At 54.8% G+C, this 67,512-nt stretch overlaps 5 protein-coding genes and 1 long non-coding RNA gene across 10 annotated transcripts; 4 read left to right on the top strand and 2 right to left on the bottom strand.

Annotated features, from left to right (window-relative positions):
• Positions 1-208: 208 nt before the first annotated feature.
• INAFM2 (InaF motif containing 2) lies at positions 209-1,916 on the top strand. Its single transcript, XM_012928050.2, has one exon. It carries the CDS (start codon positions 754-756, stop codon positions 1,219-1,221), a length of 468 nt encoding a protein of 155 aa, XP_012783504.2. The 5' UTR covers positions 209-753; the 3' UTR covers positions 1,222-1,916.
• Positions 1,917-8,110: 6,194 nt separating this feature from the next.
• Positions 8,111-15,376, bottom strand: CCDC9B (coiled-coil domain containing 9B). 2 transcript variants are annotated; one of them, XM_058666075.1, is made up of 11 exons: positions 15,188-15,376; positions 14,371-14,484; positions 14,041-14,148; positions 13,386-13,541; positions 13,158-13,286; positions 12,360-12,538; positions 12,046-12,107; positions 11,588-11,641; positions 11,396-11,486; positions 10,798-10,840; positions 8,111-10,705 (listed from the first exon to the last, which is right to left on the bottom strand). In XM_058666075.1, the coding sequence occupies exons 1-11, from the start codon at positions 15,197-15,199 to the stop codon at positions 10,166-10,168; spliced, it is 1,488 nt and encodes a 495-aa protein (XP_058522058.1). In that variant the 5' UTR covers positions 15,200-15,376; the 3' UTR covers positions 8,111-10,165. The 2 variants fall into 2 exon arrangements, with proteins under 2 accessions (XP_058522058.1, XP_058522059.1); XM_058666076.1 differs by having other exon boundaries at positions 13,194-13,286.
• Positions 15,377-25,458: 10,082 nt separating this feature from the next.
• LOC131480549 (uncharacterized) lies at positions 25,459-27,544 on the top strand. Its single transcript, XR_009245618.1, has 2 exons — positions 25,459-26,367; positions 27,448-27,544. It is a non-coding gene; the product is annotated as an uncharacterized LOC131480549 (long non-coding RNA).
• A 3,032-nt stretch (positions 27,545-30,576) lies between these two features.
• Positions 30,577-43,847, top strand: DISP2 (dispatched RND transporter family member 2). Of its 2 annotated transcripts, none has more exons than XM_058666066.1 (8): positions 30,577-31,485; positions 37,140-37,466; positions 37,722-37,751; positions 37,915-38,038; positions 38,293-38,408; positions 38,590-38,717; positions 39,011-39,108; positions 40,344-43,847. In XM_058666066.1, the coding sequence occupies exons 1-8, from the start codon at positions 31,370-31,372 to the stop codon at positions 43,596-43,598; spliced, it is 4,194 nt and encodes a 1,397-aa protein (XP_058522049.1). In that variant the 5' UTR covers positions 30,577-31,369; the 3' UTR covers positions 43,599-43,847. The 2 variants fall into 2 exon arrangements, with proteins under 2 accessions (XP_058522049.1, XP_058522048.1); XM_058666065.1 differs by having other exon boundaries at positions 38,575-38,717.
• A 7,266-nt stretch (positions 43,848-51,113) lies between these two features.
• KNSTRN (kinetochore localized astrin (SPAG5) binding protein) lies at positions 51,114-62,264 on the top strand. Of its 3 annotated transcripts, XM_058666081.1 has the most exons (10): positions 51,114-51,422; positions 51,541-51,630; positions 54,681-54,810; positions 55,667-55,714; positions 56,533-56,638; positions 56,820-56,913; positions 59,178-59,233; positions 59,875-59,949; positions 61,536-61,673; positions 61,753-62,264. In XM_058666081.1, the coding sequence occupies exons 1-9, from the start codon at positions 51,191-51,193 to the stop codon at positions 61,665-61,667; spliced, it is 963 nt and encodes a 320-aa protein (XP_058522064.1). In that variant the 5' UTR covers positions 51,114-51,190; the 3' UTR covers positions 61,668-61,673; positions 61,753-62,264. The 3 variants fall into 3 exon arrangements, with proteins under 3 accessions (XP_058522064.1, XP_004578235.2, XP_058522063.1); XM_004578178.3 differs by having other exon boundaries at positions 51,114-51,399; positions 51,539-51,630; positions 61,536-62,264; XM_058666080.1 differs by having other exon boundaries at positions 61,536-62,264.
• A 2,057-nt stretch (positions 62,265-64,321) lies between these two features.
• LOC131480548 (small ribosomal subunit protein eS27-like) lies at positions 64,322-64,662 on the bottom strand. The gene has a single exon (XM_058666083.1). The coding sequence runs from the start codon at positions 64,566-64,568 to the stop codon at positions 64,410-64,412; it is 159 nt and encodes a 52-aa protein (XP_058522066.1). The 5' UTR covers positions 64,569-64,662; the 3' UTR covers positions 64,322-64,409.
• Positions 64,663-67,512: the final 2,850 nt, after the last annotated feature.

Below are 67,512 nucleotides of genomic sequence, written 5' to 3'. Positions count from 1 at the left end.
GTCACTGGCGAGCCCCGGGGCGGAGCCGGGAGGCGCCCGCGTTGGCAGCTCCGCGCTCCGCCCGCGCGCTCCCCGCCCCTCCGCCCCCTTCCCGCTCCGCACTCCGCCCCGCTCTACGCAGTTCCCCCTTTTAAAGAAGCGCCCGGGGCGCCGGTCCGCGCCGCGCCAGCCGGCTCGGGGCCGCGGCGGCGTCGCCCTTTTAAGAGCCCGCCTCCTGTCACGGTGCCTCGAACGGGGCGTCCCCCGCGGGCTGGCGTCGCCCGGGCCGCAGCCCGCCTCCCCGCGCGGCACTTCCGGGCCTCGGCGTCGCCCTTTTAAGAGGCAGCCCCAGCGGCGCCGCTCCCCGCCCCGGTGGCCGGCGCGCGAGGCGGGGGAGCCGGCGGGAGCAGCTCGCGGTCCGCGCGGCCACTGGAGACCCGGCGGCCGGCGGCCGAGCAGGCGGCGCTGGCGGCGGCGGATGGGGACGCGGAGCCGGGCGGCCGTGGCAGCCTGGGCCGTGGCGGCGGCGGGGAAGCAGCTGACGGGGCGGCGGCGGCGGCGGCGCTGGCGGCGGTGACTGGCCCAGGCCCCGGCGGCGGCCGCAGCGACGCGGTGGCGGGCGGCGGGCGGGCGGCGTGAGGAGCGGCAGCGGCGGAGCGCCCGAGCCGCCGGGAGCCGAGGGCGCCGGGCCGCCCCTGTCCAGTCCGCGCAGGGCCGCCAGGCCCCCCTCCAGCCGGGGCCGTGGAGCACCGGGGCAAAGGCCGGGGCCCCCCCATGAAGGAGCGCGACTCGGCCCCGGCCGAGCGGGGCAAGCCGGCCACCTACACCGGGGACAAGAAGGCGAAGATGGCGGCCAAGACCAACAAGAAGTGGGTCCGGCTCGCCACCGTGTTCGCCTACGTGCTCTCCGTGTCACTGGCCGCCATCGTCCTCGCCGTCTACTACAGCCTCATCTGGCAGCCGGTGGGCGCCGGGACCTCGGGCGGAGCCTCCGGCCCGCCCCCCGGCGGCTCCAACGCCACCGGCCCGTCGGGGACTTCGGGGGCGGCAGCGGCGGCGGGGCCCAACACCACCACCCGATCGTCCCGCCGCGAGGCGCCGCGCGACGCGCCCCCGCTGCAGGCGGCGCAGCCCGCGCCTCCGGAGCCCCCTGCACGCGGTCCCTCGGCCCGGCCACTCGAGCAGCCGCGGGGGCAGGACGAGGAGGAAGAGGAGGCAGCGGCGGTGCCTGGGCGTCGTTGAACCCCCTTCTGCGCTGGGGAGGTTGGGGGGAGTCGGCGGGGAACGACCCTTTCTGCAAGTCAGGAGGCTGGACTTTGTGGACGGACGGGGGCCCCGGGGGGAATGGCTCCCACCTCCCTGGAAGCCCACCCGCTCACCCTGTGGCCTGCAGTCCGATGGGGGACCGCGATTCGCCAGGGACTCGGGCTGTGTGGTCTTTCTGAGGACAGTTCCGCACCAGGACCCTGAGCCAACAGGGGGTTTGGGGTGAGGGGTGCTGGAGATCCGCAGCCAGCCACGGAACCCTTCCTCAGCACCTCCTGCTCTGGTGTGCTCCTGCAGGGCTGCCTCGGCTTCCCGGCTCCGGGGAAGGAGACAGCTCGCTTTTTTTTTTTTTTTTTTTTTGGTCTGTTTTTATTTTTTAATAAGTGGAAGCTCTCGCCCCAAGAGGAGGGCATCAAAAAGTAGTGGAGCTCAGGTACGGCAACCTAGTCACAGAAGCCAGAGATGCACTGGATCTATAGATCCCTGTACATAGAGTTGCGGACCTGTGCAGCGCAAGCTGTAACCGCAGCAAGTCCCTGAACCCTCCCCCACCCTGGGTGACTACTGACTGATGGCAGCAAACAAGGGCTGTCGGTGCCCACCTCCCCAAAGCACACCTAGCCAGAAGGGCCAGGACCCGGCTTTGTTTCCTCACCTCCTCCCCCTTCTTTCAGAGAGAGAGAGGTTTCCAACTTGGCAGAAGCGGGGAGTCATGGCACGCTGTCGACCGGCCCGTAGACAGCCTTAGAAGTAAAAGCAGCTTAGGGGCCCTGGCGAGTGCACTGATGCCACCACCGTCTTCCCATCCCAGCCTCCACAACCAAAGTGGCTTCCTGTTGCAGCCTCAAGTGTCTGGCCAAGGGCCAGGGAGGAAGGAAGGGACCAGCCGGACAGCCAGCTTCCATCAGCTTCCATAGCCGCCCTCCGATCACAGAAGGGCAGGTGTTTTTTCTAAGGAGAGTGGCTGGCAAGCATGGTATTTCCCCTCCCCCGCCCTGCTCCTCAAGATCTTCTCTTTCTAGATTTTGTCCTCCCCCAACCCCCCCCCCTGCACCCCGCCCCACTCAAGCTCTTGATTCACCTTGGTTTTTCCCATTTCCTGAACCTGTGGTGACAAAAAATGGCCCTTCCATGGCGAGGCGAGCAAGATCTGGGAGAGAGAACTCTGGTTGGTTTCTCTGGTGGTTCCAGGACGATGAGAAGGGCCAGAGGCTGGCCATCAGGCCGGCATTGGTGTTTTGCTAACCCTGCCGTGGGAAGGGGAAATGGGCTTGTCAATGCTGCCTACAGCTGCACCAGGAAATGGCATACAGACAGCTTTGGGGCAGCGACTGCGCTCCTTAGTTTAGATTCCGCTTCCTCTTGCCATCAGGTAGTGACAAGATATGAGGCCCTTTTGTGTTTCCTTTTTGGAAAATGAAGCACTTTTTCCTTGTTTTTTAAGACGACAACCAGACCCACCTTGAGTCCTGAAACAGCTTGTCTTTGCAGCCTTCTGGCGCACTGCAGCTCTGAGCCAGGCTGCAGGGTAACAGACTCACTTGGAGCCGTGTCCTGTGGTGGGCACAGCAGCAGAGCTGAGCTGCCCCAGCCCCCCAGCTTGCTGTAGCAGCACCCCCAAGCTCTCTGGCCAAGAGGACATTTCTTAGCAGCTGACCCAGACTTCAGCCTTTAGGAAACTGAAAGACCTTTTGCATACATTTTTGGGGATTGAGGGGAGACTAGAGAGAGAATTGTAAAATGCCACTTTATAACTTCAATAATAGCTGTAATTTATATATTTACTGTGTGAATTTTTAGTCCTATATTTTAATAATTTGTAAATTGATCTCTTATTCCAAGAATTGTTTGAACTCACAGGAAGACACCTGGGTGTCCGGTCCCCTGTCCCCTTCCTGACCCCTGCTTTCTGGACTGTTGAAACCCACCTGGGATGGACCAGAGAGGCCAGCCTGTCGGCGATCGCTCGCAGAGCCAGCTGCTGACCTCCGCTCTCCCTGAAGCCTTCGCTGGGATCGGGACTTTGGCTCCAGCCATAGCCGTGCACATAACCAGAGACAATTATTTATAACTCAGCCATTCAAGACACACCTGTACTCAAAAAGTCCTGTATATTTTTTAAAAGTTTTATTTTTCAGGTGAACAAAAATACATTCTAAGAACGCTGCCTAAGCTGTGTACGCTTGATGGTCGCTTCTGCCGTGTGCGCCCATGCAGTGGGAAAGAAAGTGGCTGGTGGGGTTAAGTGGTCTGCCATGTGATGGATGGGTGATGTGCTGAGGAATCAGTTTCCCAGGAAAAAGCAATCGGCCAGCTGTCGGCCTTGCCCTGTGGCTGGAGTGGATTGATGAGCGTGGGGCAGCAGAGCCCACCCTCCCTGGAAAGCAATCGTGAGGCTAGGAGAGCAATGATCTCTAGCTCAGCAGCCTGAAGAAGGCTGAGGGGTTGGGCGTCGCGTGCTGGCTGAGGGAGCGTAAGGCCCTGGGAGCTTGAACCTTAAGATTGATGGCAAGCAGTGAGCTGGCCGAGGGCCACCCCGTCACGCCACTGCCTCACCTCTAGACCACAGGCCCCTAGGTAACTGGCAAGGACTAACCTGTGCGGCCTCGGTGCTTGGCCAGAACTTGGTGTGCGGTAGAGGAGAGGGAAGGTGAGGGAGCCATAAGGCAGTGAGAGGCGTGGGTCGCTTTGAAGGTGAGGCCTTCTCCCCTCTCGGAACAAACAAAAATGACATGTGGATGAAAAAGCACCAAATATTAGGGGTTTGTTGTGCTGCCAAATGCACAGCAAGCCGTGGAGCTCACTCATTATTAAACAATGCTGCCCAGTGCAAGTCTGGAGTGAGAAGCTGGTGTTGCTGGGGCCCCCTGAGGCCTGCACTTGCCCGGAGCTGTTGGGGAGCTGTTGGGAGGTGGTGGCTGCGCTTTTCCCTCACCTTGTAGTCAGCAGGGAGGCAAGGAAAAATCCCGCCCTCCCTTTTTTTCCCTCCTGAGCCTACACAATGGCTTTCTGTGTGAGGGCTTGGGAAGGCTGAGGAGAAGGGCGCGCTGGGCAGCAGTTGGGTACAGGTGTTGGGCACAAGCTGCAGGAGCTGCTGACTGGGGAGCAGTCAGCCAGGGGAGGGCTGGGTGAAGGGGGCGGGGTGGGCTGTTAGTGTGATTCACTTGGGGACTCTTCCGAGGTACCCACACGTGCTGGAAGCAACTGTGCCTGAATTTGAAGAAAGGGACTTCCTCCTTTGGAAGTGAGAATTTGGAGCGTTGGGGGAACCAGGGAGCCCTTTAATCTGAGGTCACAGTACTTCTTCTTGCCCCTGCAGAGGAGTGAGCAGGTGCTTCTCTTCCCTCAGGACTCTCCGCAGGGTGGGCAGGCGAGAGTGAGCAGCTTCCCTAGGGCACTCCGAGTGTTTCTGAGCTGTTTTGCAATGCTAAAACAGAGAGTACCTTGTTTCTACCTGTTCCTCTAAGGAGAGCCTAACGGCTGGCCTGCCCCCTGCCTTGGCTTGCTTCAAGGCTAACAGGTCTTTCAGAGGAGAAATGATGATCAGCTCCTCCCCTCTCTGGTCTGCAAGAATGCAGGATGTTTCTGGGGTCAGGATTCTGCAACTAGAGGAGAGGGATGGCCTGCCCAGTTGGGCTCCTTACTCATGGCCAGCGACACACAGCCAGGGTTCTGCCAGTGTGGGGATCACCTGACCAAGCACCTTGTCATTGGGGGGTCCCCAACATAATCCTCAGGTGTGTCCTGTATCCACAGCCAAGGGTGGATTTCAAGGGTGATGGCGTGGGGATACCGCTGCAGCCTTTGACCTCTATGTCCCTATTTCCAAGCCTGGGGACTCGGGCTTGCCTTCTTTTGTCAGGGACCACAGGTGCCCAGCTCTGTCCAGGGTAATGCTTGGTAGCCAGGACCCAGGCTGGGCCTTTGTGTCCCAGCCCTGTGGTTAATGAGCTATCATACCGATTCTACCTGTTTCACTCTAGCCTTGCCTCTGGTCGGCTCTTGCCAAGTGTGCCCATGTTATGCTTTTTGTTCCCCCCACTAACCAATGAATAAATGAGCACAAGGCTCCTGCTCCATGCCGCATACCCAGACTGACACAGGCACTCGGTCCCAAGGGCAGAAGCAGCTGGGGTGCCCAGGGTTTGCCCATGCAGAGTGCACTTTGACCAGCCTAGTCTCTCTGGGCCCATTGGATCCCATCAGCATTTCTTACATAAGGGACCAGAGGATTGCCACATGGTTCTTGGCCCCAAGGACTTAAGAGTCATGCCCACGCAAAGTGTTCCTTACATTGGCCTATTTCCTTATCTTCACCATCTGCTTTGGAACTAGCTTCTCCATTAAACAACAGTACCATTCTCAACTAATATCCTAAGGCTTGTTTCCCATTAACCACAGTGACAAATGGAAGAACTACCAGTTTGATATGCCAAGTGAATCCCACAAGTTCCCCACCCAGACCAGCTTGTTTAAAGAAAACAACTGGGTTGGTGACCAAGAACTCCCTTCCAAGCAGACCATTCTCTGCTGCCTCTTAGTTGGGAGCCACTTCCCCCGCTGGTCCTGGAGGCCAGCTGCCTCATTCCACTCTGCCCATAGTGCAGGCAATGCTGAGAGCCCCAGCAGCCAATCTCTGAGCTGGGGAGGCAGTGTGTTCTTAGGAGGGACCACCCAGCTGGAAGATAGGAAACCTGGCGACTCAGCGAGGGTGTGGGTTAGAGCCCTTGACCTCTCTTTTCTGCCAACTAAGAACCAAGTGGGAATTCATGAGACAATAGGTGGGAAGAGGACCTGAGACCTGGGGTATAAAAGCTCAGTGTGCACATACCAAGTACTACAGCCTAAACATCTCCCCTTCCTTCCCGCTGCCCCACTGGGACACCTGACACCTGGAACGCAGTGTGAACAAGGGGCCACGCCCACGATACCAGCAGGGCCCTACCCAGCAGCCTCTGGCATTGTCTTGGAACTTATCCAGACCAAGGTCCCTCAAGCCCCACCAGACCACGCGAATGAGTCCTTCAGAGAGTGGAGCCCATTGTCTTGCCTTCCCCAGGCCTCCCCATGGCCCTGGGAATGGCTGAGAGACATTGGGCTGGCCTGTCCCTCAGATCTGGAGCATAAGGTTGGGATATTTCTGTTTTAACAGATAGTTAACAAGGCAACTTGTGGCCCCTTTTCTCTTGCCTAAAGCCAGTGGCCATGCTGGAGAATGAGGAAACGCTATGTCCCCAGAGTTTGCAGACCGCCTGCATCGTCCATTAGCTCTGACAGCTGCTGAAGGACCTGTCCCGGAGAGCTTGTTAGGGAGGAGGCCCAGGCGCCAAGAGCCAGTCTTTCCCCACCCCCTGCCCGGTGGCTGAGGTACTGCTGTGCTTGCCTCACCTCCCGCCCTGGGGCCTGCTGCTTCTCCAGCCAGTCCTTAAAAGGAGCGGTGGGTGCCACGTTTGTTCTGTCCGGTGCCAGGTCTGCGCTGTCTCACTTCCCGGCGTCAAGTAGATGTCTAATGAGAGGCGGTGACGTGGGCCCAACCGACACAGGGAGAGCAAGCAGGCTCCAGTCCTCTCTGCTGCTGCTTGCACTCCCTCCCCCGCCTGCCTGGGCAGTCTCTCCATCTGGGGAGGGGCTGGGGGACTCTGGGCCCCCAGGTCAGCCCTCTCTCAGAAGCACCGTGACTGGCCTTGCGCAGCCTATGCACGCTGATAAGGGACTCCGAAGTAAAATAGTATCTCCAGTTTCTCCCATTCCCTGGACAATCCCTACTCCCAATTTAGAAGATACAGACACTTGGGAGTTTGGCCACTTGCTTTGTTCTTCATGGGGAGTTAGTGGCATCTTTTCCTGTAGTTTGTGTCCACAAGACCAAGGTCAGGGTTGGAACTGACTGGTGGTCAAACCTTCCAGATCGGTGCTTTGGTGGATGGCTCCGGGGTCCCTGCTTCCAAAGAGCCCCAGTGCCTCTCCCTTGACCATAAGAATACGTGGGCATGTGACGCCTCTGGGTGGCCAGAACCCGGCTCAGGAGGCGTGGCGCAAACTCACATTGGAAATGCAGGGAGAACGAGGAAGCCCTGGTGTGAAGGGGCTACCAATATAGGCAGAAGGCCAGAGGAGCACAGGTGGCCGCAGAGGCTGTGTGCACCATGCAGGTAGCAGGCCAGGCACTGAGGACAGAGAACGTTCCCTGGAAACCCAGGGCACCACTTGCCCACAAAGGACTGAGTCACCAGTACCCAGGCAGTCCTCCCTTTCCCTAAGAGAGTGCAAACACCAGTTGAAGATGAAGCCAGAGGGAAAAGGGTAAGTTAGAAAACATAGCAGACAAAGGTCACACCAAACAGCTACTTGATTTATTCCACAGTATTCACTGAATACCTTCCAAATGCCAGGCTGCGGGTGGCAGTGTCTACAGCATGGTGGCTGTGTTTTGCAGACAATTGTCCCTTGCAATGCCTGGGCTTGTGCTGTCCCACCCCACTGCCTGCCCTCCTGTAAGCTGCTCAGCTGTACCTTCTGCTGCCAGGGTAAGATGGCTTTGGCACAGGCTGCCTAGCCTGCCCTCCAGGCTCAGGCCTGGGTCCCTGCTGGTTGTGTGAAGTCCTCCCGTCTTGGAAAAACAGATGTGTCTCAGCCAGAAAGGAGAGAGGCATCCGATTGGAAGGTAGGCTCTCAGCCTGACCTTTAGACCCAGGAGCCCAGAGGTGACGGAACCAGCTCCCCAACAGCCGTGAGGTCTGGCACAGGTGGCGGGGTGGGGGGGGTCTAGTAACACCTGCTTACTCACCTTGTGTCCTAGAGCTGCAGCCTGGCAGGAGCCTGGGGGATACCCACCATTGCTCCTGCCCTTAATAGCCGAGCCTTTCAATCAGTAGCTCCCTGTCACTTGCCTGTACTGTACTCTCCATTCTCTGCAAACCCTTGCATTCCCTGTGACATCCTTCCTCCTAAAGTCCTTCCAGATGTCATTGTACTGAGGGAAGCCTGGTTTCCCCACAGTCCTTCTCCCTGGGGTGCACTGTCTCCTGCTCTGGTCCCTTTGTGAGGGCTGGACCCGAGCCTCGTCCCTTTTCTCTGTCCCTATCCTGCAGTCACACGTGTCTGGAGCCCGCCCTGTAAGCTGCAGCTCGGGGCTTTGGGAGCAGATTGTGAAGCTCGGGGTTCCATTCTCCAGCTCAGCCTCTTTGGAGACCCCTGAGTGTGAGGGCTGTGCCCCTGCTGAACCCCATCCTTTGCTCTAACCCAACCCCATCTTTCATCATCTTCATCATCGGGCTCAGGCCCCGGCTACGTTCCAAAGCCCCACACTTGTAACTGGAAGACAAGAGGAAAACTTGAGCCTGAAGTTTTCACCCCAGCCTGGGCAGGTCTCAGATACATGGGAGTGTTTCTGTGCTTTTCCAAAATTCCGCTACTCAAGCTCACACTGACCTCTCCCACCCTCCTCACCATGCTCCATTCCCCACCAGCGCCCATACAGTGCCCTTGGCAGGCTGGCGCCCCCTACCTCCCTACTCCCTATCCCTGCTGGGAGCCTCAGCTTTCCAGCCTGCTTGAAGCCCACACCCCGCAGGAGTAGCACTGCCAAGACTCCAGCAAGTTGCCCTAGCACCGGCCTGGTCTCAGCCCTTACTAATCAAAAGTGTGGCCCAGCAGCATGGGCCTCACCTGAGCCTACCAGACGCTGGCTCTCAGCACTCCCCAGGCTGAATCAGAACCCACATTACCCGCGGCATTCCAGGGCAAGCTGCTGAAGACATGCGCCCTCCCCATGTGGCCACAATCCATGAGGCCGACTGGGGAGGGGAGACTGAAGCTGGTGTGAAGCAGCCCAAGCTAGGACTGTATACAGTGGCCTCACTCTGAGGGTCCAGACCCTCCATGGGCCAAGAGCAGCGCCTGCTGTGCAGTCTGGAGCTGCTGGATGACTGGGTCCCTTCCCTCCCCCTGTAAGTCACCACCGTTGCCCACCAGCTGCAGTGCTGGCAGTGGGTGCGCAGGAAACGCTGGTGGAATTGAGAAGAAGCCACAGCTTGTGCAGAGTCTGGGTAATTCAGACGTGGGCCTCCGGGGAGGGGCGGGAACAGAGGCCACGTGGGAAAGGCAACTTGTGATGGGGCCTTAGTTAGAGTCACTGTTTTTCTAGTGAGCTGCTTTGTTTCTCCCAGTCTTTTTCTTCTTGCAAGGCCCCTGTGGGGGAGGGGTGACAAAGAGGAAGTCTAGAGGGCAGGAAATGACCCTGGGCCGCAAGAGCCAGGCCCTCATCTCCATCCAGGGTATGTGAGATGCCACAGCGCTGTCGGTAACAGGAACTTGTCCCCTGCCCAGCCCAGCCCACCACCCCATGTCAGACAGAAGGCTACCCCAAGATACCCTTCTTTTCACAGGAAAGCCCCGAACTCCTCTGTTCCTATCCCACGCCCCGCCAGCTATGTCCTCTCTCTGGGCCCCAGCCAGAGGCAGGAGGCTAGCAAGTGATGGCCGTGATTCTGCTGGCCTGGTCATCCTGTCAGTCTGGGACTGCCAGTCACCCAGCTGCATGGCAGGAGTGTGGGAAAAGGCGCTGGTTGGGTAGCTACGCTGATCTGAGGTCTCATGCTGACCTGGGACTGTGGCTCCAAAGCCTGAGCTGGAGAGGGAGACCAGGCAGGCCTGGGGGACAACAGGAGCAGCAGAGCCAGGTGGTGGGTGCTACCCAGCCCGGCTGGCACCGCAGTGAAGAAGACTCGTGGCCTGGGCAGCGGTAGCCCCAGCTCAGGGCTCACCAGCCTCAGATGCCAAGGTCCAGCTCACCTGCCCGCCAGGGAGCAGTCCCTTGCCCTCATAGTATCACTGTGCCAGCCCTTCCCAGCCAGATGGGGCACAGGCCACAGGCAACACTGCGCACTCCTCTCCCTGACCCGGCCCCCAGCTGTTCTGCTCAGCATCTTTCTACAGGGCCGGGGGGCCCTTTCCTGCCCCTGTCTCCTGCACCTCTCCTTCTCTGGCCAGTCCCTCTGGGAGGCCTGCTCCTTAGGGCCGGGGTCTGCTGGGCCCGGGCCTTGCTAGACCTGCCCTCTCTGGGTCCCAGTGGGCCTGCTCCTTTCTGAGACTCAGAGCATGCGTGGCCCTCCAGCTCAGTATGGTAGTGTTCAGTCCACCCCGGGAGCTGTTGGGAACCATCAGGCTGGGATGCAGAACTCTCCTGGATCACAGGCCCGGGGCTGAGCATGCACGGGCTCTTCCCAGGCCCAGGGCTGTTAGGCGCTCCTCGAGACAGGTCTAGGGGAACCAAGTCAGCTGGTTGTGGAGAGCCAGGGGCAGGACTGGTTGCCAGAGCTCCTGACTTCTCTTCTGGCCCCTCAGGGGGTACTGGCGCTGAGCTGCTGGCTGGAGTGTTCCCCAGCCTGCCTGGCTGCACCTCGCTCTGCTTGTTTGCAGGTTCGTCCACACTGACAGCCTTCCTGGCACTCTGGCTCTCCTGAAACGGGAGAATAGCTCAGCTGCCTGGCAAATTCAGGGCTTGGGTCCCCCACCACCTGTCACTCATCATGTGGAAGCCCCAGGACCTACCTCCTGGTTCTCCTGCTGCTCCGTGTCTTCCTTTGAATCCCACCTGTGAGACAGCACATGCAGCCCCTGTCTCCCTCACATCACCCCCTCTACAACCCCTAGCCCCCAGGGAAAAGCTGATGTCTGAGGGGCTCAGAATGGGACCCAGGCCAGCATGAGACCAGAATCTGTCCTTCCTAGCCTGACCTTGATCCCCCACCGAACCCCAACCCCACCATCTCCTCTGAACACCTCTGGCCCCAGCCCCCTCCCAGGTCCCCAGCTGCTGTTTACAGCAAGGCCTGCAGCACCTAGAGCTCTGGGGGGCACTCTAGATGTGTCCCTGCCTGCCCGCACTGCCTGGGAAAGGCGCACCTCACTTCCCAGGGGAAGGTAGACACCGGTAATTACCGCCAGCCTCCCCGGGCACCAGCTCACACTGCTGCGGCTGCCTCTGCTGCTGGCCTTGCCCAGCATCTCATTAACTTGAGCCAGGAAGCAGCAGGCAGCAGCAGGCAGCCCAGAGGCAGGGGCCCAGGGACCAAGTGGGCACCTGGATCTGTGCTGGTCCAGGAAACCAGGACATCCAGATACCGGCCTTAACCGTGTCACTCGTTACCTTCGGGCCCTGCCGGTCAACCGCTCCTTTCCCCGGGCTTTGCTGCATGTGGCTGGTGCCACCGAAGGCCTGCCAGACTGCCCACCCCGACCTGCAAGAGATGGTCCACACATCCAAGGAGGGAAAAGGACCTGAGCATTGGACTGACCCATCATGCAACAGCCTCCTGCCCCTCCTCCTCTCCTAGCTCACCTTTTCCATCAGGGAACAGTGGCGGGGGCTGTGGCTTCCGATGGCTCCTAGCACCTAAAGAGGATTATGGAAATGGGGACAGGGTGTTGTGGCAAGGAGCCCAAAGTGGAAACACCAGGAGACAGTGGCCCTTGGCCCAGTTGTGGGTTTGCTGACGACTCCTGGGCTGGCTTGGCCATTCTCTGGCTGGGTACTCTCAGAGGTGGGGCCCCAAGACTCCTTTGCCTATTGGGAAGCAATGCCTCACCCCAGGGGCCCCATAGCGCAGTCTGCCCTCAGGCCTCCTCACACTGTCTGGTGGGCTTGAAGGCACGAGTGGGGGACAGGGTGGGAGGAGGGTTCTGTGCCTCCTCTGAGCTCTGAAAATAAGTGGGAAAGAGAGACAGAGGAGAGTGCACAAGAGGTTGGACACAAGAAAGCTCAGGAGGAGGGGAGTAAGGGGGCACCGACTCACTCACCCCTTCTGCTGCCTGCCCTGGCTGGGCCCTCCTCCCAGGACCTACTGCCATCATCCTGGAGCCTGCATGGACAGAGGAGGGAGTCAGGCTGCAGGTGGCAGGTGCGACTGACACCACCTCCTTCCCCCAGTCCAGCCCCAGCTCCAAGGGCAATACGAAACTTGGGGGACTCAGGGTCTGCACAGAACCCCAAGCCCAAAGCCTGCCCAGGTGGCACAAGCGGCAGGCCCTGTCCATCCTGGGGAGGGTACCTCCAGCCCAACCCCAGACCCACATGCATGGCAGCAGGTGAGCCTCCCAGCCCTGCCACCCACGTGGGCTTGGCCTTGTCCATGTCCCACGGGCGGCGCCAGTCACCCTGTGCGTCTCTGTGCCGGGCCACACGGGCCAGGTCCGTCTGCTCCCGCTCCTGTTTCCATTGAGCATAGTTCCAGCCCTCCGGGGGTGCCCGGACCGGCTGTGGCAGGACTGGGCTCCGGGCTTCCCGCGCAGCCTTCAGGGAGAAGACACGCAGAACATTCGAGGGGGCAGGCAGAAAGAGAGACCCCCCAGAGACTCCACTAATCCTTTCTCTCTCAAGCTCTTCCGTGCCCCATCTACAAATGAGGTCTAGCCGATCTCTAACAGGCTGTGACCACTGCAGGCACGGTTTCAACTGTGTGTTTGGGGAAGGTAGCGCAACCTCTCTGTGCATGCTTTTCTCCTCTGTGAACTGGGAATGGCAATGGGACTAACCCACAGCTTGTGACCAGCGGTGTGCAGACTCGCCTGGAGTGGGAGAGTCACATAGAACTGCGAGCCGCAGAGCAAGGACTAAGGGCTGCTGCCACCTAGAGGCCATACCTGGCACACGGCCAGTCCCACCCACCTGCTCACCTCCCCCAGGCGACCACCTGCAGGGCTAAGTCAGAGGATAGGGCAGGGTCACATCTCCGGCCTCAGCTGTCTCTCACAGACCAGCCCACCCCCACGTGGCCAGAGACAGGTAGGCGGCGTGAGGATTCCTGTAGGTGCTGCCTGGGCTGGGCCCCTACACAGGGGAGACGCATGTGATGGGGTCTCTCTGCCCCCTGCAGGCGGGGAACCACAGTCACATCCTCTCACAGATACACCTTCTGGGCAGCATCCGCGCTCAGGTCCATTGGCACCCGGGAGCTCCGGCCTCCACCGCCTCCAGGTGACCCATCCACCCCCTGTGGCCGCTGGGTTCGGCTGGGCTTCTCACTTACGATCCTTTTGGCCTAGGGGAAGGGACCGCTGGCAGTGGGGCTGGAGCCAGGGGGGGAAGATGCCTCCCACCGGCACCTAGACTTCCCCCACCCCATTCTCCCCTGGCTCACCTCGGCTTTGTTCTCCATGGTCACAGCCAGTTCCACCCGCTCCCCCAGGCAGAAGGCATCCGTGCAGCCATCCAGGTCTTCAACGTCCAGAATCTCCCTGGCTGCTTCGGGTCCCAGGGGGCTCCTGGCCCAGTTCCTGCTGACCACCCGCTTCTCCTGCAGGACGAGGGGCCTGTGCCCTCGGGCCACATGGGCAACGCCAGACAGGACCCAGGTGAGAGCCCTCTGGTGGTGTCCCCAGGCCCAAGTTTCAGCCCGACCCTCCCTGAATGCCCATGGGATGCCGACCCTCTTGGGTGTTCACATCCCAGAGCTGCCCTGGGAGCCCCCCACCCAAGGTGCCACAGCAGCCCAGCGTCAGCTCTGAGCTGGGGAGCCGAGCACTCAGACACTGAGGCTTTATCTCCCAGACGCGGCACCTGGCCTCTGCCCCAACTCTCCCACTTCCTGCAGGGTTTTGAAGCTGGTGGCGTGTGGGGTGTCAGAGCAGCCAATGCTTGAGGGCTGAGGCCCTTCATGTACCAGTAGCAGTGGGCCCGGGGGCATGAGGTTGGGAGCAGAGTAGGACAGAGACAAAGAGGGGCAAGTGCACCCCTCCCATGGCAGCTGGGCCTCCCCGCCTGCCCCCCATACTGTCTCCCTGGGGAAGGCTTACACCAGGAACCTGGCTGATGGTGACACTGAGGCCATCGGGCCAGAGCAACCCTGATGTGGTCACAGCTATGCCCCCCTGCTCCGCCTGCCGACGGTCTTCCTGGATCTCCTAGTGGAGGGCCCAGGGTCAACACAGGCCAGGGCTCCCCACCCACCACCCAGGTTGCCCAGAAACACAGACAGCGACAGGCCTACATGAAGAGACACCAGAGACATAGCAGGGGGCCTACCCCCAGCCCCCATACCCACCCTCATGCCAGCTCCAGGCCTAGAGTCACAGACGGCAAGGCAGGCACCCCCGGGGTGTCAGGCCTTACAGCGGCTTGCTCACCTGGTACCTGCGGAGCAGGGCCTGGTTCTTCTTACGCAGGGCGACTATCCTCCGGTCCAGCTCAGCATCCTTCTCCTCGGGCCTGCTGGTCAGGGGCGCAGCTCTGGGAGGCCCCTGCGGAGGGCAGGAGACACAGGCCGCTGCCTCACCTTCACACTCACCTGCCCAGCCAAGAAACAGACTCCACTACACCCCACATCCCCACAACCCCCACGAGGTCCTCGGGAAGAAAGGAGACTACAACTTGGCTTTCTGTAGGGCCTGTCTGCCTCCTTGAGGGCGCCTCAAGTGGGGCCCTCACCCAACACCCAGGACAGGGGCTGCCCCTCCCCCGGCTCCCCAGGGAGCACCACAGCCTGCATGGGAGATATAAATGGCTCTGCCTGCTGAACCTGCCATGGCTGGGAAGCTGCCAGAGGATTCGTGTGGTCAAGGAGGGAGGTGTTTGGCTCCTGTACTCAGAAGTAGGTGGGGAGGGCCTCAGCTCCATCTTGGGCTCTCTATCCTGTCCCTTCGCTCACCAGGCCTGGGCCCAGCCTCCCCATAGGCCCAGCATCCGCAGGCTGGGAGCTTTGAGCCGCCAGGGCAGGAGAGCACTCAGCTGGCAGGCCCGGCCTGGGATTCCAGGTCTGCCTGGTTTAGCTGCAGGGTCTGCGCTGTGGCGCCTCACCAGGCCTTGGCCAGCCCGGTCCAGCCCTCTTCCTCCCAGGCCCAGCTGTCCCCAGCTGCCCCCAGAGTGGAGCTGCCTCAGGTCCCGGCCTCCTCCCAGCCCTAAGAAGTCCCCCCCTCCCGCCGCCAAAGGCAAGGTGCCACTCACAGCTGGGTGCATGGCACCAGGGGGCACCGAGAGAATTCCAGAGCAGCCCTGGGGGAGCCAGAGCAGGAGAGAAGCAGGAAGGAAGCTGGAGCCACAGAGCCACGGGAGCCAGGCCTCTGCCGGCCTCTCCCAGCCGGCAGCACTGCTCAGCACACGAGATCATGTTGTGATTACAAAAGACTCCTCTGGGCTCCCAGCCAGGAACAACGCAGCCGCCACCCCCACCCGCCACTCACACAGGGTGAGGACCAGGCCGCCGCCGGCAGCAGCTGGCCCTGCCCAGTGCCTCGCCCAGCCCTGCCCCAGCCAGACCAGCAAGGTCAGACCCCCTGGTTAGTTGAGCCCACCCAGGAGGCCCAAGCACACAGACACTGCCTCCCCACTCCTCGGGGGACCCTTTGCCCTGAAGGACTGCCAAACCTGGGCTTGTCTGCAGGTGGGCAATTGTGTGGGCCACGTCCATCCCTTGAGGAGCCTGGCAGGCACTGAGTTCCCAGGGCCCCACCTCCAACATGCCTCCCGCTGACTGCCCCACCAGCTGCTGTGACACAGAGGGGCCCAGCAGCTCAGCCCCCTACCACTCCCAGCCCACCACATGCCCAGAGTGACAGCATCCATTTCTCATCCTTTAGCTTGAACTCTGTCCTCTCTGCATCTCAAGTCCAGCCCTCATGAGAGGTCCCGCCTTTTGGGTATCCAGGCCCTCATATCCCTGGTGCTGGTGAGCCAGGCCATGCTCCAGGACCTCTCCCTACCCCAGCAGCGCCACCCATCACCGCCCACCCCCCTCATTCTGCACCCTTCCTGGCCCTACTGGCCCCTCGCCAGTCCCAGCACTGCTCAGGAAAGCTCTTGCTCCCACCCCTGAGCCTGGCAGCCCCCACCCCTACCCCAAGGCTGACCCCCGGAAAGTCCAAGGCCTGCAGCAGGGCCTGGGCCCAATCGGCCCGGGTCCGGTGTCTCCTGCATCCCCGGCTGACCAGGACTCAGTTTCCCTCCCCCTGGTAGCTGCCCTTTCCCCCCTGCCACCCTCAGTGCACACCCTGGGCCCCGCCCCACAGCCCACTTGCAAATGCCAGCCCGGGCTCCCTTCCCTTCCTGCCGGATGTTCCCATGAGTCAGGCGGCAGCGACAGTGACGCACACAGGCTCCTCTCGCACACATCCACGCTCGCACACAGGCTGCCTGCTGCCTCCCAGCATGGCCTCCAGGGGCTTCCAGAGTGACCGGCAGCACCCCAGCCTGGGTGCAAGAACCTATGCTCCCCATCCACTTGGGAACTCAGGAAGTCGGGGATGAATGGTAGAGACTGCAGAGGCCAGTAGCCCCTGCTCCCAGTTAGCGGGCACCTAGTGAGCACCAGACCCAGGTGGAGACCCCACCTCTACCGCCGCCGCCACTGCCCTGAGTCAAAGGCCTCTGGGTCCTTAGACGGTCGGATCACTTGCCCAGGAGCAACTAACAGCCAGACAGGGCCATGCTTTCCAGCGCCAAGTGCCCTCTGGATGGCAAGGACCAGCACAGCAGTGTCCTTGCCTGTTACAGGGCCTGCCTCAATGCCTGCAGATGGGCGACATGACAGGTGCTCTTGTGCCTACGCTCTGACTGCCTTTCTGTCCAGCAGGAAAGAGCCCTGAGACCCGCCGCGGGTGCTCCACCTTTGTTGGGGGGCGGGGGGTTGGGTGAGGCGGCAGGCGGGGGGAGTGGGGGAGTAGGACTGGAGAAAGGCACGCGAAGCAGGGCGGGAAGCAGGAGGGCCAAGGGCGTGACGCGCCCCGAGACCTCAGTTCCGCTACTCCGCACCGCCACTGGAGGGCAGCAGAGCTGCAAAAGCCGGGCCATGGCGGCAGGGGCGGTTCCCCGTCTGACCCAGCACCTCTCCCGCCAGGTCTCCCCGCAACCCTCGCCCTCGCTCAGCTCAGATCATCCGGCTGTAAAAGCCTTATCTTACTGAGGAGCAACCCGAGGCCCAGAGAGGGGGCGCCATCGCGCCGAGACACACAGCCCGGTCATCTGGCAGCCGGGCGGACACCGCCTCTTCCCTGGCTCTGTGAGCACAGAGTCCTCCCTGTGCCTGCCATCTGTTGAGCAGGATCGTCCCCGGCTGCCTCTCTACCCTCCCAGGGCCATAAGTCCTTGACAATATTTGGGCCTTATTTGTGGTCTTTACACTCTGGGCACAAGATGGCGACGGGTCGGGAGGCCAGCTGAGGGGGAGAACTGGGATGGGAGGCCTACAGGGGCCCAGGCTCCCAGAGCACCCGCCTGCCCTGGCCTGGCCGAGGCCCACACCCGGGCCCACCGCTGTTTCAGAAAGGGCCGCTTCGGTGGGGACTGATGAGTGACAAGCACTGTGGCCTAATAGTTTCCCTTGAACTTGTGGCAAGATGAAGTAGGGTGTGGTCCTGCCTCTCCCGTTCTCAGATATAAAATGAGGTGGTTACATGGGCAAAGGCGTCTGGAGAGGCAAGGAGATGATAAAGGAGCCATGTGTGCCTCCCTGCCACTTTCCAGAAATTTCCTCCATGAAGTCCTCCCAGGAGTCCCCAGGCTGCCTCCCACCAGCTGCTGGGGGTGGGGGACAGACAACACTGATGGCTTCTGGGTGAAGGGGGTGACACGGGGAGCCCTCCCACCCCCAGCACCCCCTCAGGTCCTCCCTGCGTGCCTCCTGCCCCACATGACCTCCTCTCTTTCAGGCCTGACCCTCTGAAGGTCCTGTGGGCAGGCTGGGAGCTGCTCCTGGCTGCCCAGCAATGGAAACCTAGCTACGGGCTAAATGCCACCTGCCAGCTCTGGGTGGCTGAGTGAGCTATGCCTGACAGGTCACTCTTAGGGGAGAGGCACAAGAGGGTGGCTTCAAGCACCACGTCACCCTCGCACAAATGTGTTCCTCCCTGATACAAACCATGGACATTTCTGTCTCAAGAAACCTGCTATCCTGGCCCCCATGAGCAACAGGTCTGGCCTCTGGCCTTGGTCAGCCGGGTCTGGCCTGGGCAGGGGAGAGCCCCGTGTGTGGGGTGGGGCCAGGACCAGCCTGGGCAGGCACCTGCAGCTGCAGCCAGGACAAAGTCAGCCACACCTTTCCTGAGAGCAGGGTGGAACCTGGAGGCTGAGCCTGGCTGGGCTGGGACCTTCCAGGGCATTCCCAGGGTGGGATGTCCCCAGCCTTGCAGCAATGGGGCTGGCAGTACAAGTGGGCGAAGTTCCAGTGGCTGAAGCTACCCTGGGGCAGAAGGGCCGTTAGGGATGGGCTTGGGTGGGACCACTAGTGGGCTAAGTCAAGGTGGCTCCTGGAGGGAGGTGGCAAGCTGCACCCTGGGGATACCAGGGCAGGGGTGAGCAGCAGAACCCCCTGGAGGCCTCCAAGTCTGCCAATGGCCAGAATAGGCGCAGCAGGCAGGGGAAGAACCAGGAAGGCTCAGGCCTGTGGAGGCCTGCACGGAGGCAGGGGACAGATGGCTGGGGTGTGGGCCACATGCCAGCAGTTTCCTCTGGAGGAGAGGAAGAGTTGGGATGCTGGAGAGGCTCCCTACCCCCACAGCAAGGTGGAAAGATCTAGTATTGTTTTTGTTTTATTTGGTGTTTTTGGGTTTCTTTAAAATGATTTATTTTATTTTTTAGGAAAGTCAGATATACAGAAAGAGGAGAGACAGAGAAGAAGATCTTCCATTCATTGATTCACTACCCAAGTGGCCATAACAGCTGGAGCTACGCCAATGCAAAGCCAGAAGCCTGGAGCCTCCTCCAGGGTGCAGGGTTCCAAGGCTTACCCATCCTCCAGTGTTTTCCCAGGCCACAAGCAGGGAGCTAGATGGGAAATGGGGCTGCCGGGACTAGAACCGGCATTCATATGGGATCCCAGCACATGCAAGGGGAGGACTTTAGCTGCTAGGCTACTTTAGCTGCCGGGCCCAGATCTGGTATTGTTTTAGGGATGGCCAGGCAGGACAGAGGGTGGAGGAGCTGCCAGGCCCCAGTGGGGGAGAAGTTGCACACATGCTGGCCCAGGACTCTGCCTGCCCTTGAGACTTCTGGGCAGGACAGCAGCCTGGGTGATGGAGAACGCCAGAAGTGCCAAGCCTGGGACACTCTGGTTGTCATGGAGAGAGTGACCCGTCCTCCAGTTTGTCTGGAATTGTCTTCGTGTTAGCACTGCAAGTCCTTGCGTCAGAACATGCCAGGCCCTGGGGGAAGGAAGGGAGGACATAGCAGAAGGTCAGGGCGAGCCCCCGGGCGTCCATCAGGGACGGGCTTGGTGTGACGCACGGGGACTGAAGGTGCCGAGGGGCCCAGCAGGCACAGGACGTGGAGCGTCAGATGTGTCAGGCAGAGCTAACATGGACAGCAGGAAGGGCTTGCACTTGACGGCCGACCTTCCTGAAGCCCTCCCACTTGTGATGTCATTTGTCCTTGTCAGCCTCTTAGGTCTGAGACTTGGCCAGCCACAAGTGCCACTTGCGTCTCTCTGGAGCTCAAGGGAGGTGGCTTGTCCTGGAGTCTCTGGGGGCAAGAGGGTGCTCCCCATGGCACCTGCATCACTGAGACCCCTGGCCAGGGCCCAGCCCCAGGATCATCACCCTGCCTCCGTTCCACCCAAGCCAAGGCAAGGTACCTGGATGCCCTGCCTTCCTGCCTCCCCTAACAGCCTGTGCAGCCGCCCAGCAAGCCGGGGCATCTCTGGGCCTCAGCTCTGAGCCTTCATCCACGATTTCCTATTCCCATTGTCCCAGGAGATCCCCCTACCCCTGCCAGCTTCCTGGGCTGCTCTCTCTGCCTGACCCTGGCCCGCTCACCCGCAAAATGTTTCCCCTGGCTCTAGAGAGCTGCTTCTCTTCTCCAACCCGATGGCTTTCAGGAGAGGTGCTGTCTACCCCTGGGCCCAGTGCCAAGGGTGGGGGGTTAAGGGCAAACACACGAGGCCCAGGCTCCCTGCCTGCCCTTGCATCAGAGGGCTGGGCAGAGGGAAGAGGCCATGGGCGAATGCTGTGCTGTGAGTGGACCCAGGCTACTAGACCACCCTGACCTTGCTGTCTGCATCCCCCAATCCAGGCAGGGCCCCCCATCTCTGCCCAAGGTCTCAGGGCCTCAGGACCCTCTTATTCTCCCTGCTGTGTTCTGGATCTGCGGCTCAGACTTCCAGCTTCTGCCAAAGGCTACAGGGGTGTGTGTGTGTGTTGGAGAAGGGGTATGGTATGATGGTCCCTAATGGGGAAAAGAAGATTCTGGAACAGGAGGGCTGGTGAGGGCAGGGTGTAGGTGGGCACAGGAAATGCTATTGTGGAAGGATCTTCCACATCTTGGCCCACTTGCCCAGTGCACAGGGAGTCCATTGCTGACATCAGTTATGGAGGAAAGGAAGTGTTCCCTGCAAGGCACAGAGCAGGGAGCAGGCAATTGCATCATGACTGCTGGGCTCTCCAAGGGCTGGGGTAAAGACTCTTAGGGGTGGAAGCTGGGGTAGAGCAGCACAGGCCACTGGCTGGTCGGCTGTTCTCATGGCCCTGCTGTGATGGGTCAGTGAGATCATGCTCTTTGGAAATGTTGGTGATGGTCCAGTGGACTTCAGTCAGGGCAGCCTATAGCTTCCAGAGAAAATCCTCAAGCCCAAAGCAAACATTAACATGCCCTCCGTGGGGCAGATACATGATCTCCTGAGTCTGGTGGTCAGCGAGTAAAGCCACCTCCCACAGCACTAGCATCCACCCAGAGACTGGTTCACATCCTGGCTGCTCTGCTTCCCATCCAGCTCCCTGCTCATGGCCTGGGAAAGCAGCAGAGGATGGCCCAGGACCTTAGGCCCCTGCACCTATGCAGAGACCTGGAAGAAGCTCCTGGTTCCTGGCTTGGGACCAGTCCATCTTCAGCAACCATGGCCATTTGCAGAGTGAACCAGTGCATGGAAGATGCCTCTTTCTCTCTGTAACTCTAACTTTCAAGTATACGTGTATTTTAACAAAGAGATTGATTTACAAAAAACTTCTAAGGGAGGGAGATGGAGAGACAGTGCAAAGGCCAGGGGAGTCTGGCCAGATGTGCATTGCAGCTCCATGTGCATTGCAGGCATGTGACATGGGCTCCATTTCCCCTTTCACATAGTGGAGGCATGAGCGTGGCACCCGGTGGGTTCCACACCTTTATAAACAGGACCTGAACCTTTGGCCTCTGTCCAGCAACCCACCCTGGCTCCTTGCTGACTCACAGCCAATGTGCTCCCTAGTCATAAACCACAGTCCCTCAGAGATAAGGGTAGGCTGCAATTGTTTCAGAGGAATATACCTTGTGATTTTTACATTATTTTTGCTATTTTTTTTTTTTTTTTTTTTTTAGGGAAGAGAGATCTTCCATCTGCTGGTCTACTCCTCAAATGTCTGTAGCAGCCAGAATTGGGCCATGCCAAAGCCAGGAGCCTGTAACTCTATCCATATCTCCCACGTGTATGGCAGGGACCCAAGCACTTGAGTCCACTTGTTGTCTTCCAGGGTGGGATTTTCAGGAGGCTGAAATCAGAAGTAGAGCTGGATTCAAACCCACTCTGATACAGGATGCAGGAGCTACACTAATGCCCACCCTTCAGAAGCCATTCCTAAAAGAAAAGGGGCCCAGGTGCTGCACTTAGGCCCTGAGACCCAGTGGTTGGACCAGCTCAAGCGAGTTTCTTAGTCTCTGAACCCCAGCTTTTGAAACTGTGTGAAAGAGGAGTGTAATCACACATCCAACAGTTTATTGGAGACCTGTGATACTATAAAACCAGCCCAAACAGACAGATACACCCTGGCCTTCCCTGCCTACCCCTCTGATCATTTTACACACCATTTCCTGATATGTCTCATATCTCTGCCTTTATAGCTGTAACTGAAGTACTAAGTGTATTTCAATTGTACAATTTGATGCTTTGTTTTATGCATGCTCCCTGAAGCCATCAACATAATCAAGGTAAAAAACATAATCCCCAAATTCCCTGCGCTTTCTCTTTTTAAAATTTTGTTTATTTGATAGACAGTGACAATGAGACAGGAAGACACTGGGAGAGACAGAAGATCTTCCATCTGCTGGTTCACTCCCCAAATTGCTGCAGTGGCCAGGGCTTGGGGAGGCCAAAGCCAGGAGCCCAGAACACCATCCAGGACTCGCATCTGAGTGCCAGGGACCCAAGCACTATTTCTCAGGTGTGTTAGGAGGGAACTGGTACAAAAACAGAGCAGGTGGGACTCAAACTGGAGCTCTTGTATGGGATGACAACATCGCAAGGAGTGACTTAGCCCTCTGTGCCATGTGGCCAGTTCCCTCTCTGGGCTCCTCTAATGGCTTCTCCCGTTCCTTCCTCACTGCCACCACCCTGTTCCCTGGCCACCTGCGTTACCATGTTCATGTGTTCTGGAACTATACAGATTTCACAGATAAAATTATATAGCATATGTTCTTTATGTCCAGTTTCTTTCACTCTACACAATTATTTTAGTTATTTTAAGATTCAGTTAGGTTTTACCTGTATAAATAACTCATTCCTTTTTACTACTGAATACATTTCCACTACATGTGATATAGTGATGTAGTTTTTTTTTTTTTAAAGATTTATTTTTTATTTTGATTACAAAGTCAGATATACTGAGAGGAGGAGAGATAGAGAGGAAGTGGAGCTGCCGGGATTAGAACCAGCGGCCATATGGGATCAAGGCGAGGACCTTAGCCACTAGGCCACGCTGCCAAGCCCTGTGATGTAGTTTTAAGATCACTACTTACAATGCCAGCATCACATATAGGCATGGATTTGTGTTCTGGCTGCTCTACTTCTCATTCAGCTCCCTGTTAATGACCTGGGAAGACAGCAGAGGATGGGTGAAACCCTTGAACCCCTGCACCCATGTAGAAGACCTGGAAGATACTCCTGGTCCCTGGCTTCGGCCTGGCTCAACCCCCGCTGTTACAGCTATTTGGGGTGGGAACCAGTAGATGGAAAATTCTCTGTCTCTCCCTCTTTCTCTCTGTAACTCTTTCAAATAAGATAAATTAATCTAGGGAGCAGGCATTTGTCTCAGCCATAAGGACACAGCTAAGATAAACATACTGCAGTGCCTAAGTTCCATTCCTGGCTCCCACTCCTGATCCCAGCTTCCTGTCCTGCAGATTCAGAGACAGTGGTGATGGCCCAGGGAAATGAATCCCTGTCCCTGACAAACCTGGACTGCATTTCTGGCTTTTAGCTCTGACCCTGACTGTGGGCATTTGGACAGTGAGCCAGCAGTTGGGAGCGCTGTCTCTTAAATGAATAAAAAGTAATTAATTCAATGCAGTTCAAGCACAGTGAGCTCCCCCAGAGTCTTGACAGCAACTGTGGAAGCAGGGCTGGGTTTGCTGTGTCTGCTTCTCTTGTTGCCCTGGACAGCCAAGCCCCTGTGCCTCACTGCAGACAGAAGCCATGGAGGTAGCACAGTCAGGCACCATGTTGCCAGGGCAGCCAGAGTGGGGAGTGGCGTGGAAGTAGGGGCCTGAGACCATGGAAGATCCCTTCCTTTATCTTAAAAAAAGAATGTAATGTATAAACAAGAGAGAGAAGACTAAGTACAAACATCTACCATAGCAACCAGAGCTGGTTATTACCCCACAATAACTGACTCCTGCCCTTATTCAATCACCAAGGGTTTTATGGGGCACCTGCTGACAGCCAGGAAGATTTCCCAGGGCCAGGTGACTAAGAGCCATCACAGGTGCTCTCCTTGGAGGAGCACAGAGTCCAGTGGGAGCAGTCCCCGGAGGCAGGAGAGTTGGCAGCAGGGATGCCAGGGGAGGCAGTTGGCAGCAGGGATGCCAGGGGAGGCAGGGGTCAGAGTTCCTCGACTGTGGCAAAGAACACGGGGCTCACAGACTCTGCAGTAGGAAAGGAGCTGCAGCCTGAACTCCAAAACCACTCACTCCCTTCCCCCTGTCTGGCCTCACCTTGAAGTGGACTCCCAGGCCAGAATCCCAGGATCTCACTGGACCCCCAGGCCAGAACTCCACCAGGTCTTCCACTAAAGGCATTAGTTCTTCCTTCACCTGCTGGGCTGGTGAAGGCTGTAGGAGTCTGGCTGGGGGGTTAGCATGTGTCAGAAGCAGCATGGGAAGTGGTCCCTGCACAGCTTGGCTTTCAGTGGGAGCTCCCTGTGGCTGGGGACCCCACCTTGATTATATAGCATCTCATTACAGATGAGTCTGCTAATAGTTTGTTCCCTACTCTGCCCTTCCCCACCCACATCCTACTTCTAAGGCCCTTTGCAGATAACACAGATAGGATTAGTTTATCCTTCCTCATTGCCCCCATCCCCACCTAGCCACCGCCCCTGCCCATGACCTTCCAGTGCACATGACTCATCCTGGCCCCTCCCAATTGCATACAAATAAGACCTTAGGACAGACAGCACCTCACACTTCCCACCTCAGCTCCGCACTCTCAGGTAAGCAGCAAGCTGTGGGCAGAGGGCAGCAGGGGCTCTGCGGCATGTGGTACGTGACTGTGAGCGTGTGGTCTCTCTGAGAAGGGTGTGTGCACTCTAATTGAACCGAGCTGCTCCCTGTGCCTCCGTGTCTGTGTGGGTGTCATGCATCTGCCAGCGCTGTCTCTTGTCAGTACAACGTGTCTGGATGCTGGGTGGCTGTGTATCTCCCGGCATGTCGACCCGTCTGCGCTGTGCACACCCCTGGGCTCGGCCCCTGCACATCTCCAACCTTGGTCCTAATTGGTCTGCAGCCTCCGCCATGCCAGGCAGAGGGCCTTAGCCAAGGGTTGCAGGGACTGCATGAGGTCCAGGCCAGTGCTGCCAGTTCCTGTCCCTGAACGTTCCAGGGCTATTTTTTCTCCTTCTTCTAATCCAGATCCTGAAAATCCTGAGGGCTTTTTGCCTGTTTGTTTGTTTTAAGATTGATTTGAAAGACAGAGTGAGAGAGGGGAGAGGAAAATGCATCTTCCATCTTCTCACTGGTTCATTTTCTAATTGGCCACAATGACCAGGGTTGGGCCAAGTGGAAACGAAGTGCCTGGAAATCTATTTAGGTGTCCCACATAGGTGGCAGGGGCCCAAGCACCTGGGTTATCCTCCACTGCTCTCCCAGGCACATGAGCAGGGAGCTGATGGTTTCTTCCCCCGTCCCTCCCCCCAAGTCCATAACCAGTTGTCTCCTAACAGCCTCGATACTTAAGGTGGAAGGGGGAGGGATAAGAAGGACTGTGGGCATAGTTCTGAGGCTGAGTCCAACTGAATGTCTGTGGGACAAGGAGCAGCCCCTTTGACAAGCAGCTCGGACTGTCCTATGGGGGAGGGGTGGTAACCCTAGCAACAGGTGCCTTTGTGTATCAGAGAGCCCTGCAGGGGCAAGTGTTTAGTCCTGGTTCTCGTATTATGTTCTGATTTGAGAGTCAGATAAGAAAATGAGCATGGTGTGTGTGCACTGGGTCCACTCTGGGTTATCTCTTGTATCTTGCATGCAAAACCAAGTAAGATGAAACCAGACCTTCATCTAATGAGAACCTTACAGACAAATGACAAATTGGCTCAGACCCCCAGTTTCCTGGTATAAAGAGGAAGGAACAAGCATCTAGGACCCTGGCAGAATTTCTACTCACTTGGGCTGCAGGAATAAAGACCACAGACACTGTTAGGTGACCAGAGACCCTTGCTCATCACCCCAATTCTGCCCTTGCCTGCCTGGGGGCACCAGTCTCCCATCTCTGGGTCAGTTGTTCACCCAGGGACAGATGGTACCAAGACCTGGCACACACAGGCACACAACGTTAATAATTAACGTGATTGGAATCAGCTCAAGGGTTACTAAAATAACACATGATTCTAAGGCTGAAGGTGGGTGGGGGTATCAGGTTCAGGAGTCCAGCGTTTAGGGGCTGACACCTGGGACTGGCTTGTCGCCATCTGCTTACTGTACAGGAGACCCATCCACGGTATCCATTTAACACCTGGGCCTGACACCTGGCATGCCAGCTCCACACTGGGTGCCAAACCAAGCCCGAGGGAACAGTCTGAATGCTTCCATGCACTGAAGAAATTGCATGTATGCATCCCTGGGAGGGAAGAGGGAAAGTGATGGGGATTTCGATTACAGCCAACTGAGATGCTATCTGTTGACCTGCAGGTTTTCCTTGCTTCACTCGCTAGTTGCTCTTGCTCCATAAAAGATGCACCCAGGTAAGCATGGAGGCTGGGGGACCAAGGGGATGAAAGAGGAAGAGAGGAAGGAAAACAGAGGAGGATGGGCAGTCAGCCAGACGGCACCTGCCAAAATCTGTGTGTGTGTGTGTGTGTGTGTGTGTGTGTGTGTGTGTGTGTGTGAAGGCGGAGGTAGGGCCTTAGCTGCTGTAGCAGTGTCCACCCTAGGGGATATGTTCACCATCTGTCATCCCATCCAGCCTCTGACCTCAGGAGTACAACAGACAGGTGCTTCTCTGGTTGCACACAGGGGACTGTAGAAGTTGGGAGGGTCACATCCAGGGGCAGGCCACAGAGGTACCACCAGGTCTGGAGCCCAAACCTAGCTCTCAGCAGCTGTGCCTTCGCACTTCCCCCCACCCTACACACACACAAAGGGGACTAAAGATCACCTCAGGCTTAGGATGAAGCAGGCGAGGGCCCTCAAAGGAGCAATTCAGAACCTGCTCAGCTGGTCATGGCAGAAATGAGCCCACAGGCCCCCAGCAAGGAGGATTTCCCAAAGGGAGGTGGCACGGGCAGAGCCAGAGACAGTTCCGAGGGGCAGGAGGCAGGCACAAAGGCCTAGAGCTGGGAGCAGAGGCTCGGGTGTGTGTGTGTGAAGGCGGAGTCAGCAAATCTCTCTGGGGGCTTAGCAGAATGTGAGAGGCAGACAGGGGACTTGGTGGGGCCCGTGTGTTGGAAGCGGAAGCAGAAGAAGAGAGTTTGCCTCTGCGTGTGGCTCCCTCAGGGTTGCAGGACTCGGCCCAGGTTGGGAGGGCAGAGGACAGACAGGGCAAGGTCAGGAATACATACCCCTTATTGGCCTCATGCCACCTGCTGGCCCCATGCCACCCGGGCTGGGGTGGGGTGCCCGGAACCAGCCTCTGCACACAGATGTACTTGCATTGGATCTCAATATGCACCTGTCATTGGGAGAGTGAATGATGGCATGGTTGTCAGGCAAGTGGCCGAACCTGAGGAGCTGGAAGGGGATGGAGGGGTTGATTAAAAGTGTCAGGCAGGAGCCAGGTGTTTTCAACACAGAACAAAATGACCAAAACCCTTTCCCTCCCACAGGTCCCAAGGTAGGAAGTTGTCCAGTCCTCCGCTCTCTTGCTGTGTCCTCTGGACCCCAGCCTCCAACCTAGATGCTCTACAAGCGGCCTCCACTCCCCCAAATGAAGAAAAGAGAGCAGGCTCAGGCCCCGGGCCCCAGGAGGCGGCGGTGGGGGGTGGGGCACAATGCCGCATGCACCCACCTCTGCTGCCTCAGCCTTCTCCTTGGCATCTCTCCTGTTTTCCCATCTGCCTCCTCCTTTCCTCACACCCCCTCCCTGCCCAGCAGCCGGTCCTCCCTCCCGCTGCTTCCCCGCCTGTCCCTGATTCTCTGCCTTCCTGCCTAACCCCATGGCATTGCTGGGTGGCTGGCTCGCTCCCAATGGCGTGGGGCCCTCTGAAGATTGCCCTCTCTCCCTCCTCCCACCACCCAGCAGATTCAGCTCCTAGGCCTGGATCTGTGACCTCTACCTCAAAAAGAGTCATGGGGGCAGAAGTAACCTGGGAGTTACCCACCCCCAGCCTGGCTTTAAAAGGGGCCCCAGATCCCCCAGTGTCTGAGCACAGAAGTGAAGTGTGTCTCTCTTCCCTGGCCCTGCAACAAGAAGCAAACAAAACCTTGCTGGTCTTGGAGCCTCAGAAGCAGGTCCAGCCAAGACAGAAGCTTAAACTGCACTTTTCCCAGGCCAGGCTTTTCACTTGACTTTTTTTCTTTTTTTAATAATGGAGTGATACTTTTTAAAAAGATCTTTCTTTCTTTTAGATTTTTATTTTATTTTTATCAGAAAGTCAGATATACAGAGAGGAGGAAAGACAGACGAAAATCTTCTGTCCATTGTTTCATTCTCCAAGTAGCTGCAACAGCCGGAGCTGAGCCGATCCAAAGCAAGGAGCCAGGAGCCTCCTCTGGGTCTCTAACATGGGTGCAGGCTCCCAAGGTCATCCTTGATCGTCTTCCCAGGCCACAAGCAGGGAGTTAGAAGGGAAGCGGGGCCACCAGGATTAGAACCGGCACCCATATGGGATCCTGACACAAGCAAGGCGAGGACTTTAGCCACTAGGCTATCATGCCAGGCCCAAGATTTTTATTTCTTTATTTTATTTGAAAGGCAGTAAGACAGACAAAATGTTCACAATAGGCAGGATCAGGCTAGGCTGAAGCCAGGAGTCTAGAACTTAATCCCACATGAGTGGCAGGCACCCAAGTAGCTAAGCCATCACCTGCCACCTCGGGAATCAGAAGCAGAGCTGGAGCTCAGCCCGCAGGACTGGGACACGGAATGGAGGCATGCCAAGCATTGGTCTACCCCGACCAGGCATTTACGTCTCATTATGTTCTTTCAGAGTTACTTATATTTTAATTTAAAGGCAGATTTACAGAGAGGAGAGACACAGACAGAGGTCTTCCATCTATTGGCTCACACTCCAAAAGGCCACAGCACCCAGAGCTGAGCTGATCCAAACCCTGAAGCTAGGAGCTTCTTCTGGGTCTCCCATATAGGTGTAGGAGCCTAAGGACTTGAGCCATCCTCTGCTGCTTTCCCAGGCCATAAGCAGGAAGATGGCTCAGGAATGGAGCAACTGGGACGGGAACTAGTACCAATGGGATGCTGGAGCCAGCAGGCAGAGGATTAGCGTGTTGAGCTAGTGCACCAGCCCCAATTATTATTCTTGATTTCTTGGGTTTGGCACCTGTTCAGCATCATGAGCTCACACCCATTCTCACACAAACACACACTTCCTTTTCCTTGGCTCCTGTGTCCCAGTGGATCCAGCCTCCTGGCTTCCCTGCCCCTGGCCCCCTAGTCCTCCCCTGCTTCCTTCAGCCTCATCCTTGCTGCTACATCTAATGAGTCTTAGCACAACAGTGTGGCAAAGCTTCAAATCACCCTGCAGGTGCTCTGGGCAGAGGGCTCATGCTTTGTCTAGCTACAAACTAGCTGATGTGCAGGGAAGGGCAGCCAGCATGCAGAGAAGCAGCCCAGTCTTCCCCCTGTTGTCTGCTCATTGCTCTGGGTTCAAGGCAAAGGAGGCCACACTCACTCACTTGTCACTTACTTGCCCTGCTGCCCAGCCCACCACCACAGCCCATTGCTGGTGCCCAGCAATCCTGAGTCCCCTGGGGAGGTGGGCAGAGGGAGAGTTAATCTCAGATCAGTTAGCATTAACCTCTGACTCACTGTCTGCTTGGTTCTCCACAGGGACACTGTGCTGGCGGCCATCCTCCGGGTCAATGTGGGCTACCCCCTGGCCATGGCCCAGGACATTGTCAAGGAGGGCATCCCCCAAAGCCCGGTGGACACCACCCTCCTGGCCATGGCCCAGGACACCCTCCTGGCCCGCACCCTCCTCATGGCCATGATCCTCACCACCACCACCACCACGGTCCACACCATTGAGGAGACAGAAGCAAACAAGCCAGAAGAGGAGGCACCTGAGCAGATCAACCCATGGAGCCGGCTGGTGGTCCGCTCGGCAATTTTGTCTTCCTAATAAATAGCCTGCAGAAGGCCATATCCCAGTCATCAGAGAGCCTGTCTTCTTTCAAATCTGTCCTGGCATTTGGGGGGCCCAGTGCCTCTGACTCCCCCATGGTGGAAATAGGGCATGCAGTCTGGCTGTCTGACGTGGGGCACAGTGGCGTCCACAGCATGCAGTTCCCCATATAAGGTCTGTTTGCCTTACCACTCCGTCCCCCTCCCATCAAGGCACCTCAAGTATGGCCTGGTCACCTCCCTTGCCCCCTTCCCAGAGCTGATGGGCCATCTGCACATCTCATTCAGTGAAAGTCTTCCATGGCCCCTTACCACCCAGGTTTGTCTAAATTCCTTAAACTTTTCAAGTCTTTGTCTCCTGCCTCAAGTCAAGTGTGTCTTACCTCCAGTTTCAAGCCCTGCAAGCCAGCAGCAGCCCTGCCACCTCTGTGATCCCCTAGGGCCTCTTAAGAAGAGAAGACGTCTTCCCTCTCTTCACACGGGCCTGCCCAATGGGCAACCATGTGGCAGCTGGCTCTTTTCCTCTCCAACCCACCCGAACGTGGCTCAGGGCAGACCTACCAACTTCTCCATGCTCTCCCACTGGTCCATCCAGAGTCATCCTCTGTCACTGGTGGTGCCTTGTACTGATGGTTATTAGCACACATCTCAAGGAAACTACAGTCCAAATTCCCCTTGAACTCCAACTCTTCCCAGCCTGATGCCTTCAGCCAAGGCATTCCCCCTGAACCCAGGCCAGGCCCTTCCGGCCTACACGAACACCATATCCTGTCCGGGCCCCCAGGCATCATGTCCTCTCGGTTCTGACTATGCCACTCTCCAGCCAGGTCCATCCAGGGGCCATCACACCCAGATGTGCTCTACCCTACACATCCTCCCAGCGACCCCCCACCCTCACTCCAAGAACCGGAGCCAGCAAGCGTCCTGGCGAAGGTGGCAAACCCTGGGTTCCTGCCAGGCTGAGGTGAGAGCACCAGGGGAATCTCAAGGGTCTGCCTTCTCCCTCTCTTGTCCCCACTCTCGGAAGTCTGCTCCAGGTAGAAGCTGATGCCTGGCCTCACTAGGGAGGCTAGGAGGGCGCCCGCCATGTCAGCCCCTCGGTGTCAGGCCCCACGAAGCTCAGGCCTGTATCCTCCTCTGTTTTTTGAGCTGCGAGGCTCTGAGAGAGGCCGGGGGCCGACAGCCTAAGCCAGACCAGCAGGGCGGAGGCGACCACCGCGCCAGCGCCGCGGGCTCCCTGACAGCCGGGCTGCAGCATCGCGAGGCGCCGCCCCTCTGGCCAGCTGCGCCCGGCCCCGGCGCCACGCGCATTGGTTGGGCTACTTTTCAGTCCCGCCCAGCGACCGGCCTTGGGAGCTGACGCCTGCGCACGAGTTCGCCGCCACCACCGCCGCTGCTGCCGCCGCCGCTTCAGCACCAGCGCCCGGACAGCGGCGCCGCCCACGGGCATGGACCGCGGTCGGTGCAACAGCGGCGGCAGTGGACGGGCTTCAGGCCCGGGTCCGGAAGGGAAGCAGCGGCCCGAAGAGGAACGCTTGGCTCCAGACGGCAGCTCCCCGGACAGGTACGCAGACCCAGCTCGCAAACCTGCCCAGCCCCTCCCCTCCCCCCACAGGTAGCCCCAGGAGCCGCCGTATGTCACCCCTTTCATACCCCTGCCTGGGGCGGGGGTTGGGGGTGCGGGGGTCCATCACGTTCCCGGCCTCCCTTCCCGCCCCCTCGTCTTGCTGGGTCTATTCACTTGCTCCCCGACCCACTTAGGGTGCTGGCATCCGATCGCGCCCACTGCCTTTCGGGGTGGGGGGACCTGCCCCACCCACTGTTCCGTACCTTGCCTCAAAGGCCCCATGCCCCTGTGCGCGCGCCCTTGGCCTCCCGCTCCCCCTGCCCTCCCCAGGTCCTGGCCCTGCGTCTGTTCAGGATGCCCCAAGCCCGCAGCAACCTCAGTACGGGTCCAGCATGTCAGTGTGCACGGAGACGCGCATGTTCGGCTGATGCGAGGCTGGCCCAGGCGGGTATCTTGGGGAGGGGAGGGCAACCACGTCAGGAGCTCTGTCGGTCGCTGGCCATCCCTGCATCGCCCCGGGGGCTGTGGCTGTGTGTGGGTTGGTGTCCCTGCGTGTGTGGTTGGCCACTGCTGTTCCCAGGGGCGGCTAAGCTTGCCGGCTCTGAGGCACAGACCCTCGGGGTCTACAGCTACCCCCGAAAGAGCTGCTAGTGGGACAGGAAGACCCACTGAGGGTCTCTGGCCTGCCCCTTTACGCACCATATGTATGAGGCTCCACAATCCCTGTGGCCTGTCTGGCTCTACATCCCCCAAAGCCCCTCCTCAGACATGACATGGCTCTCTCCTGCCTGGACTGGAGAAAAAAGAATTATTGACAGGTAAAAAGCAGAGCTGGATGCTGTCTGCAGACTGCCCCAGTTACAGTGTAGTTCTGGCCCTCGGAGACAAGGAAAGCCCCACAAGTGTGGAGAGCTACTCCCCTCCGCCGTGACCCCAGAACCCAGGAAGGTGAAAGGCACAAAGGCCTCTTCAGCAGAGGGATCCCCAGGGTGGATTTGTTTCCCCAAGGGGGACTGGAGCCAGTCTGGAGCCACAGCCTGAGAGGCTGCTGATGGGGCAAGGCCAGGGCAAGACCAGGAGAGCGGAGTACCCTGTATTGCTTTGTACCCTGGATACATTTACGTTGTCCAGGCTCAGTCCTTTCCAGGCCCAGACAACACTTGCTGTTTTACAGAAATTCTCTGGGACCCCAGTTCCTCCTTTCCCTAGAGGCCAGGGACACAGGGACTCGAACCTGACTCAGAAAGCAGAAATGCTCATGCTGAGTTTGATGGCACACATGCTGCAGAGACCAGTTCAGTGTTTTTAAAATGACCTTCTTGTTTTCCGGATGGTATAAGCTGAGCTGCTCCCCATCCATGCTGGCCCCTGCACGGTGAGCCTGCAGATGGACTTGGATGAGCCAAGCTGGGCCGTGTGTCTGGGGTGCTGGCAGCCAGGCCCTGCTGACTGGAGCTTTGGCCTGCTCTGTGAGGTCTGCAGCACTGCTCTGCACCCCCTGCCCGCTTGCCTGTCTTCTTGGTCGTTTGGCTGCCAGGCCAGCAGGCCCAGGCAGGCAGCCCAGAAAGTTACTCATCCCAATCAGAGGTGGAACTGAGAGGGAACTGGGGAAGCCAGGCCCAGGGTGCTTAACTGCTTGTGGTTATTGGGGTCTCCAGAGAGCCGTGGGCAGCAGGGGCTGGCAGGAGAATGTTTTTCCTTATGAGAGGCGTGGAGGCTGGCATTTTTCATTGGAAAGGCTGAGAAAAAGGCCTGGATCTACAGCAAATAGAACACGGAAGGTTTCAAATTCTGCTGCATTGAAAATGAATGGTGGGACTGTCAAGGAAGAGGAGATTGGGGGCAGCTGATCCTAGGTCCCTGAAAAAGACCAGAATGAGTTGATGGGAAAGAGCTGGGGCCTGGGAGACACCAGTGGAAGCAAACTGATTGAAGCGAGGGTCACCCTCGAGCGGAAGCCAATTAAGGAGGGGGCAGACTAAGGGCTCTCACTTTCTTCCAGCACCCTTGGAAGTGCTTACTTCACCTGACACAGGAAACCACCTCTGCAAATAGGGGTCTGGCTCCCAGGACAAGCCCAGTGCTCAGTGCTGCTCTCAGGCTGTGGGCAGCTGGAATGAGCTCCTCATCTCCACCCTGGCTGCCCATTCTCCTAACTCAGAATGGAGGGGAGTGAAGGCTGAGTGATCATCCTCATACCTTCAGAACCCAAGCCAGATCAAGCACAGTCCAAGCACATGGCAAGTGCTAAAAAGAGAAAGAGAGAGAGACATTCACCCAGCTTTATTTTGGCCCGCAGGGACTGGCCTACAGAGTTCCTTATCTGCCAGGACATCAGCAACTTCATGCAGTCATTTGAAACCTTGCTTTAAAACAACATTGGTCAAATTGCTATTTTTCTACATGCTGCAGTGATTCAGATCATGAGGGCAAAATTTGATGCCACTTTTGGATCAGACATACACACACACGCACACACAAGGAAAGCCCTGATAATTTAATACAGAGTGAGATTCTCAATGTGTGTGAAGTTCTGAAATGGAGGTTGCATTACCTAAAGCACCAAGAGGACAAGCTGGAAATGCAAATGCCCTTCTGAGGCACCCGCTCCCCACAGCCCTGAGTGTGAAACAAACATGTCTTCCTGTGCCAGGCTCCCGTCAGGCCCCTCACATATGTAAGCTTCATCAAGCCTGAGAGATGGACTGCGTCACCACGGCCTCCATAGAGAGGATGCTAATGTTCAAATTCATGTGTCTTTCCTGAGGCTCCAAAACTAAAGGGTGATGCAGTCAGGAGCCCACTCCCCCACTGTTACTGATTTTGTGCTGGAGGGTCATCCCATCCCAGACTGTGAGGCCAGCTTTCTAGAGGCACCCTGCTCCTCTGTGGGCAGAACTCAGCCACCGTGGGTAATGTCTCCCTGCCGCTGAGGCTGGAATTCCAGTCCCCAGCTCCCTGAACACTGCTGCAGGAAGGGCTAGACGCTGGGATTGGCTCTGCTGAGCCCTGGCTCTCCCATGGGAGCTACGCAAGCTCTGGGAGACCTGGTGAGCCAGACAGGACCGGAGAAAAGAAATAAGGCTCTACCAGGGAAACCCAGCCTGGGACCTTTTGGCCTCAATTCTGTTCTGTAGCCAACCTTGCCCAGCCTGCATGTGGCAGTCCTGCCTCTGAGAAGACACTGCATCTCCTCCAGGACTGTAGGAGCAGGGCTGGGTCTGTGTGCAGAGTGCTGCCCTGGTGAGCAGCATGGAGAGATGAATTCTTTGCTGATTCCTTCATGGCCTATTCCATGGGGGTTCCAATGCCCCTCCCCGACTATGCGCATATTTACAAGGTAAACCTGCTCTATGCATAACCCTCCACAGGGATGGTGGAGAGGCAGCAGTCTCCTTCACAAAACTGCCTGACCATCCCCATCCCTGTCACAGTCCGACCCTCTCCGGGCTCCCTCAGCACTCTGTGATTTCCTGTCTCACACCATTCAGAATGCAGGCCTGTCCACGTCTCGCCCCCTGTGAATGCCTACAGGGCGAGGACTGGGTCTTACTCGTGCTAGCCCCACTCTCAGTGGCCAGGTTAGCACCCAGCAGCAGCACTCCCTGGGCATCTTCTGTGTGCATGGTGTCGTTCAATACACTGAAGATAGAGATGAGTTAGTGCATCAGGCTCCTGTTCTCCCACCATTCAAATACCACATGAGAGACGGGTGAGAAACACGACAGAGGTAGGGAGGGTAGTTAAGTTACTTTTTAAAAAAGATTTAGTTATTTTTATTGGAAAGTCATATTTACAGAGAGAAGGAGAGACAGAGAAAAAGATCCTCCATTGGCTGGTTCACTACCCATGTGGCTGCACTGGCCAGAACTGAGCCAATCTGAAGCTGGGAGCCAGGAACTTCTTCCAGGTCTCCCACACAGGTGCAGGGTCTCAAGGCTTTGGGCCATCCTCCACTACTTTTCCAGGCCACAGGCAGGGAGCTGGATGGGAACTGTAGCAGCCAGAATACAAACCAGTGCCCATATGGGACCCAGGCACCTGCAAGGAAAGGATTTAGCCATTGAGCCATCACCCCATTATGTTGCTTCCTAACCATACCAGCATGCCTGTTTTTGTCTGGGCCCCTGCACTTCCAATCCAGCTTCCTGCTAATGTACAACCTGGAAGGTATCAAGTAATGGCCCAAGTACTTGGAATTCTGCCACCCATGAAGGAGATGCAGCCTGAGCTCTGGGTTCCTGGTTTTGGCCTCTCCCAGTCCTGGTTATGATACAGGCATTTGGAGAAGTGACTCAGAGGATGAAAGATATCTGTCTGTTTTTCGACTGAAAAAAAAAAACTTTTTTTTTTTTTAAAGATTTTATTATTATTGGAAAGCCGGATATACAGAGAGGAGGAGGAGAGACAGAGAGGAAGATCTTCCGTCCGATGATTCACTCCCCAAGTGAGCCGCAACGGCCAGTGCTGCGCCGATCCGAAGCCGGGAACCTGGAACCTCTTCCAGGTCTCCCAAGCGGGTGCAGGGTCCCAAAGCTTTGGGCCGTCCTCAACTGCTTTCCCAGGCCACAAGCAGAGAGCTGGATGGGAAGTGGAGCTGCCAGGATTAGAACCGGCGCCCATATGGGATCCCGGGCTTTCAAGGCGAGGACTTTAGCTGCTAGGCCACGCCGCCGGGCTCCCCCCCCAAAAAAAAGAAAAAACTTTTGAGACATATGATAACTCTCTAGTATTTGCTTTAGAAAAATGTTTTTAAAAAGATAAAGTATGGAAAGGGGTAGAGATGTACTGGATGACTATTTTAGAGAGTAGTCAGGGACAAGTAAAAAGATGGGCAATTAACTGGGAGAAAGCCACCAAGGGGAAGGGGTGAGAAAGCTCAGAGTTCTAAGGTGGAAACAAGGGTCCAGCAGGTAGTCTCTAAATCCTTGTCAAGAGAGTAAACAGAAGCGCCAGGACTGCCACTAGGAAGAACTGTACTCAAGGTCCAGTGGCCATCTCTCACTGAACATGTCTTTGAATCTATAGAATGAGAGATAGCTGTTTGGCCTAGTGGGTAAGCTACTGGTTGGGACGCCTACATCTCATATTGGGGTACCTGGTTCAAGTCCCAGCTTCACTACTGATTCCAGCTTCCTGCTTATGTGCACCCTAAGAGGCAGTAGATGATGGCTTCAGTAGTTAAGTCCCTGCCATGCATTTGGGAGATCTGGATTGAATCCCTGGCTCCCCACTGCAACCTGCAGCCTGGCCCAGCCTGTCTACAGGAGCAAATTAGCAAATGGAAGTTCTATCTTTCCAAAATAAGTAAAAACAATAAACAATTAATAAAAAAAAAGCCTATAAAACAAGGACAATGCTTGCCTTGTGAGATTCCTGTAAGGAATAAATAAAATCATTTCTAGAAAAGCATGTTCCATGTCTGACTCAGTGCCTGACATGCAGCAAGCATGAGTACATGATTGGATGAGGGAATGCAGACCAAGAAATAGGCTAAGGGTACAGACTAAACCCCTCTCTGTCTCACCTCTCTCCCAGGACTAGTACAAAAACAACCCTGAACCTTGTCTCCTTGTTTTACCTGTTGAATAATGCTGTGGCATGGGACAGCCCACCGCTGTCCTCCACCCTGAATTCCCTTTTCTCCACAGGTCCCAGATCAAGGCTGTAGCCCCTGAAGCAAGCCCAGAGAGAAGCTGTTCCCTCCACAGCTGCCCCCTGGAGGACCCCTCCAATTCCTCAGGACCCCTACATGCCAATTCCATCTTCCAGCCTGTGGGTCCAGCCGGCCCCTTGGCCCCTGCCCACTTTGCCTATCCCCAGGTGCCACAAGACTACCAGGGGGGCAGTTCTCTGCTAGGCCCGGGAGACAAGACAGCTCTCTGCTCCCATGGCTGCAGCTTCAGCTCCTCGCCTGTTCCCTCCCAGCTCGATGGGGCCTGGAAACCACCCTTGCAACACCACGTGGTCACCGTCAGGTAAGCCAGAGCCAGCAGGCAATCAGCGGCCACTGCAAGGCTTCATTCCCTAGGCACTACACTCCTTCCTTCCCTAGTGGAGAAGGCACCCCAGATGGGGTGGGAAGGAAGGGTGGGCACTTGGGCATCACACTATCCTAAAAAGGTTAATATCATTTTCCACCATCTCCCTCAGCACCTCCCCCCCCCCGCCGCTGCTACTCTCTGACACACACTCGAGGACTCTGACAAGCAGATGTCTTTTTTCTTTTACAGGCAGGAACAGGCCTTCCAGATGCCAAAGAGGTAGGCCTGGGCCTTCCCTGGACCCCTGGGGTGACCATGACAGGCCTAGTTTGCTCTGTTCCATGTATCCTCTGCCCCTACCCACCCTCAGTACACCCTAAGGTTACCAGCCCTGCTCTCACACCCAACCCCAACTCAGAAGGGCTCCCTCCCTCTTTCCCAGCTACTCCCAGCTGATTGCCGAGTGGCCAGTGGCCATGCTGCTGCTGTGCCTGGCCATCATCCTCTTCTGCACCATGGCTGGACTGCTGGGGAGCCGGCCGCCCGACTTCTCTGACCCTCTGCTGGTGAGGGGCCCAGGGAAGGGAGGGAGCTCCCACTCAGCCACCCAGGGGCAAGCTGCTTGTGTTCGGTCTAGGGTGGGAAGTTGGCGTGGCGTTGGCATGGTCCATCCGGGGGAAGGGTAGCAATGGTGGTTGGAGGAGATGGCAGAGAGATCATGCACCTATAGTCCAAGCACCCACAAAGGCAAAGCTGGGACAGGCCCAGCTGGAGCGCACTGGCTCTGCCCACCTGTGTGTCTTCGCCCTCCTTCCTCCAGGGCTTTGAGCCTAGGGACACCGACATTGGTCGTAAGCTGATGGTCTGGAGAGCACTGCAGGCCCTCACAGGCCCCAGGAAGCTGCTTTCCTTTTCCCCAGACCTGGAGCAGAACAGGTAACAGGTTCCCATCTTCGCGCCATGGGTTGGTGGGAAAGGGAGGCAGAGCAGGGTCTATAGCAAGGGGACATCAGGAGGGTGACTCCCCAGAGGGACAGAGGGGCTTGCCGGGGCTCACTGGGGAGTGGGTTCTGGCCTCCTCTGAGCTCTCCACCCCTAACAGTGCCCTCTGTCTCAGCTCCAACTCCCATGGCACTCGGGGCCCCACACCCGGGGTTATTGCCCAGGCGAACAACGTGCGCTCTCGGAGGATGGTGGAACCCCCAGAGGAGAGGCAGGAGGAGAGCTTCTTCTGTGGCCCTCCGGGTAAGCTGCAGCTTGGCCAGCTCCTTGCTTATTGGATGGGCAGGCCCAAATCAAATGTAGACAGAGAGAAGGAAGGCAGGAGGCTGGGTAATGGCTCGGAGGTAGGGTCAAGCAGGGTGGGGGTAGGGATGGGGGTGCTTTAGTGACAAGGTTATACCGCCAGCACCAGTTTCTGGCTCCTGAGAGTCTGAATGTCACATGGTCCTGGGAATGAGTAGGGTAAGCATGTTCCCTTTGGTGGGCCCCACAGCTGGGGCCCAGGGGCTTAGCTCCGGGGTGGGGATGTGTTGCAGAAAAGAGCTACGCAAAGCTGGTATTCATGTCCACCTCATCGGGCAGCCTGTGGAACGTGCACGCCATTCATTCTATGTGTCGCATGGAGCAGGACCAGGTAAGCTGGCTGGGGGGCTGCCAGGACTCATGGAAGAGCTGAGGACACATGGCACCCAATCCCAAGAGAATCCCTCTGAGCCAGGACTGCTGGGGGTAGGGGAGCAGCTGGGGAAGCATGTTCCTGGCTTAGACAACAGATGCAATCCTGCCGAAAGAGAAAGAGACCTCAGGTTGGGGTGGGGCCTCAGGGTCTGTTTCTGGAAGAGCCAATATCCAGGTGCCTCAAAGAGAACTCATGCAGAGCCAAGGGAAGGGGTAGTAAGGCCAGTCCTGAAAAAGAGGCTTCAGCCCAGGAAGCCGGCACTGCAGACTTCAAGGCCCCAGCTCTCCCCAGTCCCAGCAGCATCCATCTAGTTATGCTGGTGGGACCCACGATGGAAGGTTTCCTGCTAGAAACAGTGCGAGAAGCCACTTGGCAGCCCAGGCCTCCCCTTCCCCTGAGGCCCAGATACTGCCAAGAGCAAGTGTCCTGCAGGCATAGGCATAGACCCAGGGCCAGGGCTGCCTGGTTTCTGGCAGGTTGCCTAACCTCAGTGCTTCCTTGTCTGTGTATGGTGTTTTCTTCATGGGAACGTTGGGATGACAAGGTAGAATGGGTGAAAAGGGGAGGATAGCCTAAAGGCAGGCAACAGCAAGCATTCCATAATGTTACTGTTGGCATCACCGGGGTTGTGGGCCCAGGACCACACAGCCAGTTAGTGTAGGGCAGAGTCAGTGCTGTCTGCACTACACTAGCTATCACAATATCAGCAGCAGGGTGAGAGAAAAGCTGGGGGGGGGGCGGGTACGGGGCCTAAAAAGGAAACAACTCTGGCCCTAGAGGGTTGAAGGAGCCTCTGTATACAGGCAGGACATGGGGTTTGGCAGTGACCCTCGCCCTGGAAGTTCTGGCCTGTCTTTGTTTAATTTCTTGCTTCCAGCTCCCTAGAGCCCTGACCCTATTCCTTCTGTGGCTGCCACATGCGTCCTCTCCACCCCCATCCTGGGATGTGTGACCTGTAGAGGCCCCTAAGGGCAGGGTTGTCCAGGCCACAGCCTCGGACAGCATCCCGGAGCCTGCTCTCTGATGGAGTTGAGATGTGGCTGGTGGCACTGGGCTGGGACCCAAAGGTCAGTTCCGCAGGGCTGTCTGAGTGTCTGCTTGCCTGTGCGCTGCAACCTGCAAGGAGGTGAGAGAGACCCTCCCCTAACTACCCCCTCCCTGAGCTCTCTCCTGCTGTGTGTGCCCTACAGATCCGCTCCCACACCCACTTCGGGGCTCTGTGCCAGCGGACAGCAGCCAATGAGTGCTGCCCCAGCTGGTCTCTGGGCAACTATGTGGCCGTGCTCTCCAACCGCTCTTCCTGCCTGGACACCACCGAAGCGGACACAGCCCGCATCCTGCTCCTGCTGCGGGCCTGTGCCCTCTACTACCACCGGGGAACCTTAGTGCCCTCCTGTCTGGGCCCTAGGCATGCTCGCTCCGCAGGCTGCGCCCAGGTTCCCCCCAAGTGCACACAGAGCAGTGCCATCTACCAACTCCTGCACTTTCTGCTAGATCGGGACTTCCTGAGTCCCCAGACTGCTGACTATCAGGTGCCCTCCCTCAAGTACAGCCTGCTGTTCCTGCCCACCCAGAAGGGGGCCTCCATGATGGACATCTACCTGGACGGCCTGCTCATGCCCTTGGCGATTTCTGACAACTACACGTCCATCACGGGCATGGACCTGGGACTTAAGCAGGCGCTGCTTAAGCACTACTTGGCCCAGGATACAGTGTACCCTGTGCTGTCCCTGGCTGCCATCTTCTTCGGCGTTGCCCTCTACCTGCGTTCGCTCTTTGTCACACTCATGGTGCTGCTGGGGGTGCTGGGCTCCCTGCTGGTGGCCTTCTTCCTTTACCACGTGGCCTTCCGCATGGCTTACTTCCCCTTCGTCAACCTAGCAGCCCTGATCCTGCTTAGCGGCGTATGCGCCAACCACACGCTCATCTTCTTTGACCTGTGGCGCCTCAGCAAGAATCAGCTGCCCTCTGGGGGGCTGGCGCAGCGCGTGGCCCGCACCATGCACCACTTCGGCTACCTGTTGCTGGTCTCCGGCCTCACCACTAGCGCGGCCTTCTATGCCAGCTACTTGAGCCACCTGCCGGCCGTGCGCTGCTTCGCCCTCTTCATGGGCACAGCCGTGCTGGCACACGTGGCACTCACGCTGGCCTGGCTGCCCGCCTCCGCCGTGATCCACGAGCGCTATGTGGCGCGCGGCTGTGCGCCCCAGGGCCCGTGGGGCCGCAGCGCGCCTGGACGCCTGGTGCTGGCATTACACCGGCGGCTCCGCGGCCTGCGCAAAGCAGTCGCCATGGGCTCGCGCTTGCTCTTCCAACGCCTGCTGCCCTGTGGCGTCATCAAGTTCCGCTACATCTGGATCTGCTGGTTTGCCGCGCTGGCAGCAGGGGGAGCCTACATCGGCGGCGTCAGCCCGCGCCTGCAGCTGCCCATTCTGTCGCCACCCAGTGGCCAGGTCTTCCGGCCCAGCCACCCCTTTGAGCGCTTCGACGCCGAGTACCGCCAACAGTTCCTGTTTGAGCAGCCCGCAGAGGGCAAAGGTGGCCGCATGCCCGTTGTTTTGGTGTGGGGCGTCCTGCCCGTGGACACAGGCGACCCACTAGACCCTCGCAGCAACAGCTCCCTGCTGAGCGACCCTACCTTCTCTGCCACCGGCCCCGATGCCCAGCGCTGGCTGCTGGCCCTCTGTCACAGCGCACGGAACCAGAGCTTCTTCGGCCCGCAGCCAGGGAGCTGGCCCACGGTGTGCTTCGTGGAGGCCCTGCAGCGCTGGATGGAGAGCCCTGGCTGTGCCAGGCTGGGGCCCGACCTCTGCTGTGGCCAGTCCAGCCTGCCCTGGGCCCCGCAGCTCTTCCTGCACTGCCTCAAGATGATGGCTCTGGAGCAAGGCCCTAATGGCACCCGCGACCTGGGACCTCGTTTTGACGCTCACGGGGGCTTGACTGCCCTGGTCCTGCAGTTCCAGAGCAACTTTGAATACAGCCCAGACTACAGCCAGATTCACCACTTCTACACCGAGGTCAGCCGCTGGCTGGCCCTGGAACTGGGCCTGGCCCCTCCGGGCCTCCGTGGCGGGTGGTTTACCAGCCACCTGGACCTGTTCAGCCTGCAGCACAGCCTGACCACAGAACCGGCTGTGGTGCTGGGCCTGGCCCTGGCACTCGCCTTCGCCACCATGCTGCTGGGCACCTGGAATGTCCCGCTGAGCCTGTTCTCCGTGGCAGCCGTGGCTGGCACAGTGCTGCTCACCGTGGGGCTGCTGGTCCTGCTTGAGTGGCAGCTCAACACTGCCGAGGCCCTCTTTCTCTCGGCATCCGTGGGCCTCTCGGTGGACTTCACCGTCAACTACTGCATCTCTTACCACCTGTGCCCACACCCTGACCGCCTGAGCCGCGTGGCCTTCTCATTGCGTCAGACCAGCCGTGCCACTGCCGCAGGCACTGCGGCCCTGTTTGCAGCCGGCGTGCTCATGCTGCCAGCCACGGTGCTGCTCTACCGCAAGCTGGGCATCATCCTTATGATGGTCAAGTGTGTCAGCTGCGGCTTCGCCAGCTTCTTCTTCCAGTCCCTGTGCTGTTTCTTTGGGCCCGAGAAGAACTGTGGGCAGATCCTCTGGCCCTGTGCCCATCTGCCATGGGACATTGGAACCGGGGATCCTGCTGGGGAGAAGTTGGGCCACCCTCGCCAGGGCTCAGTGGGAGGGGGGTCCGGGTCCTGCTCAGACCACTACGAGCTGCAGCCCCTGGCCCGGCGCCGCAGCCCCAGCTTTGACACCAGCACGGCTACCAGCAAGTTGTCCCACCGGCCCTCGGTGCTCTCAGATGACCTGCCACTACATGATGGCTCCTGCTGCTCCCGGCCCCTGCCAGCCCCTGTCTCCCCCAGGGAGCTGCTGCTGGACCACCAGGCAGTCTTCAGCCAGTGCCCAGCCCTGCAGACCTCCTCCCCCTACAAGCAGACCGGCCCTGGACCCCAGCCCCCAGCCAGGCCAGAGTGCCAAGGGCAGAAAGATGAGCCCCTGCAGGAGCCCCCAGAAGCCCCACCCCAACCCCCCAAACCTAAGGCCGAGGAGCTCCCCGATGGCCTCTGTTCCTCAGCCAGCACCCTGGAGGGGCTCAGCGTCTCTGATGAGACCTGCCTTAGCACCTCGGAGCCCAGCGCCCGTGTGCCAGATTCTACGGGCGCCTCCCCGGACGACCTGGATGACACTGAGCAGCCGGTGCCTGAGCGGGGCCAGCTCAATGGGAAGCGGGACACCCTGTGGCTGGCCCTGAGGGAGACGGTATATGACCCGTCACTGCCTGCCTCCCACCAGAGCAGCACATCCTGGAAGGGCCGGGGTGGGCTGGGAGACGACAGCCCCGTGGTGTTGCCCAACAGCCAACCTGATCTGCCCGATGTTTGGCTGCGCAGGCCCAGCAGCCACACCTCGGGCTACAGCAGCTAAGAGAGTTCCCTGAGGGGAGGTTGCACCAGGGCTCAGGCTCTTCACCCCTGGCAGGGAAGGCTGGGACAGGGGCAGCACCAGGTCTTACCCCAAATCCACGAGGGGACGGTCCCCCAGCCCACCCCACCACCAGCTGAGGGTTTGAAACCCTGCCCAATGCTCCCGCCATGGCTCTGGTTGCTACTCGGTCTTCTCATCTGGAGGCTTCAGTAAGCAGAGCGTTAGTGGACACACCCAGCTGCCCTTGTGACTGTGTCCCCTATAGTACCAGCCAGGAACCCTCCTCTAGAAAGGGGAAAGGTCAGATGGGAGGGCTTGGCTCCCATCCCCCATGATGGGAGGCTGAGGGACCCCTTCCCCGGGATCCTGTCGGGGTGCCTCACTGACCAGCATGGCCCTCAAGATCCTCCACAGCCTCCTAGGTCTCATTCCTGTTATGGGCTTTTGGTCAGGGCATGGCCCTGCAAGGCCTCTGTACTGAATGGCCCTGCCCTCCTCATGGTCACCAGGCCGGGAGGAGCTGGTTGTGGGAGTGAGCAGTGGGTGGGCGGGGTTATCAGCCTCAGAGCATCCCCAGGGGGCAAACAGGTGTGGGTGCTGTCCCATGTTAGCACATGACAGCAATTGTGCATGTGTCCCTGGTCCTCTCAGTGCCCCTAAAGGTCACTGCATCATGCAGAGTAGCCTGTAGCCGGTCAGCTTCTTGCATTCCAATGTCAAGGTAAAGACACTGCGACTGATGGAGGTCACTGGTTTATCCCATGTCCTACTGTCCCCCTGTGGCCATCAATGGCAGAGTGTATTCCTGACTCACTGCACCTTCCCCAGGCTGCCCCCAGGGCCACTGCCCTGCCGTTGTCTTGTCCCTGCACTGCTCACACCTGCTCCAGTGTCTCTGAGTAAATCCTCCCAGCTCCTCCTCTCCATCGCCCCAAGTTTCCCCTCCACATGCCCATGTGGGGTGTTGTGGCTGCTCTGGTTCTCTGGGGTTCAATACCTGCAGTGTGTGGAGGGACCCCACCAGGTGTGCTCCCGAGGGGAGCAGAATCCAGTGGAGGGAGGAACTCTGGAACTTGCCTACTAGGGGAGTGCATGAATCTGAAGCTGTTCCCCAGATAGGGCCCCTACCCCTGCTTCCAAGGACAGGGCTCTCTGGGGAACTCAACAGACTGAAGACTGGCTCTCCCTCCCACCCCTGCCATGAGTCTGACCTGCATGAACGCTGTGACTCTGGGCAACAGCAGCAAGTTGCCTGAACACCTGCTTAACGTTGTTTGCATGTGGCAAGGTGACCAAGGTATTGAAGGAAGACAGAGCATCTGCCCTGGGAGAGCTCACTCCAGCTGGGGACACCTGCCACACTCAGACATCACAGAGGGTGCCCTGTGCCTGGCATCGTCTTGCTTCTGGAGCTCCCATTCCCATGGCAAGATGAGCAGGAAGGCTTCCTGGAGGAGGAATGACTTGAGCTGGGCTTCAGATAGACCATGTATCAGACCAGGAGGGAATCTTAGCAATCGTATAGTCCAGCAACTTTCCAGTCCGGTGCCTTGAGGAGCCTTTCTTCAAGGAATCCTGAGTGGAAATCCAAGATGCAAAACAGGTGCAAAGCAGTTACTCTGGTGGGTGCCAGGCCAAGGGGCACAGACACAACTTGGCTTCCCCCTGTCCTACAGCCTCTTGGGGGTCCTGGGGAAGCCCTTGGGGCTCCTGGCAACTCTGCAGAATGTGCCATGAAAACCACTGATCCATGTCACGGATAAATGTCAGCAGAGGGCCAGCCTGCCAATGGGCAGAGCTGTGAGAGGGTACTTTGTTTTAGCCCTCCTTGTTCTCCTTTATTATTGAGACCTACCTCCCACCCCAAGTTGCCCATGAGAAGTGGAGCAGAAATCCCAGCAAGACCAGCGAGCTGTGGAAGAAATTGAAGACGGTGCCAACCTATCTCATTACCCCAGGGACACTGACTCCAGGACTCCTACCCCAGCCCACCCACCCCCATGGATAGTAAAAGCCCTTGTGTTTAAGTCCCTTATAGACGATGGCGTAATATTTGCATATAATCTGCACATATATCCTTCTGTACACTCCGTCCACTCTAGATTATGTGTGATCCCTGATGTGATGTAAATGTTATGTAAGTTGTTGTTATATTGTTTTGTCTAGGGAGTCATGGCAAGAAAAGCTGTCCATACATGTTCAATACAAACACAAATATTTTTTTTCCACTCTTTTTCCTTTGTGGTTGGTTGAATCAACAACTGCAGAACTCAGAGATACAGATCTTGTGGTTCCTGTGCCGGGGAAGGAAATTAAGACAGAAAGGGGACACACTGACTGGGCCTGTTCTCCTGGGGGTCAGCTGGGACCTCTCTCCCTTCATGTCCAGGCAGCAAGTGGCTTCCCTGGCCTAGGACTGCTCCCCAAGGTGCTGACCGTGTCCCTTACAGCTGGACTCCCTGAGGCTGAGAGCAAGTCCAGCAGATAGGTTACTCAGCAACTCATCCAGTCGCATGGGAGACCAGCAGGCCCCTTCTGGGTCTTGCCAAGGGAGACATCAGTATCTGGGTCTGGAGCTCTAAACACTTCTCCTGAACCTAACTGAAGTGGTGGGAAGGTGGTAGAGGGGATGAGCAATTTGGGCACGTGGTGGTCAGGGGCCACTTGGGGATTTCTGCAAGCCGTGGCCACACAATCCTGCAGGAAGGCAGATGAGCCAAGAGTAGCCAGTGTGCGGGCTTCTGGCTTCAGATCGGCGCAGCACCAGCTGTTGTGGTCACTTGGGGAGCGAATGGATGGACAGAAGATCTTCCTCTCTGTCTCTCCTCCTCTCTGTATATCTGACTTTGCAATAAAAATAAATAATAAATCTTTTAAAAAATGATAAATAAGTAAATATTTTAAAAAGTTATCTGGGGCCCGGCGGCGTGGCCTAGCGGCTAAAGTCCTCGCCTTGAAAGCCCCGGGATCCCATATGGGCGCCGGTTCTAATCCCGGCAGCTCCACTTCCCATCCAGCTCCCTGCTTGTGGCCTGGGAAAGCAGTTGAGGACGGCCCAATGCATTGGGACACTGCACCTGCGTGGGAGACCCGGAAGAGGTTCCAGGTTCCCAGCTTCGGATCGGCGCACATCGGCCTGTTGCGGCTCACTTGGGGAGTGAATGGATGGAGGGAAGATCTTCCTCTCTGTCTCTCCTCCTCTGTGTATATCTGGCTGTAATAAAATGAATAAATCTTAAAAAAAAAAAAAAGTTATCTGGGTGTAGGGTCCGTGACCAAATGAATCTGAAGGCTACTCTGGAGCCCTTCCTCCATTCTTGCTCCCGGCTAAAGTACTTTCCCTCCTTGCATCCAGCTCCTTCCCATCAGCAAATGTATCTCTAAGTATCTGCATCTTCTAGAAAACTCTTCCTTGACCCCGCCACCTCGCCGCCAGCTGCTACCCTGTTGCTCTACTGCATTTCCACACTGACTCTAACCCCCGCTCCTGCCATCCGCACTCCTGCCTTCTCCAGTCGTTTCAATGTGTCAGCATGTCTTCCATTCCAAACTCTGCCAGGAACTTCTCTTGCTACACTGATCCATGGTTTCTTTACTGCTAAGTCAAACAGGAGCTTTCTGAGCTCTCAGTTGTCTTGCCCTTTCAGCTATTTCCAGTAGTTTACCCCTCCCTCCTTCCTGACTTCTGGGAGACCAGTTTCCTTTTCATTTTCTTCCCACCTCTCTGGCACCTCTTTATCAAGTTCTCTGGCAGGCAACTTTTTCTATCACTTCAAATTCTAACTTCAGGTGTCCCTGTCCTTGTTCCTAGGCCTCTAGCACACTGTTCTCTTGATGATTTCTTTAAAAGCTTTATTTTATTTTTATTAGAAAGGAGGTACACAGAGAGGAGGAGAGACAGGAGAGTAAGATCTTCTGTCCATCGATCTCCCCAAGTGGCTACAATGGCCGGAGCTGAGCCAATCCGAACCAGGAGCCCAGAACCTCTTCTGGGTCTACCACGCTGGTGCAGAGTCCCAGAGCTTTGGGCCGTCCTTGACTGCCTTCCCAGGTCACAAGCAGGGAGCTGGATGGGAAGTGGGGTTGCTAGGATTAGAACCGGCGCCCATATGGGATCCCAGCGCATACAAGGCGAGGACATTAGCTGCTAGGCTACCACACCATGCCCTCTATTGATGATTTTTTTATTGATCAAAGTTAACTTACTCACCTCTGGACAGCCAATTTAGCAGAGACCAGAGTCACAGACAAAGATTCATTAGAAGTAGTTAGTCAAGTTGTTGGCTGTCCTGTCCTGGGGAGAGTGTGGATTTTCTGATGCTAGCCAGATCTGCTCTTTTCAATATGCAAGTCAGCAGGACTTGAAAGAGAACAGGGAAGACAAGGGGTCAGTTAGTTGACTCTTGGGCAGATTACCACAGTCCTTTCTCATCGCGACCCTGGAGCTGTTAAGAGGAATTTCCTTTGGTATGAAGCCTGACTGTTGGCAGTAGGCAGCTGTCTTTCTTGTCTAAGGTATAAGCCTGCCATTCTGGCTATTTGCTCACAGTTGTGGCAATTGGCTCCTGACCACTTTTAGACAAGCATTCTCCATCCATTTGTACAAGCAATCTGATTCGTCACAGGATTAGCTATTCATTTTTGTTAAAGCTAATGGAAGGGTGGGCCTGGTGCAATAGTGTAGCAGTTAAAGTCCTCGCCTTAAATGCACTGGGATCCCATATGGGCTCTGGTTCTAACCCTGGTGGCCCCGCTTCCCATCCAGCTCCCTGCTTGTGACCTGGGAAGGCAGTCGAGGATGGCCCAAAACCTTGGGACTCTGCACCCGTGTGGGAGACCTGGAAGAAGCTCCTGGCTCCTGGCTTCGGATTGGCTCAGCACCAGCCATTGCAGCCACTTGGGAAATGAACCATCGTACAGAAGATCATCCTCTCTGTCTCTCCTCCTCTCTGTATGTCTGCCTTTCCAATAAAAATAAATAAATCTTTAAAGTTAATGGAAGGGAGAATATAATCATTGCTATAGTTTCATCACATGCCATGGTGTGAAGTGTATCTCATATAAATAACACAACATGCCTGTGTAGACTAAAGACCTACACACAAACACTTCTGAAAGGTCAGAGACAGGCACTGTGGCAGAGCGGGTTAAGCCTGAGCTTGGGACACGTGTCTTCAATTGGAATTCCAGTCCAAGGTCCAGCTCCTCTGTTTCGGGTCTGCTTCCTGCTGCTGCATCCTGGGATGCAATAGCTCTTGGTTCAAATGCTTGGGACTCTGTCACTCATATAAGAGACCCGGATGAAGGGCTTGGCTCCAGGCTTTGACCTGATCCATCCCCAGCTGTTGTGGGCATTCAGGGAGTAAAGTAGTAGATGGAAGTACTGTCTGTTGTTCTGCCTTTGACTGAAGCAGATGAAAGAAAATAATAAACATTTTTAAAGCTCATGGAAAAATGAAAATGAAAGGTACGTATTTTTCTGCAAAGTCAGATTTTTTTTAAGATTTATTTATTTTTATTACAAAGTCAGATATACAGAGAGGAGAGACAGAGAGGAAGATCTTCCGTCCATCCATTCACTCCCCAAGTGAGCGCAACAGCAGGTGCTGTGCCGATCCAAAGCTGGGAACCTGGAAACTCCTCTGGGTCTCCCACATGGGTGCAGGGTCTCAAAGCCTTGGGCTGTCCTGGACTGCTTTCCCAGGTCACAAGCAGGGAGCTGGATGGGAAGTGGAGCTGCCAGGATCAGAACCGGCGCCCACGTGGGATCCCAGGGTGCATTCAAGGCGAGGACTTTAGCCGCTAGGCCACACTGGTGGGCCCTGTAAAACAATTTTTTAAGAGCCCAGTGCAATGGCTCAATGGCTAAATCTTCATCTTACAAGTGCCAGGAACCCTATGGGTATTGGTTTGTGTCCCAACTTCTCCACTTCCCATCCAGCTCTCTGCTTGTGGCCTGGGAAGGTAATAGAGGATAGCCTTGGAACTCGCATGGGAGACCTGGAAAACGTTCTGGGCTCCTGGTTTCGGGTTGGCTTAGTTCTGGCCAGTGCAGCCACTTGGGGAGTGAGCCAGCCAATGAAGGATCTTTCTGTCTGTCTCTCTTTCTGTAAATCTACCTTTCCAATAAAAATGATTAGATCTTTAGAAATTTTTTTAAATCCATGCATCGTTTTTCATAATACTTAACGTCCCTTGAACTTTTTGATGACCCTGGTGTTTCAAACTGCCCACTTGCTGCTCCACTGGAATGTCTCAAAGGCACTTCACATTTGCCACGTTCAAAACTAAACTCATTCTCCCTCAACACAAAATAATGACTCTCTGTGCAATTTCTCAAGTCAGGGAGTTATCCTTAACATCTCTTCTCCCTCTCTCTCCCTAGCCCTCCTTTTCAGTCCAGGCCTCATGTTGCGGGCACAGAAAGAGAGAGGATTGCCAGCAGGTGTGGCAGCACACAGCTCCACCATGCACTGCCCAAATCCCACCCCTTCATGCAGACAGCAGCTAACAGCCTAACCATGGCTCCTCTGGAAATATCTAAAGATAGTTCAGGCTGGGTGCCCACAAGTCCTTTAGTTCATTATACCATTGTAAAGTTCCATGGCTGACACACCCATTCTCACCACACACCCAATGCCATGACACTTCTGAGATTTCCAAAAAAGGGCACAGAAATTGGTGCTGCTCAAGGTCCACCCCAAACTTTGACCTCTTTGAATGTTCAGTGAGGCCATGCCCCAGACATAACCCCTTCCCTTCCCCCTTAGTAAGTCCTGTTTCTCCACACAGCTTTATCCCTCATCCCTGCCTGTTCCTTGACAAGAACTCCCCATCTCCAAAGGCTACCCTCAGGATGTCCACTGTCCTTTGTCCCCACTGTCCCCACTCCTGTGCATCTTCACTTAAAGAGTAATGTCAAGAGCACCTGAAGCCAGCTATGGAATGCGGAATTCCCAGGCAGGATCTTAAAAAGCTGCTGTGGTAAGCAGCTGCCCCGACTCATCCGTCTAAGCCAGGCTTTACTCTCCCACAGCATCTTGCAATTTTCCTTCAGTTACCACAACTGGGGAAGGCATATTTATTTGTGGGATTTTTTTTTTAATTTACTTTACAGTTCCTACAGCATAAACTTCAGGAGGGCAGAGCCAAGGTCAGGCTTGATATGGGTTCTCCCTCACCTCCATCCATCCACTTAGAGTGGTGTTAAGCACATAGTGGTCCGTGAGTTTTTGTACAATACCATGAACAAGTGTACTAAATGACTGACCTCTCTATCGAATCTCTACCTAAAATCCGGACGAGTGCTTCTTAAGTCAAACCGCCCACTGGTTTGCTATCTTCTTCGGCTTCACCTGCTACTCTCCAACCTGTAGTATACAGTTTTCATTCAAACAACCTGTGCTCCTGGCAGTGTCCCCAGCCACCGCGGACTAAATAAAGAAGATTGTGACATTAGCTCTAACCATGGCCGCGTTTGCGTCCCCAGCCTGGCATATGACGCCGAAGCCTCATTAGCTCCATTCAGGTACGCTGCTAAGTACAGCTCCCACCGCCGGGCTCCCGGCCTCGGCTTGGCCCTTCCGTACAGCATGGCAGTCCCCAGAGCGGCGGCCTCCGATAGGGCCTTCCGTACAACAGGGTCGCCTCCGGAACGCGAGCCGCGCCTCTTCCTGTCCAGTAACCGGAAGCTGCCTTTTGAAACCGAGGCGGCGGGCCCAGCGGGCGGTGTGGCGGTTGCTGCTGAGCATCTTTTGAACCAGAGCAGCAAGGCCTGTGGGCGGCAGCGGCGGGCGCCTGGGTTCGGCTCTCCCGGGACGAGGGGCCGGGCTGGATGTACGGGTGGAGCGGGGACGGCTGCGAGTTCCCGACCCCGGGCTCTGCCCCCGTTGGATCCGCCGTGGCCCGGCGCTGGGTAACGTTCGCTCGCCCCTTTGCAGGGCGCAGCCGGGCGGTCTCCTCACGATGACCAGCGTAGTGAAGACAGTGTACAGCCTGCAGCCGCCTGCGTTGAGCGGCGGCCTGGTCGCAGGTGGGTGTCACCGCCGCCGGCCGAGCCCGAGTGTTGGAGACAGAAGGAGCGCTAGTGGCTTTGCCCGGCTAGCTTTGTGTTACCCCGCGCGTGGCTGGAGTTTCTCCCGGGCGGGTCAGCAGCCTGTGAGTGGGGAGGTCGGTGGCAGGGGAAGAAGGAGCGCCAGACAGGAGAAAAGTGTCTAGCGAGGTTATGCAGCGTCTGTCTGCGGCTGCTTTCCAGATAATTCTCTACAGCTGGCTGGTGGAGGGGGTGGAGAAGGTGTGCAGTTAATATCCAAAGTAGACAGGCTGTTCCCTCTGAAAGCTACCAGGTTTGTTCTCTTTGTCTTGTGTTGCCTAAGAATGCCCGAGGAGCAGCAATCTTGGCATCTACAGGGACTGGGCACAGCCCCAGCCCCTGGAGCCAGGTCCCCACAGCCACTCTGTTCACCTGCCTAGCCCCTGGCTCCGCACCAGCACCCACCTCTCCCTGCCTGCTTGCAAACTTTGGTCTCTGTGTCCTCTCCCTGTACCAGCTCTAACTGCAGTTGAACAGTTTCAGGCAGTCCCCAAGTGTTGGGATATGTACATTTAAAAAACAAAGCCTTATGGGTAGGACCTGTGGGTCAGCAAGTAAAACAGCCGTCTGTGGCATCCACATCCCATGTGGGTGCCCATTCAAGTCCCACCTGTTCCACCTCCAGTCCAGTTCCCTGCTGATGCTCCTGGCAAAAAATGCCCCAAGTGCTTGGGCCCCTGCACTCATGTGGGAGACCTGGGGAAGCTCCTGTCTCCTGGGTTTGGCCTGGCCTTGCCCCAGTCGTTGCAGCCATTTGGGGAGTGAAGCAGCAGTCTCTTCTCTGTGTCTTTCCCTGTCTCTGTAACTCTGCCTTTCAAGTAAGTAAAACAAGTAAAATAAATCTTTAATGAATAGATAAGTTAGTAGGGCTGGCAGTGCGGCCTGCAGGCTAATTGCCTGCCTGTGGCACTGGCGTCCCATATGGGTGCTGATTGAAGTCCTGGCTGCTTCGCTTTCTATCCAGCTCCCTGCTAATGCACCTTGGGAAGCAACAGAGGATGGCCCAAGTCCTCAGATGCCTGTACTCAGGTGGGAGAGCTGGATGAAGCCCCTGGTTCCCAGCTGCAGACCAGCCTAGTTCTTTCCTTTGTGGCCATTTGGGCAGTAATACAGCAAATGGATGACATCTGTCTCCCTCTGTCTCTCTGACTTTCCTCCTGATATTTATGATAGAAGATGAATATATTCCCCAGGATTTCCTTTTACTTCAGACAGATACCACAAAAAGAACACTTAGTAATTGCTTTGTAGATAAGAGTAATACAAACAGAAAGATCAAGTACCCAATAAGTATAGCTATAAACAAATTTTTGGCCCGGGACCCAGTGCATTAGCTTAATCGGAGCTTCTTCTGAGTGTTCCAGATGGGTGCAGGGTCCCAAGGCCTTGGGCTGTGCTCTGCTGCTTTTCCAGGCCACAAGCAGGGTTCTGAATGAGAAGTGAAGCGGCCTGGATACAAACAGACATTCATATGGGATCCTGGCATGTGCAAGGTGAAGATTAGCCACTATGCTATTATGCCAGGACCCAGTTAGGATATTTTGTGATCTCACTTTCCAATTCCAGTACTTTGTAGGTAATTTTTTCCTTTTTAAGATTTATTTATTTGTTTGAAAGGCAGGGTTTGAGGGCAGGAGATATCTTCATCTACTGGCCCACTCCCCAGATGGCCAAAACAGGCCTCAGCCAGGATCCTAGAACTCCATCCAGGGCTCCCTCAGGGTGTTTGTGGCTTAACCTGCTACACCACAGTGCCAGCCCTTGTACCTGATTTTTTTCAACTTGATTTATTAGGGTTCTTAAGTTGTGCTTAAAGGGGTCATTTTTTTTTTTTTAAGATTTATTTATTTTATTACAAAGTCAGATATACAGAGAGGAGGAGAGACAGAGAGGAAGATCTTCCATCCGATGATTCACTCCCCAAGTGAGCCGCAACGGGCCGGTGCGCGCCGATCCGATGCCGGGAACCAGGAACCTCTTCCAGGTCTCCCATGCGGGTGCAGGGTCCCAATGCATTGGGCTACCCTCGACTGCTTTCCCAGGCCACAAGCAGGGAGCTGGATGGGAAGTGGAGCTGCCGGGATTAGAACCAGTGCCCATATGAGATCCCGGGGCTTTCAAGGCGAGGACTTTAGCCACTAGGCCACGCCGCCGGGCCCGAAAAGGGGTCATTTTATAGTCTGAAAAAAGCAGTTTGTATAGTCGGAAAAATTCTGTGTGTGTGTGTTGGCGGGGCAGGACAGGGAGATGCCTAGCTCCAGAATCAGCTGCTTGGATTTTCTGTTGCTGTGACTGGTGGTCACACAGCATAAAGGCAAGAAGGAAGTGTGGTGCTTCACAATGCCGTATCTCTGATTATCTAGCTGTGGGCCAGCAAGCTTGCCAAATAGAGAACATCCAGACTTAATAAAAGATAAATAAACCACAGGGACTGATGGTGGCAGTGAGCAGCATGGAAGAGGGCAGGAGAGGTGGAGGTTAGAGATGAAGGTCTGAAACATTGCAGGAGCAGCACACAAGGACAGCCCAGAGGGATTGGGAAGACTTTGTGGTGAAGAGGCGTGGGCAACCTTGGAAAGCAGAACTGAGAACAGCTTTAACATTGCCCTAGGGAAGCAAGCAAAGGATTCCAGGAGCTTAACAAAATGGAATGTATAGTTCCGTTCGTGTTGAATGACCACTGAGCAGTGTTTGCCTGCCAACTTCCTTAGTCATGTCCAGGAAGCTCTTGGCTTGTGTCAGACTCTGTACTCAGCCTTCCATTCTCATATATCATATCATCAAGCACACTGAGCCATGTTGTTCAGGAACTTTCATCTTTCTCATCATTTGGTCTAGAGGTCTTATTGTTCTGAATTAACCTTATCAAGCTGGGAGTGGCTAGTGTGAAAAAAAGGTACGTGACAACCTGTGATGGAGCTGTGATTGTTCCAGGGCTGCACCTGTCTGCTCACAATGCCTCAAGTTTCACCTCCTTGTTTTTCTTGCAGACACGCAAGCTCGAACCACCTCAAAGAGTCTCTTACCTGTTAAATGCAAAGATGTTGAGGTTGCCAGATATCACTCGGGAGGTTCAGAGAATGACATCACCAAGACCGCCAAACCGAGACGAGAGAATGGGTGAGAGTCACATGTCAGCATCCACTTAGAACTTCCCACCAGAAGCTACTCAGTTCTGAGAATTTAGAAAACAGGGTTTCAGGCACCCCGGGCTCCTAAATGGTTGGCACCAGCTACGGAGCTGGCTGTCAGGGCCTGGTGCTGATCACTGCAATGAAGGGAACCAGCACCTCCCCTAGTTTTTATTTTTTTTCTCAAAGTCAGATATACAGACGAGGAGAGACAGAAAGATCTTCCGTCTGCTGATTCACTCCCCAAGCAGCCACAATGGCTGGAGCTGAGCCTATCCGAACCAGGGAGCCAGGAGCTTTCTCTGGGTCTTCCATGCGTGTGCAGAATCTCAAGGCCTTGGCTGTCCTCCATTGCTTTCCCAGGCCATAAGCCAGGGAACTGGATGGGAAACTGGGAAGCGGGACCACTGGGATTAGAACCAGCACTCATATGAGATACCAGCGCATGAAAGGCAAGGACTTTAGCTACTAGGTTACCATGCTGGGCCCCTCCCCTTGCTTTTAGCATGCACGTGGCAGTACTGTGGCCACACAGGAGCCCTGAGTTGTCATAGCGAGTGGGATTCAATGGTTCACCAATATTGTTGGTTGGGGCCAACGCCCCCCTGTTTGCTTCCTGCCCAGCTTTCAGGGCCCAGGTGAGCGAGGCTGATATGATGTCATTGGGGTGCTGGGGAGGGGAGCCCTCTCCCCAGCAGTGAACCTGGCCCTCAGCTCCTGAGCCTGTGCTATTTGCCTGTGTGTCGTGCCAGTTCAACCCTGGACTGTTGGCCGTGCCTTACACTCCACAGGGCACAGATGGTCCCACAGTTCTCTAGTTAGTTTTTCTGTATTTGCTTGTCTAGGCAGGTGAAAGCTGCAGACACTGCTTTCAGGAGGAATCTCAAGAAGAGGTGAGCATCTGGGAAAATGATCTTGGCCGCCATTTTGAGGTAGTGGATCTAAATGCTGCTTAGGGATTATTCAGGGGATTTATTCATACCTTATGCTCCGAAACCTGAGTGGAATTTTCAGGGGTAAGGCCTGCCAGTTGTAATCATTTTAGTGTATAAAATCACTGTGCTACCAGGGCTTCATGCTACCATTACCGATCAGAGATTAGGAAACCTTGAGGATAGGAGGGTCTGAGAATGGCAACTTTGTGTGAGTACTGAGTGGTGGGGTGGAAATGGTATTGGAATTCTGTAGGAAGACTCATCTCTCCTTGTTTCAAGCTTGTTTGGAAGTGTCACAGTCTTGAATTTAGAAATAATAAATGGAAAGTTCATAAAGATATACTCTAATTCCAAATGTAATGATTTTCTTTGGGTTGAGTTCTGTAAGTATTTGCCACTGACCTGTGTTCCTGGACTATGAAATGTGAAATACATGGGCTAAGGGATAGTTTCTCTTGCTAGGTAAATACTTGATAAATGTGGTGAGGCAAGGGGAGACAGAGAATTTTAAAAGGAAGATTTAAATATTGATGATGATAATGGCTAATACTGGATATTTATCATAGGCCAGTAGCTGGGCTATGAATTGTTTACTTATTATCTCTTCTTATGATAATAATTAATACAAAATGTAACTATTGGCAAAGAGCCTCAGGGAGATTGGGCAACAACTCACCCTAGATCATCTACCACATATAAGGAAGGAATCTTGTTTGTGTCACTTAGTAGTCCACACATAGTCGCTCTATCTCTTCATGTAAATACAGCCATTACAGTCACAAACCATGGGGTAAGCAGAAATCAGAGGAAGAGCTCAAGGATAAGAACCAACTCTTAGAGGCCGCCAACAAGCAGTTACACCAGAAGTTAACAGAAACTCAGGTAAGAAGTCCCACACATCACTGGGTGATGTGCATGGGCTCCTGAGAGCCAACCCTCTGGGGCTGAGCAGCAGCAGCCAGGTTTGTGCTGACTCACCCGAGAGCAAGGGGCAGGGGAAGGAAGGCCTTCCCCTGCAGAGCATGCGGAGCTCCTGACTCACTGTGTACCGCCACCACCACAGGGAGAGCTGAAGGACCTGACCCAGAAGGTAGAACTTCTGGAGAAGTTTCAGGACAACTGCTTGGCAATTTTGGAGAGCAAGGGCCTTAATCCAGGTAAGAGACAGCAGGCGGGTAACTAGCTGCCTTTCCTGAGCTGACGTTAGCAGAACGATATTGACATGGGACTCTTTTATCTCTGGAGAGCAGAGCTTAGCAAAGAAGAGAGCAGAAAAAGGAGTTCCCCAAGAGTGGCTCTGGCACAGCCCTGGCTCCTGCCTCCTGTTAATGCAGAGCCTGGGAGGCAGCAGGGAGGGTCAAGTAGTTGGGTTCTCCTGCCCACGCGGGAGACATGGAGTGAGTAGACCAGTGGATGGGGAGCTTAGTCGGTCTTACACTCGTTCTGCTTCTCAAATACATGTGTTTTATTAATTTTTTTTAAGATTTATTTATTTTTATTACAAAGTCAGATATACAGAGCGAGGAGAGTCAGAGAGGAAGATCTTCCGTCCGATGATTCACTCCCCAAGTGAGCCACAACGGCTGGTGCTGTGCCGATCCGAAGCCGGGAAACAGGAAGCTCTTTCGGGTCTCCCACGCAGGTGCAGGGTCCCAAAGCTTTTTGGGCCGTCCCCGACTGCTTTCCCAGGCCACAAGCAGGGAGCTGGATGGGAAGTGGAGCTGCCAGGATCAGAACCGGCGCCCATATGGGATCCCGGGGCTTTCAAGGCGAGGACTTTAGCTGCTAGACCACGCCACTGGGCCCTGTTTTATTAATTATAAGAAAAAATGCTAACTGTGGGTAGTATGTAGGTTACAAGTTATATAAGATTTATTTATTTTTATTGCAAAGTCAGATATACAGAGAGGAGGAGAGACAGAGAGGAAGATCTTCCGTCCAATGATTCACTCCCCAAGTGAGCCGCAACGGGTCGGTGCGCGCCGATCCGAAGCCGGGAACCAGGAAGCTCTTCCGGGTCCCACGCAGGTGCAGGGTCCCAATGCATTGGGCCGTCCTTGACTGCTTTCCCAGGCCGCAAGCAGGTAGCTGGATGGGAAGTGGGGCTGCTGGGATTAGAACCAGTGACCATATGGGATCCCAGGGCATTCAAGGTGAGGACTTTAGCCACTAGGCCACGCCGCCGGGCCCTGGTTACAAGTTATATATACATAAACATTTTATATTATTTCAATTTACTACTAACAAAAACAATACATTTTGTTTTATTACGTTTTTTTTTTTTAAAGATTTTATTATTATTGGAAAGCCGGATATACAGAGAGGAGGAGAGACAGAGAGGAAGATCTTCCATCCGATGATTCACTCCCCAAGGGAGCCGCAACGGGTCGGTGCGCGCCGATCCGATGCCGGGAAACATGAAACTCTTCCAGGTCTCCCACGAGGGTGCAGGGTCCCAAAGCATTGGGCTACCCTCGACTGCTTTCCCAGGCCACAAGCAGGGAGCTGGATGGGAAGTGGAGCTGCCGGGATTAGAACCGGCGCCCATATGGGATCCCGGGGCTTTCAAGGCGAGGACTTTAGCCGCTAGGCCACGCCGCCAGGCCCTGTTTTATTAAGTTTTAAAATGATTTTTCATGATATAGTTCCTTAGGCTCAGGGATTTCCCTTTCTCCCCCTCACTCCCCCTGCCACTCTTTCCCCTATATTGTAAGAATAGTTTAATCCCTCAGCAAAAGTCACAAATCCAACATTCTTTTATTTAAGTACATCCTGACATTGTAGCTATGAAGAGTGGTGTAAAGTCTGGTATTCTAGTGTCAAGATATATGTAACGGTTTCATTGGGAGTCAAAAAACAGTACTTTTTAAGGTCTTACACATTTTTAAAAGTTTTATAGAGGGCCCTTGGTTATCCCAGCAGTTAAAATACCTGTGTCCCATATTGGAATGCCTGGGTTCACTTAACTGGTTGGTGGGAGTCACCCAGAGGAGACCTGGATTGCATTCCTGGCTGCAGCCCAGCCCAGCTCCAACCATTGTGGGCATTTCTAGAGCAAACCAGTAGATGGGAACTCTGTATGGCTGTCTGAGTCTCACCTCAAATAACCAATATTTTTAAAGGTGATTTGTGTGCTGTGAACAAACTAAAAAAACCTACAGCCTGTATCTTTTCTTTGGACAAATTTTTCACAGAGGCAGGAAAGTAGAATGAATTCTCAGCATACTCAGAGCTCAGGAGACACAGGAGGAAGTGCAGCTCCAGGGGGTGACTGTGGGTTTCCCTGCCTCAGGAAAGGCTGGAGCTAGACACTTCATTTCTCTCAGGAAGAAAGCCCCTCTGGCCATTGAGGGGCTTTTGCTGTCTTTGGTTAAGGTACAGTTTGCCAAGTGAGGCTGACTGCTGTATCTGTTGGTTTTAGGCAATGAGACCCTGGCATCACGGCAGGCCTCCACTCCGGATCCCACAGACTCTATGGTGAGGGTTAGGGTGTGAATGGGCAGGGCCGAGGGGTCCCCGGGCTCTGTGAGTTGCAAAGTCTCCATCATGTGCTCAGAAAACCCAAAGAAGTTGTCTTTGATTATCCACATGAGTAGAAGAGAATGACCAATCAGTCTAGATTGAAAATACACTACTATGAAACAACAGATGGACCTGGGTGGAGAACTCTGTGGTTCATCCATTCTACACTGTGCCACACATTTCTTCTCTTACTGCTTTGCTGAGAACCACGATGCCAAGGTTAAACCTGTTAAAGTTCAGTTCTCAGCTTTTTCTAAGAAGAAAAGGAAAATGATCTCTTTCTCAGGGTGATCAAGTGTCATCTTAGAGATCAGAGATAGAATACTAAACATGGAAGCCTTCCTCAACAGAGGACCAGTAACCTCTTTTGTGACTGCTACATTTTATTCATGAAGTCTGCAGCACAGAGTTTGTGTTGTAATGGGTTCACCTGGCCACTCTGTGGACCCGCTTTCTTCCTGTGGGGAGCTCACCAGAGAGCTTGACAGTGCAGTAGACACTCAGTATGCTGAGTGAACGGAAGGACCTGTAACCTGTCATCTGTCCCGTCTCTGATTTACACTGAGATTCCTTACTGCCTTGTGTTTTCCTCTTAGTTGCTGTTAGAAACTTTGCAAGATGAGCTGAAGCTTTTTAATGAAACAGCCAAAAAGCAGATGGAGGAATTACAGGTGAGAGGCAGACATCTCCCAGAAGCACAGTTGCTATTTCCTACCCCATTGGTGGGTTCAGGCAGAAGTGTTTTTTTCCTCTTTTTCTCTGTATATATTTTTTTTAAAGATTTATTTTATTTTTATTACAAAGTCAGATATACTGAAAAAAAAACAAAGTCAGATATACTGAGAGGAGGAGAGATAGAGAGGAAGTGGAGCTGCCGGGATTAGAACCAGCGGCCATATGGGATCAAGGCGAGGACCTTAGCCACTAGGCCATGCTGCCGAGCCCTTCTCTGTATATTTTTAATGAACTATTTCAAATGAATTTTGGAATCAGAAAAATTTGAAAAGATAATTCAGAAAATTCAGTTCCCATTAACAATATATTCTTGCATTGTCCTGGGGCATTTGTCCAAACTAAGAAACCAGTATTGGTGTGTTATTATTAAATGCCAACACTTCACTTGGATTTCACTAGTTTTTCCACGTAATTTCTGTTCCTGAAGAATCTGAAATGTTCCCATCTCCAAGGCGTGAGACAAAACAGTAGATTGCTCCAAGTTGGGAGTTAAGATTCTTTTTTTTTTTTTAAAGATTTATTTATTTTTATTGGAAAGGCATCCGATATACAGAGAGAAGGAGAGACAGAGAGGAAGATCTTCCGTCTGATGGTTTACTCCCCAAGCGGCCGCACGGCTGGAATTTAGCCAATCAGGAGACCAGAACCTCTTCCCGATCTCCCATGCAGGTGCAGGATCCCAAGGCTCTGGGCTGTCCTCACCTGCTTTCCCAGGCTACAAGCAGGGAGCTGGATGGGAAGTGGGGCTGCCGGGATTAGAACCGGCGCCCATATGGGATCCCGGGGCTTTCAAGGCGAGGACTTTAGCCGCTAGGCCACGCCGCCGGGCCCGGATATCAGAATCTTAACTCCTGGCCCAGCACGATACCATAGTGGTTAAGGTCCTCGCCTTGAACACACCGGGATCCCATATGGGCGCCGGTTCTAATCCCCGCAGCCCCACTTCCCATCCAGCTCCCTGCTTGTGGCCTGGGAAAGCAGGTGAGGACGGCCCAATGCATTGGGACCCTGCACCCGCGTGGGAGACCCGAAGTGGTTCCAGGTTCCCGGCATCGGATCGGCGCGCACCGGCCCGTTGTGGCTCACTTGGGGAGTAAATCATCGGACGGAAGATCTTCCTCTCTGTCTCTCCTCCTCTCTGTATATCTGGCTGTAATAAAATGAATAAAATCTTAAAAAAAAAAAAAAAAAAGATTCTGATATCCTCCCCAGGAGGAGACCTTACTAAGAAGCCCAGGCTCTTGGGTTTGAATTCCTTCAGGTTGCTTGAATGGATTATGGAATGTTGCATTGATCATTGGTCAGACAGAATTTCATTGCTGTGGTTAGGTAGGGCAGTCTGTAGATAGATAGCGCCTACAACCAGCACAGATACACAGAACCTGAGGAGATGTGGTGTCTCTTGGGATGCCTGTGGACTTCTTTGTTGGGACAGAAGCATGATACTCCTGTGTGGATGTTTTCTTTCCCGAGTCGAGATTTCTGTGTGGTTTTTTTGTCTTTGGAATGCCTTTCTATGCAGGCCTTAAAGGTAAAGTTGAAGATCAAAGAAGAAGAACGGGCTCAATTTATGGAACAGCAAACCTTATATAATGGTCAAGTAACTGATTTTACAACAACTCTTGAGGAAATGGAGAAGCTACTAGAAATGTAATAAAAAGTGAGTGATCGGGTGTTTCTTCTTGGGGATAAACTGAGGGAAAGCCACCTTGGACATCTTGCTGGACATGATCTTCTAGGATTTGCCATCCCCAGACAGCAAGCAGTTTCTGCAGTAGAGCAAAAGGCGGTTAATGCTGGACTGATAGCCCCTCCTCAAAGCAAGTCTTCCCAACTTTCATGCTGGACAGCTGTCTGAGCCTCACAGTGAAGAACTGAGGCCTACACAGGGGGACCTGGAACCGTGGACTCGCGTCCTAACCTACAAAGCAACACACCATTATAATCCAGAGACAAAACCAACCACAGCCAGAAGCGCAAAAAAAAAAAAAAAGTCACCAGTAGATTTGCAGGAAGGAGAGGTGAATTGTGGTGGAGCACAGGAGTATTAAGGAAGTCACCCTTCAGGAGCCATGCTGTCGCTTTCTACCTTGGAACTCGTTCTGTCCTGTGCATTTGGGCTTCTGTACCTCCTTGTAAACTTAGGAACTTGAGGTTCCTTGAAACTTTTTGGCTTGATAAACGGGGTGAAAGGATATAGATAGTAATAACACCTACCTGAAACAATACACCTTGGAGCTTTTAATCTAAATTGTATTTGTCTATTTTTTTTCTTAAGTTCTACTTTTGAAATAAATATTTCTAGAGGTGTTCTGACTATAACATTGAAGGTTGAAAATAGCTTTTTACCTAAATATGTCCAACTGGACGTTGTTGAACTAAGATGGCTTACAGGCTTAGGATGTTCTGATGTACCTAGAGTATTTGTCTTTTACTCACCAAGGAATCTCTGGCTCATCCCTCATCTCCCTGAGGCATTTGGCTGTTCTCCTGAGGGCATTCGGATTTGTAGCAGTAGGTATCACACTCTACTTTACAGGTTTGTGAAGTCTTACTGCCTTTGTGACTTTTTTTCCTGTAATTATTTTATTTTGATAATCTTTACATGGTTGATTAGGGCACAAAGGATCAAGGGCTACAGGAAAGTGGGTAAGATCATTGTTTCCACATTATTGGCTTTTTTTTTCTGTACCTCTCCCTGTGATTTTTTAAAAAGATTTATTTATTTTTATTGGAAAGTCAGATATACAGAGAAGAGACAGAGAGGAAGATTTTCCATCCATTGGTTTGTTCCCTCAGCAGCCGCAACGGCTGAAGGTGAGCCGATTCAAAGTCAGGAGCCTGGAGCTTCATCCAGGTTTCCCAGCCAGGTGCAGGGTCCCAAAGCTTTGGGCCTTCCTCAGCTGCTTTCCCCAAGCTACAAGCAGGGAGCTGGATGGGAAGCGTGGACAGTGAGATTAGAACTGGTGCCCATATGGGATCCCAGTGCATGCAAGATGAGGACTTTAACAGCTAGGCTGCTGTGCCAGGCCCTCTGCCTGTGATTGGTGTACACCTACTGTTTGCTGTATACAGGCAGTCCTAGGCCTGATTCCAAAAATAGCTCTAGTCTATAGGTCTCCCCTCTGGCTTATCAAAGGCACAGTTTTATGTTGCTCATTGTGCATTCTTTCTAAACCCTCCCAATTTCTGCATCTAAGGTGTGCACTCTACCTTTCAACATCTGTGCCCAGAGCTAACCAGTGAAGCCAAGTGACACTCCACCCTAGCGGAAAATTGTCTTATCGGTTAAATAGGCTGACAATCAGAGCCTGACAGATAACCTACAGTTTGGGAAATGGAAAGGGCAGTAGGTAAACAGGTTGGATTACGAAAGACAGCACTTAAGTAATGGCTGCTTGTGTGGTATGATTGAATCTTCTAGTAGTAAACTGGGCTTGTGTGTTGGAAGAGGCTTTATGAAGGAGTTGGATCAGGGCTTGAAGGCAGAGTAACCATTAGAGGCTACTTGGGCTGCTGAGGGGCTCCAGCAGAGTGTAGATGAATTGAGCAAGAGCCCGTGGTTGGGTTTGTAAGGGTTGTTCCAGAGGAGTGGGGATTAAGTTCTAACCAAGCACTTGAAATGGGCCATGTCACTGGTGCTTATGTCACTGCTAAGCATTTGCCTATCATCCTCAGGACAATCCTGCCGAGTAAAAACAACTAACCCTTTTGACAACAGTCTCCGCGTGGAGCTGACTGCAGACAGACAAGTACCAAAAATAGTGGGAATGGAAGGGACCCGGTTATGTCAGGAGTTCTGAAGATTGTTGAAAGACAGACTGAGAAGGGGTGGTGTCTCCTTAGTGTCTGCACACACCAAAGGAAATGCCTGACCTAGCTTACTGAATGGATGGGTCTAAAACCATACATATGTATGCTCTATTAACTTAGGCAAACCAATACACATAAATCTAAAGAAAATGCGTATTTTTCTTTTTTAATAAAGATTTATTTTTTTATTACAAAGTCAGATATATAAAGGAGGAGAGACAGAGAAAAAGATCTCCCATCCGAATATTCACTCTTCAAGTGACTACAACGGCCGGTACTGCACTGATCCGAAGCCAGGAGCCCAGAGCCTCTTCCGGATCTCCCACATTGGTGCAGGATCCCAAGGCTTTGGGCTGTCCTCGACTGCTTTTCTAGGGCACAAGCAGAGAGCTGGTTGGAAAGGGTGCCACAGAGATTGGAACTGGTGCCCATAATCAAAACTTTATTGAAAAACTGACATCAAAATAGGGGATAATTTGTACACCTTGTAAAATTACATTATCTTTGTAGATTCACCAGAATATCTGAACTTATGATAAGGCTTTCTGTGAGAAAACACGAATCCAGAAATTAGCATGGGTCATTAGTGTTGCTTTATTCTAAAGGAACAGCCTTCTGTGAGCTGGGCCTTCCCTCCCATGAGCTGACACAGCACAGTGGAGCAATCCACACAGAGACCCATCATCCGGGCATGGCTGAACACTGTGGTGATCTTATACCAGCCTAGAGATTTTACATTCATAAAGCAAGAGTTTGGGGCCCGGCGCGGTAGCCTAGTCACTGAAGTCCTTGCCTTGAATGCACCAGGATCCCATATGGTTGCCAGTTCTAATCCCCGCGGCCTGAAAAAGCAGTTGAGGACGGCCCATTGCTTTGGGACCCTGCACCTGCGTGGGAGACCCGGAAGAGCTCCTGGCTCCTGGCTTCAGATCGGTGCAGTTTTGGCTGTTATGGTCACTTGGGGAGTTGATCATCGGACAGAAGATCTTTCTCTATCTCTCTGTATATCTGACTTTGCAATAAAAATAAATAAGTCTTAAAAAAAAAAAAAAGTAAGAGTTTGGACTCTGGACCAGCCGTTTCTTTTTATGCTTCTTTCCCTCCTCCAAGGAGGGGTGTAGCTAATCTCTGGCCAGTCACAGGAATTCGGCAGCCCCCTTCGAGCCCGGTGTAGCTGACATGAGCAGCAGCTCAGCAGCAACTGCCTGGATAAGATTTATTTTTATTGAAAGGTAAAGTTACAGAGAAAAGGAGAGACAAAGTAAGATCTTCCATCTGTTGGTTCACTCCCCAAGGGGTTGCAATGACTGGAGCTGAACCAAGAGCCAGCAGCTCCTACATGGGTACAGGGAGCCCAAGGACTTGAGCCATTCACTGCTTTCCCAGGCCAAAAGCAGGGAATTGGATGGGAAGTGGAGCAGCCAGGACACAAACCAGTCCCCATATGGGATGCCAGGACCATAGGAAAAGAATTGGCTTGCTATGCCTTGGCACAGGCCTCTGTAATATGAAGTTCTTATTACCCAGCATTATCCAAGTAGCCCTTCTGGCCACCGGCAGAAGCAGTTCTTCTGGAGGAGCTTCCCTTGCTGGGAGGGAACAGAAGGCTGGGATCTCCTATAAAGGACTTTCTTGCTGCTGTCAAGGTGTGCTCGCCAGCCTCCCCCAGGTTGTTCCATTCCTATTGGCGGGAGCTTTGTTCCTCAGGCTCTCACATGCACATGGGCTGATTTCTAACTTTCTACATAACAGCTGGACTATAAATGTTACTTGAAGTAACTTGCTGTTAATTTGGTTTTTTCCCTATTATTGTGGTCCCTTGTCCTTACCTTGTGAAACTTAACTATGAAATCACCAATCCCCTTTTTGTTTCTGCTGTTTTCAAGTCTTCTATAAAACCAAGTTTGCTCCTGTTTGTTCTGTTTCATGGAATGAAATGATGAGTGCTAGAATAAGAAATAAAGCAATCGAGGTCCGTCTAGTGACCAGCAAAGGAACCCGGAGGAAACTGCTGATGACTCTACCTTTGAACCAAGCGGGGGAGGTACACCTCACTCCTTCATGGCTCCCTTGTCTTGCTCAATAACTCTGGAGGTTTGTGTGTCCCTGTCAGCCAAGACTCTGCTCTTCCTGCCTTCCGTCCCTTGTCTTGGCCTTCAGTTCACTAGGGCTGGTTTGTACCCAGATCAAAGGTTTGTTTGCATAGGAGAAAGCATTGGTGGTGGCAAAAGCTGAAGTGTTGAAGGTAACTGACTGTGGCATGGGAGGCATGAATATAAGCTCTAGTATTTGTAGGTATGTGGATTGTGTCCTCTTCCTTTCCCGCATGCTAGCCAAGAAAAAGCATTGACTAAGCTGCCCCAGGAGATCTCAGAAGCAAAACCACACCTTGCAGGCAATCAGGGCATTTACAAACTAATAGTTTACACGACTACCTATCCCCTAGGTACACTATCTTTCAGACTTCATTTCTGAGAGCCCAAGAGCCAACATAAAAATAAGAACCCAATTTGTAAAGATTGGGTGCCCTCTCTACCTGGCCTGCCTTTTGCAAGCACAAATATTTGGCCTCATAAATTGCAGTCAGGTCAGTGCAAGTGCCTGGTTAATGCTGGCACAGGCAGGCTCGTGGGGGCCTGGGAGTGAGGATTTGCAGGGAACTGAGGGCTTGTGCCCAGGCAGGCAGAACTAGCCTGGGGATCTCTGCATGTGCTTGATCCTAGGAAAGTGGGGAGGGGAGAGCCCCAGGTAAGCATGATTGCATGCTGTGCTACTGGACTGGCCTTGAGGAACTGGGAACATGCTTGGGTCTCAGGTAGACTGAGGGCTAGGGTCCTAGGCTGGCCTGCAAGCCAGAGGATTGGTTCTAGGAAACTGGGCATGCACTTGGGTCCTGGGTAGGTGGGCAGGGCTCCAGGCCAGCATGCCACCTAGCCAGAAGTCCAGGCTGTGGAAACAATGCATTCTCAGGCCCAGGGAATTGTTCAGGAAAAGGGGGTATGGATTATGAGGGAGGGGAGACCACTGAGGAAATACATTTCAGGTAAGGAATGACTTCTGGGAGATTTCCACGTGTAAGGCCACTGTAGTTGCAAGTAAGTATGGGGACTAAAACCGAAGGGGTTTTGAGGAGGAAAACTAGAGAACTTTCTGGGTCAGAAAAAAATACCTGCACTTGTAGAAGACCTGAGTTGGGCTAATCAGTATCAACCACCACTTATCACCACCTACCAGTGGACATGAAAGCTTAGGCTGGGGGACTTGCACAGGAGTCTAGTAGCTAAAGTCCTTGCCTTACATGCACCAGGATCCCATATGGGCATCAGTTGATATCCCAGCTGCTCTACTTCACATCCAGCTTCCTGCCTGTAGCCTGGGAAAGCAGTAGAAGGCAACCCAAAGCCTTGGGACCCTACACCAACTTGGGAGCTCCGGAAGAAGCTCCTGGCTTTTTTGGCTTTGGATCAGCTCAGCTCCAGCCATTGTGGCCACTTGGGGAGTGAACCAGTAGATAGAAGATCTTTCTCTGTCTCTCCTTCTTTCTGTAAACCTGACTTTCCAATATAAGTAAATAAATAAATAAATAAATATTTGTTTTATATATATATATAAAATATATATATATATATATATATATATATTGGCCCCCACGAGCCTGCTTGTGCTTTTAGATATATATAAAAGCA

The sequence above is a fragment of the Ochotona princeps genome, chromosome 6 (genome assembly GCF_030435755.1).
Source record: "Ochotona princeps isolate mOchPri1 chromosome 6, mOchPri1.hap1, whole genome shotgun sequence".
Taxonomy (NCBI): Eukaryota; Metazoa; Chordata; class Mammalia; order Lagomorpha; family Ochotonidae; genus Ochotona; species Ochotona princeps.
The sequence above is the reverse complement of the archived record's forward strand: the minus strand, read 5'-3'. Positions and strand labels throughout refer to the sequence as shown.

Excerpts from the sequence above, each read along its gene's own strand:
- INAFM2 (XM_012928050.2), top strand. The coding sequence starts at position 754 with ATGAAGGAGCGCGACTCGGCCCCGGCCGAGCGGGGCAAGCCGGCCACC.
- CCDC9B (XM_058666075.1), bottom strand. Across the intron at positions 10,841-11,395 it reads TTGACCGGCAGGGCCCGAAG|GTGGGATTCAAAGGAAGACA; the intron begins GTAACGAGTGAC and ends GCTGTCTCACAG. Across the intron at positions 10,706-10,797 it reads AGCAGCAGGAGAACCAGGAG|GAGAGCCAGAGTGCCAGGAA; the intron begins GTAGGTCCTGGG and ends CTCCCGTTTCAG.
- DISP2 (XM_058666065.1), top strand. The coding sequence starts at position 31,370 with ATGGACCGCGGTCGGTGCAACAGCGGCGGCAGTGGACGGGCTTCAGGC. Across the intron at positions 38,409-38,574 it reads CCAGACCTGGAGCAGAACAG|TGCCCTCTGTCTCAGCTCCA; the intron begins GTAACAGGTTCC and ends CACCCCTAACAG. Across the intron at positions 38,718-39,010 it reads CTTCTTCTGTGGCCCTCCGG|AAAAGAGCTACGCAAAGCTG; the intron begins GTAAGCTGCAGC and ends GATGTGTTGCAG.
- KNSTRN (XM_058666081.1), top strand. The coding sequence starts at position 51,191 with ATGGCAGTCCCCAGAGCGGCGGCCTCCGATAGGGCCTTCCGTACAACA. Across the intron at positions 56,914-59,177 it reads GAGCAAGGGCCTTAATCCAG|GCAATGAGACCCTGGCATCA; the intron begins GTAAGAGACAGC and ends TGTTGGTTTTAG. Across the intron at positions 59,234-59,874 it reads CGGATCCCACAGACTCTATG|TTGCTGTTAGAAACTTTGCA; the intron begins GTGAGGGTTAGG and ends TTTTCCTCTTAG.
- LOC131480548 (XM_058666083.1), bottom strand. The coding sequence starts at position 64,568 with ATGAATGTAAAATCTCTAGGCTGGTATAAGATCACCACAGTGTTCAGC.